We start from the raw sequence: 60,948 nt of genomic DNA, 5'->3' as shown, positions 1-60,948 counted from the left end.
AAAGTGAGTTTTGCTGGGTATAGTATTCTGGGTGAAGCATTCATTTCATTCAGTCTTGTCACAATATCCCACCACTGCTTTCTGGCATTGAGCGTTTCTGGTGACAGGTCTGCTGTAAATCTCAGGGAAGCTTGCTTGAACATGATTTCCCCTTTTGATCTTGCTGTTTTCAGAATTCTGTCTCTATCTGTGGGATTTGTCATTGTGACTAGGATGTGTCTTGGGGTGGTTTTTCTGGGGTCTCTTTTGGTTGGTACTCTTCGGGCATGCAGGATTTGATCACATATATTCTTTAGCTCTGGAAGTTTCTCTTTAATGATGTTCTTGACCATTGATTCTTCCTGGAAATTTTCTTCCTGGGTCTCTGGGACTCCAATGATTCTTAAGTTGTTTCTGTTGATCTTATCATAGACTTCTATTTTCGTCTGTTCCCATTCTTTGACTAATTTTTCCATTGTCTGCTCATTTGCTTTAAGTTTTTTGTCCAATCTCTCCTGCTGTATGGAATTGTTATGTATCTCATCTTCCACAGCACCAAGTCTATTCTCAGCTTCTGATACCCTGTCCCAGAGCTTATCCATTTTGTCATTCACTTCGTTTACTGAGTTTTTCAGGCCTGTTAGTTGACATGTTATTTCAGTTTGGAGTTTTGTCATTTCTGCCTTCATATTTTCTTGGTTCTTATTAGTGTTCTGTTCAACTCGATCCATGGTTTCTTGGAGTCTGTTGAGCACCTTCCATATTGCTAGTCTAAAGTCCTTATCTGAGAGGTTGATTAGTTGTTCAGTCATTATCTGGTCCTCAGAATTGTCATCTTCATTCTCTATGTCTGATGCTGGCCTGCGCTGTTTCCCCATTGTCACATTTGTATTGTGGGTTTTTCTACGTGTTGTAGTGGTATTCATTGTCTATATGATGTAGGCAGCACACTCCTCTGGCTCCTCCCTTTCTGGATGGGCTGACTTGCCTCTAAGGGAGGGGAGTCCTCCGTGGATGAAGCCTCACACTGGGTCAAATCTTAGGCCCGAGCATGTAACAGAGAAGACAGTCCAGAGAGAAATGTTTGCTTCTGTGATATAGCGCCGTTCTTAGTGTGATTTTTCCTTCTTGTTGCAATGGAGTTCTTTCCTTAGAAAGAGTGCGCGGCCGCGTAGCGAAGCGGAGCGGCCGTGTTCCTCTGAGCCTCTTTTTGCCCCACTCGCAAGAGTTTCACGCAAGAGGACAGTAGACAGACATAGACAGGTCACACTCACAGTCTTTCACAGCTGAGCCCCACTGGGCCGGTGTACTTTCGCGGATTTTCCCCGCCTGGTGTCACACACAGGGAGCCAGCTTTTGCAAAGGATAGCCGGTTTTTATGCTCTGAAGTCCCTCCCTGAAAATGGCGTCTGGGCGAGCGAGGTTTCTGGAGGCTCTTTTTGCCCCACTCGCAAGAGTTTCACGCAAGAGGACAGTAGACAGACATAGACAGGTCACACTCACAGTCTTTCACAGCTGAGCCCCACTGGGCCGGTGTACTTTCGCGGATTTTCCCCGCCTGGTGTCACACACAGGGAGCCAGCTTTTGCAAAGGATAGCCGGCTTTTATGCTCTGAAGTCCCTCCCTGAAAATGGCGTCTGGGCAAGCGAGGTTTCTGGAGGCTCTTTTTGCCCCACTCGCAAGAGTTTCACGCAAGAGGACAGTAGACAGACATAGACAGGTCACACTCACAGTCTTTCACAGCTGAGCCCCACTGGGCCGGTGTACTTTCGCGGATTTTCCCCGCCTGGTGTCACACACAGGGAGCCAGCTTTTGCAAAGGATAGCCGGTTTTTATGCTCTGAAGTCCCTCCCTGAAAATGGCGTCTGGGCGAGCGAGGTTTCTGGAGGCTCTTTTTGCCCCACTCGCAAGAGTTTCACGCAAGAGGACAGTAGACAGACATAGACAGGTCACACTCACAGTCTTTCACAGCTGAGCCCCACTGGGCCGGTGTACTTTCGCGGATTTTCCCCGCCTGGTGTCACACACAGGGAGCCAGCTTTTGCAAAGGATAGCCGGCTTTTATGCTCTGAAGTCCCTCCCTTCACACTCTGCCTTTTAACCAGGTCTATTAGTTGTTCAAGATTTCAAGTGACCAATTGTTTCATTAAATTATCTGACACTTCCCAAACACCATGCCTCCTTCCTCTGTCACTGCTACACTCAAACACACACACACACACACACACACACACACACACAGAGTTTTAACAAGTTGTCAGTGGAGATAATTAAGAAGAGTAATTCTGTTGATGTGCCTTTAAATCATTATGGTAAATTGCTAGGGAGGCTGTAAAGCTATAAAGAGCTGTATTGTTGAGGAATTCTTGTATTTTAACTGAATCTCTAATAAGTATTTCAATTTTGTCATGCTAATGAGACACAAATAATTTATTCTTCTGTAGATCATTTCTAACCCCTCAGATGTCTTCTGTGCTAGAGAATTGTCTCGTCTCTTAACTAGGAATTTGCTACCACTCCCAGGCCGGTCTAATGAGAAACCTGGTGACAGACTCAAAAAGAACAACAAGAAGGCACATGGAAGGTGGTGAACTCGTTTCCTCAAAGACGTCTTGCCTGTATAGGCATAAAAAGCATATTTTAGAGGGAGTTTATAGATTGGGGGAAGTAGTTGCAGACTACTGTGTATCAGAATGATGGATAAATATCCCAAGTGGACTGTTCCATACAAATTCACCTAACCAGTGGTGGGCAACCTGCGGCTTGTGAGCCACATGTGGCTCTTTACACTTCTAATTTGGCTCTTCTGTGTGCTGGTCAGCCGCTTCAGGAGTCAGGACTCTGCTCCTAGTCTCTGTCAGTGCGCACCCTGTGTGGCTCTCAAAATAAATTTCAATCATGGTTTTGGTGAGATTTGGCTCAGTTGAAAGAAAAGATTGCCAACCACTGACCTAACCTAATGAAAGGTTTGGAATTTGTAGAAAGGACAAACTGAGACTTCTCTTAGACTCTGATGAAGGTCTTGCAAGGCAAGTTCTTGTCATTTTTTTTTCTTAATTTCTTGATGAGGTTCAGTATTCAACAGCAAATCACTCTGTTAAAAAGGACGCTGAGTATGAGACTATTCAGTACTTTATAAATGCTGAAAGTTTTTCAAAAAATTGATTTTATTGGTAGACGAATATCACTTGTATTAGCTCTTGCTCTTATCAAGTCAAAACCAGATCCTTTTCCTTGCTATGTCATCTTAGACAATTTTTAGATGTTTATTTGTGTGTTAAAGTCCACTTGAGCATGGATATTCTTTGTTGTACGTGAAAAACAAGTTTGACCTTTATTATCATTGATGTGATTTTTATGGAGGATATTTGTGTGATGAATTGATCTAAGTAAACACTGTTATGCCTAAAGTGCTGCTAATTCTGAACTCATTCATGTACCCATTTGGTACATGCCACAAGGGAATTTTGTCACCTGTTTTCTTCCTGTTGGCACAGCACTGTCTTCTGTTACAATGTCCCAGCATGCTCCCTGCTCTTGCTTTATAGACAGACCCTTGACAGACAACCCTGCTTATCCTGAGTTAGGCTGAAACTTCCTTTGAACTGATTGCCTAGAAGTTCATTCTGATCAAGGCTAAAATCATTTGAAAAATAAGTTTCACAACTGTGTTTTCTTCCCAATGGTTTTCTTTTTTTCTGAGAGTCTCTTTCAGGGGAGGATTAGTTTAATATTTATATGAAGCCCAGAATTGGTCATTGAGAATCCTGATGCACATAAAGTTGAACAATTTTGGTGTGCAGAAATATGGACCCTTTCAACTAAACTATAGGGGTTTTTATCAAGTTTTAGCATCCAGTTCTCTATGGGGGACTGGTCCACAACAACTCCACAGTCAATTCATTGCTTATGCTCTGTGACACTGCAGCCTGGAGACAACCCCATATAAGCCCCAATCTGTGTTTTTAGAGGAGACTCAGCTTCTGGCTCCCTAACGTCTTTATCCCAACTTCTTCCTGAGTTCACTTCTTCCTCTCAGGCTCCTTGTACCCCCATCTTCTGTCCTCAGAGGTCCCAAAAACCCACTGTTTTAGCAGTGCTCTAATATCTTCTCACTGTTAATCACCATTAAGAGGGTCTCAAAGTCCCCCACCCTGTTTTGGGGACTCAAGTTAACTGTTATCTTCTTTCAGGTGAGTTCTGGTACTGTATACTTGATTTACAGGACTTCCTCTAATTTTCTAATCTTCAGGTGTTTCTCCTGCTCACTGCTCTTGACAGAGGCCCTGCCCACTCTGCTGTGATACATTTATTCCTTATTCTGTGTTAACCTCTTACCCAGCCCCCAAATGCCACACTTAGAGGTCTGTTACCTAAATATTGCTTAACATAAACACTCAAACCCTCAGGATCACATATTGATAGAGGAATGATCCTACAACTAGGCACATCTGTAAACAGTCTACAATCTTGACTTGGATCTGATTAACTCATATCATCCCCTATCAAATGAACTTGAGCATATTTTCATGAGAATATGTCAGGCCTTTTAAGGCTAGTGCTCTCAACACTTCCACATCACCATTCTTACTTTTTTCTATTGGCCCAAACATCCCACAAGGCCACTCATGTGCCAGGTAAGGATTTCAACTCTGGAGCAATGGCAACTCATCATGGAGCTTATCTCATATGTGTAGTTGACCTGAGTTTGATCTCTAGAATCCCAGGAGGGATCTAAGGTCCCAGGAGGATCACCAGGAGTGAACCCTGAGCACAGTTGTGTGTATGTGCAAAAACAAGACAAAACTATGAAAGGATATAAACTTTGTCTCTTCATTAGTAAGAAAACTCTGTCTCTTCATTTAGAAGTGCTATAATGTCACATGTGGATAAGGAGATGTGCTGGGGCATAGATGCACCCAGCTGTAAAACATTTTAGCTAAGTGTTAGTAGAGCCTGCATGCATATCCTGTGCTGCTTCTAAGCCTGCACACAAGGTTCCACACTACCTGAAGTCATTCACAGAGAATGTATTTGTTCTCACATTAGTAATAAACATGAAATTTCCCTGGGGAGAGAGGAAGAGAAAAGTTCATCATCAGACATACCATTATTTTTAGCACAATTTGCCCAAATGTCCACTTGGCAGGTTTCCTTCCTACATAACTAGTTATTTCTATCAAGAGCAATTTCTCAGCCTCTCTCTCCCAGGCCTTTTCAACATCTTTAACAGCAATACCTCTAGGAAATTTTAGGTGGTCTAAGAGCTTTTTCTAGTTATAGGGAGAATGGCACAGTAATTCTAGCGTCTATTCAGGAAGGAATAAAGGGATTGTACATAATTCTAAAAGATCAGCCAACTCTAGGGTAGTTGGGGGTGGGAATCAGGAAAATGAAAAAAAAAAAAAGATTGCTTGGAGAAAGGAGAAAGGATGAAAGCTCAAGTATGCAATAAATCTCATTGCTTCTACCTGGACTTCTTGTCTATTTTCTCTTCAGAACTGAGCTGAGATTGAGCCACAGTTAGACCTGCAAAAAAACAGTTTGCTGGGAAAAACTAAAGGCAAGACTAACTATTGCTAACGTGCAAATTATGCCTGTATTCATCTTCTTACAGCCAATATAGTAAGAATTGGCTTAATTCTACTAGACATTTCTGTGATCCTAAATTCAAGACATCAGCCATACTTGATTGCTTGTATTCAGGCTGTACCTGGTAGGACTCCAAACTTAATTCTTCTGTGGTACTAAAGAGGATCAGCCTAGCCATTGGGGTTGGGGCATGTAAGACTAGAAATTGATTCCTGGGGTCCTGAATGTAAAGCAAGTGCTCTAGACATTTAAGCTACTTCCTTTTAGCTACAGTGCAGGAAAGGTTTGTTTCTTTGTTTGTTTGGCAATCTTTTCAATGGTCTATGGTCAGTCACCTGTGCATCTGTAAGTTCATTCTTTATTTGTGGACCCTGGGGAAGAACTATATATAAGCTATAAGCCTTAGCTGCCTTTTCCATTGCTCTCCCAAAGAGCAGAGGATTTGTACTGCAGGAATGCTGGATCATCTACTCTGTACTGAGGAATTATAATAGGTAAACATTAGTAACCACACACAAACTCAATTGCTGCAAGAGTGGTTCAATCAATTTACTTTTTCCCCCAATTTCAATTTGGCCACAGGGAGTTATCAGAAATCTAGAGGGAAGCAACTCATGTCATTTGTTGGTTTAAGATTATAACATTAATTTTCCATAAATCAAAGAATTCCAAATAGAACAATTGTGATAATACTGTGTTTTGGTGTCCACTACTTTGATGGTACCTTATAAAAATGCCATAACTACTGTCAGAGAAATAGCTCAGTGGGCTGGAACATATTTTTCATAGTCAGTAGGGTCTCTAATACAGCATAAGAACTCTAAGTAAGAGCAGGAATAAACTACAAGCACTGATCTTGTTGGAAGCAGTTCCAGAGCTTTAATGAAAGTCATTCCAACACAAACTAAAATAAATTTTAAAAAGCAAATGGGAAGATAAACTATATGTTTTTATTGCAACATGACATGGTGGTTTCCTAAATATTGGCTCACCTACTCATAAAACAGTGGTTGAATTTGAGTACTGTCTGCATCCAACCTATTTCAAATTACGGAATGCTGAAATGTTATTTTTCTCCTCCCTCATCTCTCTAAAGTCAGGTGAAACCTCTACCATAAATATAGCACCTCAAGGAAACATAATAAATCAAACTGATTGCATCCATTACTGGCAAATTCCAGAGTACAAAGTGACAATAGGTACAAGGAAACTCTGGCTTGGGAAAATAATTGTAGGAGATGTTATTATCATTCTTTACTGTTGAATCAGTTAGATTTTATTTTGGAGGTGGCTTCTCAAGTAGTTCCCAATTAGCCTCCTCCTACCAGATCCTTGTAGTGCTGGGAGTTGCTCAAACCTCTCTAATAGTGCTCAGGGAATTCCAGGGATGCACCTGGCAATGCTTATGGTGCCTAGATTAAACCTGAATCAGCTGCATGCAAGGGGGAAACTCTCAACCTTAACCCGCATACTATCTCTTGGCCCTCAAAAAATTTTTATAAGTCCAATAGAAACTTATTGAAACTAATATTTCCCTGTAACTGCAAATAATTATTTGCCTTTTTAGATACACTGTTAACAGCAAATTATTTTGTAGCTGCCTCTTATCTTGACTCCCACTCAAAAACAATCTTCAAAAAAAGTGTATGAATGTTACTAGAAATAGCTAAGAAGATAGGCAGTTAGGCAGAATCTTATCAATAATGCATTTGGGAAAATAAAAAACCAAGATATATTAAAAAAAATAAGTTATTTTGTCTATAACCCTGTAGTCAATCCCTAAACATGATGGTTTCACACTATGCAGATACAGAAAGAGGCCTGAAAATATTAAATAACTCTAACACCATTCAAAAGTGGGTCAGGCCTTGAGTGAAGAGAATAATTTGCAAGAACATGAAAGAAAACTAAGAAAGTTTCAAGACCTTCTCCTTTGATCACACCCTAACAAGCACTCTTGTCTGCTCAACTTCAGGCCAGAGAAATCTGGAGAAAACCTACCCATCACCCCTTCCCTTTTAAATGGATTTCCCTTGCTCTCTCCTATATAATAAATGTCTATGCATCACTATTTGTGTCCTCTAGATTTCTTTTTATTTTTAACATTTTTTATACTTTTTTAATGCAAAAGTGAACACTGAATCTAGAAATTGGAGTAGAGATTTGGTTCACTTTTCGTTTAAGAATGAGAGACTGGGGGCCGAAGAGATAGCATGTAGGTAAAGCATTTGCTTTTCATGCAGAAGGTCATTGGTTCGAATCCCGGCATCCTATAAGGTCCCCCGAGCCTGCTAGGAACTATTTCTGAGTGTGGAGCCAGAAGTAACCCCTGAGCGCTGCCGGGTGTGACCCAAAAAAAACAAAACAAAACAAGAATGAGAGACTGGGTTGGAGCCATGGCTCAGCAGTAGGGTGTTTGCCTTGCAAGCTGCTGACCTACGAAGAACAGTGATTTTATCCCCTGGCATTCCATATGATCCTCCAAGCCAGAAGCCATTTCTGAGCACAGAGCCAGGAGTAACCCCTGAGCATTACAGGATGTGGCCCCAAAACAAGCAAACAAACAAACAAATAAAAGAATAAACCTTACTCCTGCCTGAGATTGCAACTCCTTAAAAACACAGGTGATTCTGCTGTAGGGAGGAAAGATACCATCAATAGAATATCAGTTATCTCGGTAACTTATGAATGGTGCAGGTCATCTGTCTTCTGATTAACTCACCAAGTGATGCAGAGAGCTTAGGTGATGTAGCATTGAGAAATTAATACTCCCTCCTCTGTATTCAGCATATCTTGGTTATCCAGAAAAGTTTCTGGGTTGGGTTAGGACCAGAAAAGTCTGCTATGAGCATCAGTGTAGCAAGGGCACTAGTATCTCAACAATCTCACAAGGCAACTCTCAGACTGTGCCTGAGGTCCACCTGATTGAAAAAGAATGGGTACTGAACCCTAACACTTGTGTGGTTTTTTTCATGATTTTCCTTATTTTATTTTTGGTTAAGTCATAACAAGATCACTTTATTCAAGAAATAATTAAGTAAATCAGGGCCAACACTGATGATGTGCTACAATTCTTCCAAGTTGCTGCCACTATTAAAACTGAAGAAAAATCGGGCCGGAGAGATAGCACAGCGGTGTTTGCTTTGCAAGCAGCCGATCCAGGACCAAAGGTGGTTGGTTTGAATCCCGCTGTCCCATATGATCCCCCGTGCCTGCCAGGAGCTATTTCTGAGCAGACAGCCAGGAGTAACCCGTGGGCACCGCTGGGTGTGGCCCAAAAACTAATAAAAAAAAAAAAAACTGAAGAAAAATCAAGAAGGAACCTAAATGACTTCATTATTTCAAAGAAATCTCACCACATATCTTCCAGTGAAGGTGACCTCTCTGGATGTTCTATTATTAAGAAATGAAAGCAGTGGAATGAAGAAACCTTATCTCTGGTTCCACAGAGCTCATTGGTAAGCCTTGTGGGATTCCCAGAGGGCCCAGCACTTGTTGTTAGAACTCTGCTTAAGTGGCTTGCCCTCTTTAATCAGCCTTTCAAACTCCTGTCCCAAGGACCTCACAGGTGGTCAAAACCTGTTGTGATTTCTCCATGCTCTGCTTTTGTAGCTGAATGGTCCCCTTCCATTGGTCCCTAAGTATGAACTTATACTTTTTCAGCAGCAAATCAGAAAAAAATATTCTTTAGATTTTCCATCCTCAGCTTGATCTCCTGGATGTTGATGCTGTTTAGCTTAGACTGCCTCTTGAGTTGGTGCTCCTGATGAGACTCTGCACTGAAGCGAGACAGAAGAGAAAGACTTGGTAGCAGATGGCATTCTCTTCTCACAGCACCATCTGCTCCTTCTGCTGTCACTCAACATTCTCAACTGCTGCTTTTCACCTACCAGGACCTCTGCCATTTTCCACATCTTGGCTGCCTGGTTCAGATTTTTCCTGTCTGAATCTGAACTGGAATTATGGTAGCAGAGCAGAGCAGTACATTTTTTTCTTGAACTATTTCTCTACTTTTAGAAGAAACCAAGCTCACATGCATGCAAAGTCCTCTGAGAGTGGCATGAATTCCAGGGGGTCTTTCTTCAGTCTGAGCCTCTTCCCTTAGGTGGGAACAATGAGTTATTCTTTACAGAAAAAGAAAAATCTATCCGAACTTCTACTCACATTTTCTAAGAACAGCACTACTTTTTAGTAAAAAATAATTTTAGGAGGAGATAGTGAAGTAAAACAGGGTTTAGTTAGATAAACATATTTAGAGATATCTTAGGGGAAAATCTATGTGGTACCTCAATTTCAAGAAAGAGCTGAAGCTGCTCCAGAGAGGAACGTGTCACAAGAGAGGTTGAAGATTAGTGTGACTCTCAAAAGTGGAGAATGTACTAAACTGTCTCCATTTGGGTAAGAGAATGTTGTTAAAGCTTTGTCAAAAAGAATCTTGAGTTTTATTGTTTGACTCTTTGGGCTTCTGTCGTCTTGTTAGCTAATAAGGAATCTTAAATTCTTGCGGAACATTTTTCTTGGTCTTGATATTCTCATTTAGAATCTCTTGAAGCATTTGCTTTACTGAGAGAGTTGGGGGTTCTACTCTTCTCTGAAATGTGCTTCATTTTCTTCATCACCTTTGAAAACTAAGTGATTTTCCCTTATTATTTTTATTAGGTTTTGAAAACTTTACTCGCACTCCCCCTAGTCTGTCTATTACAGTTCCAACAAATGTAGATCAAGTAAATCACAGGAATAGCTTGGCTGCTTCCTTTGAAGGGCTGGGGATAATTTCTTATCCACTTTAAGCATGTTTTCGTGGCAGATTTTTATTAAACTTCCCTACTACCTGCCTCCTTTCCAGTGAGAATGAGGTTGGTGAAGAGTCAAGAGGAATTTTTATAATCTTATTTATTTTATTATTAATAATATTATTAATTATATTTTAAATATTATTCTATTTTTCCTCATTATACTATAATAAGAATACTACTTTCATGGATTCCCATAATTTACACTCACAAAATACTACAGGGAAGCAATGAAAGTGGGGAGAGAGATAGAAAGATAGATAGAGAGACAGAGAGAATCATCACATCACATCTTTAAGATTCTATTTTGGGAATCCACAGATAAAAGTGGGCATAGTGCTTTCCTTGCATGCAATTACTCCCTAAACCATATACAGTTTCCCAGATGCCACCAGGAATAATCCATGATCAAAGAATCAGGAGTAAATTCTGAGCATAGATGGGTGTGCCTCTTCTGTCCCAACCTCTACCACTCAAAAAATATCTTGGGAAAAAAATGAAAGCAAGGAGTTGGCTTATTTTGGAAGGACTGATGTCAAGCAGTGATGCAAAACTTTAAGTAAAGATATCAAAGTTTACCAAGCCTTTGGCTACAGTCCTATGAAGAACCTTCTTAGGCTTATTTCTGAAAACATTTGTTTCTGCACCTGCAAATTAAGCCCCACGTTCAGACCAGAACCATTGGCTATTCTCACTAAAGGGGGAGTTATAAGCAAAGTTAAGCACACTCCTTTACATAATATATATGCATATTACTCTAACCTAAGCTGGGTAACAACTCTAAATACAGATGTTCATCTTTCCCCAGAAAGCATCAGTGATCTAACTGACAGTGATACTAGACATATTGGAGTTATCTCAGTATTACTCACTAACCTCCAGCTCCTGAACTTATGCAATTTTTTCCCATTTCCTGTCCCATCCCATCTCATAAGTCAGCATTCAAAGATGTTCTTCTAGCAAGCTTGTCTCTTACCTATCTGCACTCATGATTCACAATGAAACTACACTCAGTAACTAACAGGGGAATTAGGGAAGGATAAAATAAGCGGTAATATCATGGCATCATCATTGTAAAGATAAGTAAGATTAGAGAGATCGTGAATGTAACCAGATACCTGGTTACATTACCCAGGAAAAGAAGAGTCAGGTGACTTCTCAGAGCCAAAACTAATTTTTCTTAAATAAAAGAGACAGTTGCTGATCTTTGCCACGTAAAATCCATTTACATAGTGGTTTGCTTTCTTCTGAAACTTCCACTAAGGTACTCTAGTTATAAAAACACATTCCACTGGGGAGAGTGGTGGGAGGAAAGAGGGAATTAGAGAGTGTGAGAGGGAAAATGGGGACACTGGTAGTCGGAAATGCATACTGTTGAAGGTTGTTGTACATTGTATGACTGTAACTCGATCATGAATAACTTTATCTGTGAAAAAAAAACCAAACACACTGTAACCACAGTATTTGAATAAAAATTAAAAAAAAAAACAAAACTTTCTCATGTGTGGCCAGAATACTGCCTTTTCACAAGTCACTATTAAAAGAGCTCTCTTGTCAACCCAATGCCTGATGGGAGCAGATCTCAAATCAGTGCATTTCTCTGGAAGCTTTTTAACTGCTTCCTGCTGTTTGTCATTTTGTGCTAACTCCAAAAGCCAGTGTTAAATTGATGTCATCTTTCCAATTTCTTCCCAGAAGCATTTTCTTTCCTGTTTTACAATGGAAACAAGTGTACAATAATAGGGAGAAGGAAGGGAAGGAGTGTAGTAAAGAGCTTGCTTTGAAAACCACTATCTGGAATAAAGCTTTAATGGACCTTCAGGCTCTTACTCTTAGGGCTAACACAAAGAATAAGAATGAATCTCATTTAGGTTGCAAGATAAGTAAATATAAATAGATAAATGAATTAAAAGCAAGCCTGAACCAAGAAGAAAGCCATTGCCTTCAGTTAAGAAAGGGTTTGATTTGAGACCTTTAGAGAGAACTCTGAAAAGAATAGATAGACTTTTTTTTTTTACCATGGGACACATGGATTTATTGCACAAGAATTTGTTTGCATAGGTTGGAGAAATAATAAAAATTATTATTAAATATGGACATAAAATTATACTGATCTTTATAATTTAGTGATGGTGAAAATGATTAATAAACTAAAACAAAATTTGAAAGCAAACAGGGCTTATTTTAGCTATTACCTAGACAAAGGAGTTCTCTAGAACCAGTTTACCCCTAGATCCATATAAAACATGAACTCAGGTTTGTTGTTTTTTTTTTTTTTTACAAATGCTATATTTATTAGTTTTAAAACATAAATTATACATCATCCCCAAAGCAGGCATTGGAATTTATATTTAGCAGCTTAAATGAAGACTCCTATTTCATAAAATTCTTAATTAAATGGGAAAGCATTATAAATTCTTTATCTTTGTTAATCATATCTGAGAGAAACCTGGATGGAAGTTTACATCGTGATTTCATTAGGGCATTCACACAGTGCCCCTGATGGCGATGTAATCTAATTTTAGCAAATTTTAATCATAAGTAAAGGCTTATGTAAATTGGAGTTGAGTCTTAGCTATTCTGGCTTCTAGAAGCAGTGCCACCATCTCCTCCCCTACAGAGCTTCTGTCTAGCTTTGCTCAGCCCCACCAGTTACAAGGCCCAAGACAATGGTACAAATAACTACCTCTGTGGTCTATGTCTGAATAAACATAAATCAGTCCAACAAATGGCTAAATAAAACATATATTCTGGGATTCTATAGACAAATAGAACTTTCTAGAAACTACAAGGTCAAGTTAATATTTCAAATCAATGGCCCCAAAGTTTAGTCTGGGAAATGTGTAAGTATAGAAGAAGTTGCCCTAAATCCTGAAATTCTTTCCTAGCACAGACCCTTTCTCTTACAATGCCTGATTTTTTTCTTGTAAAGGGTTTCCAAGTTCATGTGTGATTGAGTCTGTCTTTTCCACTTGACCACTCCAGAACACCCAAGGAATGTACACACTGGTAGCATGGCTTTCTCATGATGAAGTTGGTTGAGGTCATGAGCAAAGAGAATTGTACGATCACAGATACTATAGAATGTAGAACTTGAAGCAAACTCTAAATACTGGCATGAGCCACTAAGGATTGAACCCAGTATTTTTCCTCTAATACTTTCTTCCTAAGTCATCTCTTCTGTATATTTGTGGTCTTCATTAATTCACTCAGTGAGCAAATATTCATATCACTAGGTATAAGAAATAATTAGTAGTATTATAAAGTATCAAACAACTTATTTCTGAGTGAGAAAAAAGATGTGACAGGGTTTTATTGTTTTTGTTTTTGTTTCTCAGGGCTTATTTCTGGCTCCGTGTCAGCAATTACTCCTAGCAAAGTTTAGAAGAACCTATTGGGTTCCAGAGATTGAATGTGCCAGGTAAATGTCTATCCCTGTACGCTTGACCTGGTCCCAAGATATGGCAGTTTTAAACATGATTCTAACTTTTGTTTATCACCCAGTGTAAGGTGAGGTCATTATCTACTCCCTTGAACTTGGGTGGTTCATAGAACCAAAGGGAGGGAAAAAGAAAGAAAAAAAGAAAGAAAGAAAGAAAGAAAAAGAAAGAAAGAAAGAAAGAAAGAAAGAAAGAAAGAAAGAAAGAAAGAAAGAAAGAAAGAAAGAAAGAAAGAAAGAAAGAAAGAAAGAAAGAAAGAAAGAAAGAAAAGAAAGAAGAAAGAAAAAGAAAGAAAAGAAAGAAGAAAGAAAAAGAAAGAAAGAAAGAAAGAAAGAAGAAAGAAAAAGAAAGAAAGAAAGAGAAAGAAAGAAAGGAAGGAAGAGAAAACGGAAAAAAGAACGAAAGAGAAGAAAGAAAAAGAAAGAAAGAAGAAAGGAAGGAAGAAAAAAGAGAAAGAAAGAAAGAGAAAGAAAGAAAGAAAAGAAAGAAGAAAGAAGAAAGAAAGAAAACGAAAGAGAAAGAAAGAAATGAAGGAAGAGAAAAAGGAAAAGAGAACGAAAAGAAGAAAGAAAGAGAAAGAAAAAAGAAAGAAAGAAAGAAAGAGAAAGAAAGAAAAGAAATTAATGAATGAATGAAGAAAGAGAAAGAAAGAAAGAGAAAGAAAGAAAGAAAGAAAGAAAGAAATAAAGAAAAAGAAAGAAAGAAAAAAAGAAAGAGAGAGAGAGAGAAAGAGAGAGAGAAAGAGAGAGAGAGAAAGAAAGAAAGAAAGAGAGAGAGAGAGAAAGAGAGAGAGAGAGAAAGAAAGAAAGAAAAAGAGAAAAGAAAGAAAGAAAGGAAGAGAAAGAAAGAAAAAGAAAGAAAGAAGAGAAAGAAAGAAAGAAAGAAAGAAAGAAAGAAAGAAAGAAAGAAAGAAAGAAAGAAAGAAACCAAGTGCTGTGTGTGTCTTCCTTGCTAGGTAATTAATGTTCATTTCCTTGGTCATTGAAACATAGGCTACTTGGGTTGTAGAAATATTAAAGTGTGGAGCACTTGCATTGCAGATGGCAGACCCAATATGGTTCTTGTAAACCTGCCAGAAGTGATCACTGAGCATAGAGGCAGAAATAATTCCCAAATAGTCAGGAGTGGCAGCAAAACAAAAATACACAAAATAAAATAGACTACTCCTAGGCCGGAGATACAGTACAGTATGTATAGTCACTGACCAAGGTTCACTTCACTATCTCCAAATATTGTACCCTGAGCATCAGCAAAAATGATCTCTGAACATAGAGCCAGGAATAATCCCTGAGCACAGCCAGCATAGCCACATCCCACAAACAAATAAGGAAAAGAAATAGAGAACACTGAAACCATCATAGTGGAGATATATGCTTCTAAATATTCCCAACTAAATATTCCAACTAAACAAGTACTTGCATTTAGAAATGAAGCATGGGAACAGATCCAGCTTGGAAGTGAATATTCTAGCCCCAGTCATTGTGGTCACTTGATGTGGTCCTTGATATATCTTTACTGTGACCTTTTCCAAATGTGATCTACAAAATATGTGAGCAGAGTAGAACAGTCTAGCTGATTAAGTGCTTAGGCAGGATGAATAATGACGTCTGAATTTATGTCTCCAACGTAAACCTGAGTTTTCTTTACGTGTTCAACCGTCTTTTTTATTTTTTTAATTTTTATTGTGATCATAATGGCTTACATATCATTCACTGTAGTATTTTAGGTACATATTAACATTGAATCAGGGGATACTCATCACCAAATTTGTCCTCCCCCCATCCCAGTTCCCTTTCTGCAACCCATATACCCCATCATCACCCCCAGGCTGCTAGAGTAGGTGGACCCTTTGTCTAGACCTCTTTGTCTAGCTTACTACTAGTGGTCATATATCTGTTTGGTCCTGGTACCCTCTTTTGTTTCCCCCTCTATTTAAGAGGTGGAGCTAGATAAATCGAGTTATGTGGTTTTATTTGAAGGAAAGAAAAGCAATAGAATGGGGTACAAAATAAGAAAAAAATAAAAAAATAAAAAAGAAGTCAAATACTTTGAAAATGGGCAGAGACCTTCTAGAGGATTTCAACCTCAGTTTGAGAGAGGACATGAAAAAGGTAATTACTTGAAACACCACAACAATACAGAAAGAAATATCAAATTAAATATCCAGTGAGCACTACAGCAATAAAGACAAGCACCTCACAATAGTCTCGGTTCTGAAATCAAATCATGCCGGAGTGCAAAAAGAAAGGGAAAGATAAGATAAGATAAAATAAAATAAAATAAAATAAAATTGGAGATATCACTTCAGTATAAAGTCCATTTGGATATCTAAACAAATATCTCAAAATGTCTACTTCCAAAATAACTGTCTAGGTTTTTCTTTCTTTCTTTCTTTCTTTCTTTCTTTCTTTCTTTCTTTCTTTCTTTCTTTCTTTCTTTCTTTCTTTCTTTCTTTCTTTCTTTCTTTCTTTCTTTCTTTCTTTCTTTCTTTCTTTCTTTCTTTCTTTCTCTTTCTCTTTCTCTTTCTTTCTTTCTCTTTCTTTCCTTTCTTTCTCTTTCTTTCTCTTTCTTTCTTCTCTTTCTTTCTTTCTTTCTTTCTTTCTTTCTTTCTTCTTTCTTTCTTTCTTTCTTTCTTTCTTCTTCTCTCTCTCTTTCTCTTTCTTTCTCTCTTTCTCTTTCTTTTTCTTTCTTTCTCTCTTTCTTTCTTTCTTTCTCTCTTTCTTTCTTTCTTTCTTTCTTTCTTTCTTTCTCTCTCTCTTTCTTTCTTTCTTTCTCTCTTTCTCTTTCTTTTTCTTTCTTTCTCTCTTTCTTTCTTTCTTTCTTTCTTTCTTTCTTTCTTTCTTTCTTTCTTTCTTTCTTTCTTTCTTTCTTTCTTTCTTTCTTTCTTTCTCTCTCTCTTTCTTTCTTTCTTTCTCTCTCTCTCTCTTTCTTTCTTTCTTTCTTTCTTTCTTTCTTTCTTTCTTTCTTTCTTTCTTTCTTTCTTTCTTTCTTTCTCTCTCTCTTTCTTTCTTTCTTTCTTTCTTTCTTTCTTTCTTTCTTTCTTTCTTTCTTTCTTTCTTTCTTTCTTTCTTTCTTTCTTTCTTTCTTCTTTCTTTCTTTCTCTCTTTCTTTCTTTTTCTTTCTTCTTTCTTTCTTTCTTTCTCTCTCTTTCTTTCTCTGTCTTTCTTTCTTTCTTTCTTTCTGTCTTTTTCTTTCTTTCTTTCTTTCTTTTTCTTTCTTTCTTTCTTTTTCTCTCTCTCTTTCTTTCTTACTTTTTCTTTCTTTCTTCTTTCTTTCTTTCTTTCATTCTCTTTCTTTCTTTTCTTCTTTCTTTTCTTTCTTTTTCTTTCTTTCTATTTTCTCTTTTTCTTCTTTCTTTCTTCTTTCTTTCTCTTTCTTTTCTCTCTCTTTCTTTCTTTTCTTTATTTCTTTCCTTCTTTTTTCTTTTCTTTTTCTTTCTTTCTTTCTTTCTTTCTTTCTATTTTCTCTTTTTTTCTTTCTTCTTTTTTCTTTCTTTCTTTCTTTCTTTCTTTCTTTCTTTCTTTCTTTCTTTCTTTCTTTCTTTCTTTCTTTCTTTCTTTCTTTCTTTCTTTCTTTCTTTCTTTCTTTCTTTCTTTCTTTCTTTCTTTCTTTCTTTCTTTCTTTCTCTTTCCTCTCTCTATTTCTTCCATTTATTTTTTAATATAATTTCTTTACTTAAGCACCATGGTTACAAACATGCTCATAATTTTGTCTCAGCCATAAAATGCATACTTCTCTTCACCAGTGCAACTTCCTCACCAAGGGTGGCAGGAAAGTCTTGGTTTTCGTTTTTATTTAATTTCATTCACAATTATCTTACAAAAAATGTGTCCATCTTCTCAATTCTATTATGTAAGTCACAACTTCTGTTCCAAGTGCTTAAGAAAGTCTCCTTCTGATTCCTTTCCTATAATTTCCCATATCTTGTTAATGAGTAAATTCTGGTGTTTTGACATTGAAAATACAATTCTAACCTGTCTATGCTTCCTCAGCCTTACTACTAATATGCTAGCCTTTGCCACTTATTATACCAATAATAACTTCCTGATAGACAGTTTTTCATCTCCAATCCTTGCCCTCTTGTCTTTGAGAGCTTGTTTGAAGGTTCTAGCAGAGGAGCACAGCTACTCATATACCCTCAACTGAGAAAGGTCCCTCTGTATTTGGGCAAGGACATCCTCTTCCACTGAGCATGAAGCTTAAGAGGGACACACATGGAGCAGTGAGGGAGGAAAGGGACACCCATCTATTCTGCCAGATCAGCCAAATCAACCCTGGCGATCAATGGGGTGACAGATGTCGCAGCCAGATTGCCCTCACATTCACTTTCTTGTCTTTGAACCATAAATTAGAAAGCATATTTTTAAAAAATGTCTAAACCAAAAAGTTCAGCTTAAAATGAGGGTGTGAGAAACATATCAGTGTTTTTTAACTGCACATTTAAATCTTTTTTTCTTTAAACAGTAAGTGATAAAGATTACATTTATATTAAAAGTGAAGTTTACAGATGAACCCAGAATTTTATATAGAATTAACATGTACAAAGAAATGAAAGAGGTTAAATGCAAACATAAACACATACATACATGCACACACAATAGGCATGAAAGAACAGCTCTGACCTTGCCTTAGGTTAAGATAATTCCAGGAAATATCTTCTAGGAAAGATCTGTGTTTCAACAGTAGACATGTTCTCTGAATATCCATTTCCTTCAAGTCATATATTAGATGTGGATTCACAGACTTCTCTAAAATGATGTGGAAAAAACTGCCTTAATGCTACTTCTGTCTTTAGCCCTTGATCAGTGCAGGCTTATCTGTAACAAATTTAGAAAGGTAACAAATTTAGAAAGAGCCTTGATATAAAGAACTGAATCAAGACTTGACACCAACAGTTGGAGATGAGACCATCTTCAGTGTGCTTTGTGACAACATCACAGCCCTATTTCAGAATTGTGGAGATTGAAAATACAGTGGAAACAGGCACATGGACAAACAATATGCATGTCTAAAGGTGGACCTTCCGTTGAAGATAAGCCTACAAACCAAATATTTCATTTTTATTGTATAACATGAAATAATGTAATACTAACATTCTAAATTACAAAACTCTAGAAAGTAAAATCACTCTTAGAAGACCTTTATATCACTTAACTATTGCTGTGTAATGAATTACCGCAAAACTCAGTTACTTTAAAAAAATATCTAACAAAATGCTTGAGAAAGTTCTGATATAGTACAGAAGATAGTAGTTACCTTGTACAGGATTGTCTAGGTTTTTATCTTTGGCATCCCAATGGTTCCAAGCCCTGCCTCAAGAGACCACTGAGTGCCAAATCAGGGGTAAGCCTTGAGAACTGCCAGTTGTGTCCCACAAAATAATAAAAATATTTTAGTGTTGTTAACATCATCTATCTACTAACCCTAGAAAAAAATAAAAATATAATAATAATTCTCATGGTTCAAACAAATATATATATATATATTTGTTTGAACCATGAGAATCTATCATATATATATCTATATATATCTTCAAATCTATCATATATATATGATAGATTTGAAGAGTGGTACAGTTGAAACCAAATTGTAGGAAGGGACTTGGGGTGCCTACAGGGTAAAAACAAAATTTCCCTTAAAAGTAAGGAGGCTTATATATAACTCTCAAAAACTCAGTTGGGAAAGAGGAACAAAAGTGTTAGTTTTATTTTGATGGCTACAACTGGAAAGGTTTTCTCCACATTATCTTAAGGAAAGAGATAAACTCATTTGGGGAAACTGTTCAAGGAAACCTAAGGGACTATTAGTTTGTTTGTTTTTCTACACACATGCATTCATGTATACAAGTGGAGAGGATTATTTTCATTCACAAAGACATGAACTAGGGAAACTCTGTTGTGCTACAAAAAATAACTATTACGGAATTTTGGCACCAGAACTGATTTTCATGGGATCTTTTAAAAATGTTTAAAGACTTGTCTTTTTCACAAATTCTAAGGATCCAGTATTCTCATCAGACAGAAATGACTCAGCTTTATGAGACTCTAGTCAACTAGTCTAGGCTTATAATTATAAGGGTGTATGAAACCAAAGGGAGAAAGAGAAAACACACAAACACTTTTCACACCTGTATATGTCAAAATTCTACTGGTCTATTGGGCAAAGGAAAGCACAAGTTCCAGCACAAAATCATCTGTGAGGCATAAACATAGTAGTCATGTAAATAGGCAAATTTGACGTGATAAGATCTCCATAGAAATATAACTTCTCTAACTAACTTCTCTCTACACATGCCAAGTTATACTCTACTTTGTTCTCTTTACATTTGTCAAATCCATTGGGTTTTTATGCTTTAATTCTATTTATCTTCTTTTTATTTTAAAGTTTAAGGATGATTTATACACCTTACCTTCATCTCTGAAAGACAAAAAACCCTTAGAACATAACATTTTACAGCCTAAATATATATTTAAAAATTAACTCAAATTACATGTGTGTTTCATTTTATTGATATGTATTACAGAAGGAATTACTTATTACAGAAAGCATCTGGAGAAATAAAAGATGTCGAATTATGGACTACAATGAAAACTCATAGAAGAACATGTTCTGGTTAGTGCAGTTTCTTTTCTTTGAAGTATTTCTGAGTTAAAAAGCTAAGAATTTGGTCCACTGATATTTTTTGAATTGAGCATTAAAAAACTATAGTCTTACATTATTTACTATGGTTTTTGACATTAGTTTCAATAATTTTCAAGCAACCTGAAACATCAGGGCAGTAAGTAATTTTTCAAAGTGTTGAAGGATATTTTTATCACAATGTGAAACTGGCTTTAGATTAAAGTTGTTCAATTCAGCGACCAGAGAAATAGTACAATGAGAGAGATGATTATTTTGTATCCTGACAATTACAGTTTGATCCCCAACAAACCATATTGTCTCCAGAGCACTGCCATGAATCATTCCTGAGTTCAGAGCAAGGAGTAATCTATGGGCATTTCCAGGTGTGTCATCTTTGTCAGAAAAACAAGAAAACAAGCAAAACCAAATAAACTTATTCAATCCAATGTGGGCATCTCATTATCCTTATTTTATTCTATCATCTAGAAAATTTTTGGGGGTAATAATGGTGGATAGATTGTTTATCCACAATGATGAGAAATTCTCATTAAACACATTTTTTTGTTCCTGATAATTATTTTTATTTGTTTGTTTTTATTTTTGAGTCACACCCAGCAGTGCTCAGGGGTTAGTCTTGACTCTACACTCAGAAATCACACCTGGCAAGAATTGGGGAATCATATAGGATGCCAGAGATTGAACGTGTGTTGGTTGTGTGCAGGGAAAATGTCAGACTCAGTGTGCAATTGCTCAGGCCTCAATTCCTGATAATCCTTGATATTCTCTCAGTTTTCAACTTTTTCACATTTCTTTTCATGGTGGATCTTGATCAAATAAGATCCAATCATAGATTTTTAAGTGTGACCAAAAGACAAAACAATGCAATAAAGGCAAACAGGTAAGATCAGTGTTTTGCTACTGCTGTGTAATGAACCATCTCCAAATCATTTGATTTAAACCACTTGTAGAATTAAATTTAAACAATTTGTTTAAATTCTACAACTCAGCTATATTAGTCCTTTGATCTCATCTGTGTTTAATAATGTTTTTTGGCCCACTGCATTTCAGGAGTCAGTTCTGCTATTCTAATCTGAGCACCCTTGAATTTAGGAAAATGGTTAATTGTAGCATGACGTTGATTAGATTCAAATGAAATGTCTTGTTTCGACTTCATGTGGTTTCTAAGTTCCCATCAGGATTATCAAACCTTATACTGATAGTTGATGCAGGATTCCATGGGGCAGAAAACGTGAAAATTTCTTGAGTAAGGTCTGAAGTTTTCATTTCCATTATAGCATATTAGCTCAAGTAAGTCATGAGGTTGCTCAACTCAGCAGTGTCCAAAAGCCATATAAAATGGATTCACATCATTAATCATCAGGGAATTGCAAATCAAAACAACAATGAGGTATCATCGCACACAACACCACAGTGACTGGCACACATCACAAAGAATAAGAACAATCAGTGCTGTGGGGAGAAAGGAACTCTCATTCGCTGCTGGTAGGAATGCTGTCTTGTTCAGCCTTTGTGAAATCCATATGATCCTCAAAAAACTGGAAATTGAGTTCCCATATGATGCAGCTATACTACTCCTAGGGATATACCCTAGAAACACAAAAACAACACAAAAAGGCTTTTTGCAGACCTATATTCATTGCAGCATGATTTACAATAGCCAGAATCTGGAAACAACCCAGATGCCCCAAAACAGATAAATGACTAAAGAAATTGTGGTACATATACACAACAGAATACTCTGCAGCCATCAGAAAAAATGAAGTCATGTAATTTTCCTATACATGGATGAACATGAAAACTATTATACTGAGTGAAATAAGTCAGAGAGAGAGAGAGAGAGATAGACAGAATAGTCTCACTCATCTATGGATTTTAAGAAAATAAAAGACAATATTGTAATAATACACAGAAACAATAGAGATGAGAGCTGGAAGATTCAGCCCACAATATGAAATTTACCACAGAGTGGTGAGTTAAGTTGGAGAAATAACTACATTGGCAACTACCTTTAAAAGGGTAGTGAATGAGAAAAATAGAATGCCTGTCTTGACAGGCAAGGAGTTGGGGAAGAGGGAGATGGAGGGCACTGGTGAAGGGAGGTGTTCTGTTTTTTTTGAGTGTGTATATAACTAAAACCCAACTACAAACATGCTTTTAATCATGGTACTTAAATAAAGATACTTATAAAAAATAAATTGAAAAATATATTCTTCACAATGAAATAAAGTTCAGATTGCAAAAGAAATGGTTTTAGGAGTAGATGGGAATTATGTCCTTTAGTAAAATAGCAAATTCAAGGTAGACTCAGACTTACAATAAGGAAGTAGATGAAACTCTCAGAGTTGCTCACAATATCTTGCTATCATGGGAGAAATCAAACTAAACAAAAAGCACAGGGGTCTCAAACTCAATTTACCTGCGGGCTGCAGGAGGCAAAGTCGGGGTGATCCTTGAGTGTAAAGTCAGTAGTAAACCTTGAACATTAGGGGGTGTGACCCAAACAACTAAAACAAAACAAAACAAAACAAAAAAAGATTCCTCTAGGGCAGGGCCACAAAATGTTGTATGAAGGCTCGTTTGCAGCCCGTGGGCCACGAGTTTGAGACCCCTGAGAGTTTTAGAAGAAATGTTCCTCAATTGTTATTGTATAAGAGCTTGTTCAAGCCAACTCTCCCCCAAGATTTACAGATAGTTAAGCCAGTAAATTCTGGTACCATTATGTCTTTGAGATTAGTGTTTTCTCTTTAGAAAAAACATAGCTATTTATATCATACAGCACTTCAATACATCAATAGTTTTATTTCTCCTGTAAAATTGCATCTCCACCATCAATCAAAAAATTCAGTTGTTCATTTCCATAGAAGTGAAGATAATACATATTAGAAGTAATGATAATAGTATTACATAGGTCTTAGTCATAATGTTTAGATTCCATATAAGTTTAGGAGTGGCATTTTGAATTTAATGAAAGTTCTCATAGTTGCTTTAATTCTATACTTTTTGGAATATTAGAGAGGCTGAACTGGTCACTTACATATTTTGGTTATAAATTACCATCTCTCATAGAAAGCATTACATTTTCAACAGACAGTTGTTCAAACATTTTTTAAAAAATGTGTTACTTTGAAATGCTCATATTATTTTCTCTATATTCTTACTGGAACAAATTTTTGTAGGTGTTTTATGGCTTACTTTAAAATATGTTTTGGATATTAAATCTAGTTTTACAAACTGCACAGTCCTTATGTTTTAATAATTTTTCTAGAGAAGATTGAATTCTCACCTTACGTATACAATCTTAGAATGACATTATATAGATACTTGTATGTATTTGAATACTTATATGTATACTAATGCTTATAGATCAATAAAGGATATGTTACTATTCTATTTGCTATCCAATTAAACAATAAGTGAGATATATAAATCTAGTATAGTCATCACTAGTTAAAAACTGCAGTAGTCTTGATTTTCAGTAGTAAGAACTCCTGGGAGAAGCTCAAACATACTTTGAACCTCGTTGTGCTAATTTAGGTCCAAAGTTTTAAAAATGACTCCCTAGAGCATTTATTCTTGTTCATTAGATCAAAATTAATTTTCATCTTTATCTGGTCACAGACTTCACCAAATTGAAATGGAGAACAGAGGAAGTATTTATGACTTGAACTCAAGTTCAGTAAATTGGAAGTTTATACTATCTATTATAAAGATGAAATCATGCCACATTGGAAAAAATAAGTGGCACTTGAGGTTATTTTAAGTGAAATAAGTTATTAATTGGCAAAGAATAGATCAGTCATATGAACATTGAGTAGAAATAAGAAATGATCAGACTTAAACACCAATCCAAAAGTCAATGACAACAGAATCGATACCCAATTTTCAACTAGTTATACACAGAGGGGATCAGATATTCTAACAGTCCGGGGTCAAAGGAGGAGGATGCTGCAAACAGAGTTGGAGGGAGGACAACACTGGTGGTGTGAATACCCCTTATTTATTGTCACTATGTACTTTAAATATTACTGTGAAAGACTTGTAATTCACGTTGATCACAATAAAATATCAAAAATAAAAGAATTACTATATATTTTCAGTAGTATGTAGAATATAAATAAATAGGATAAATGATACTAGACTTTGTCCTATGACCTGTGCAAATACAAAGATCTCTAGCTACAGAGACCTAGTTTTATCATTCACAACTGAGTAGAAAGTTTCCTGGCACCATAAAAAGACCTGGGAGTGTGGTAATGAGCATATATGGAGCCAGTAGTTGTTCCCACGACAGTATGCTTCAAGGGCAGAGAAACCCTGAATCTCTTAGGCCAAGGGAATTCCCTTTCTTACTTCCCCAATACTGTGTCTATGCAAAAAAAAAGGGGGGGGGGGCAAAAAACCTTGCAACCACACTCCTTTTTTTGTTTGTTTTTACCTTTTTCTCTTTTTTTTCTTCTTCTTTTTCTTTCTTTTTCACTCTTGTGGTTATTATTTGGTGATGTTTTTGCTGCTGAGTGCTTAATTTTTTGATAGTTACTGTCCTTTTTTTTTGTCGTTGTTGTTAAACACCAAACCCAATGTCAACAACAACAGAATTGATACCCTATATACAACAAGCTATTCACAGAGGGGAACAGTTACACTAGCACTCTGGTGGGGGGGGCAAGGGAGGGAGATATGGGACACATGCTGGGAAAAGTGTGGGGGAGAGAGGACAACCCTGGTGGTGGGAATGGCCTTGATTCATTGTTACTATGTACCTTCAAGATAGCTGTGAAAGATTTATTTTTTCACTTTTTGGTCACAATAAAAATTATTATTTAAAACAATAGAATAAATGAAATGACAAAGCTAACTATTATAACTCCTAAATTGGTGAAAACCATAGTGATTATTGGGATAGTGATGAGAGCAGTGGATTGAGGTGTATTTTTGGGTGATGATATGGTATTGGTGGGTAAGGTAAATCTTATAAACTGATAAAGATAGTAAAATATATGTATAAAATTCTCTAATGTAAATTAATAAATATGATAAATTAATAAAAAAAAAAGGGAAAAGAGAAATGAAGTTGAATGTACAAGTGTTCACATCAATTGTAGCAATAAAGCCAGGTGAAAATGGGTTGTTTTTATTCTTCTCTAACGGGAATGTAAACACAATAAAAAAAACCATGATAAATTATATGAAACTTCATATCTGTTCTAATTCCTAGAAAGAAAAATTGGATTCATAAAAATCCAATCCAAATTTTGCATCGAATTTGTATCAGGCACAGTCTAGATAAAGTTATCAGTTTTTCAAAAACAAAAGAAATTGTAACATGTGAGAATTTTCACATCTGCTTAATAATTTACAAATTTGCAATTAAGCAGAGCTCCCATGTACAGCTGTGCACTTTGCAATACACAGTATCTGAAAGTACAGCTTACAGTTTATGATGAGAAAGGTTATGTCTAGCTGTATGCAGACAAAATATACACTCCTTTTTGTGGTATTCCTGCATCCAAGTTCCTTAATGATGTTTAATTAGGTTGACACATTCCATTTAGTCTCAGAAGCCAAGCATCTACTTTCTCTAACATTAGATTTTCTAGGGTAAACTTCCCTCTGATAAAAATAGAGGACCTGGAACATCACTACTCTCTAGTTGACTCAAGTCTCAGGAGTCATATTCTGGTGCTTTTTCTCCCTATCAAGGGATCTTGATAATAGAGGGGTAGAAAATGGAAGTAAGGGTCAGCCTGCATTTCAAATTAGCCAATTGATCCCTTCTTTCATGGACTGACATCAGTCACTGTAGTTAATTCCACTCCTTCCTGAAAACGGCATTTCTTTATCCTAGTGAGGACTGTTTATTTAAATATTCATCAAGCCCTTTCCATTATCAATAAATCAGCCCCATTAGTACCTGTCACTGCTAATGGAGTCACTTTACCCCATTCTCCTTTCAGTCTGTCCTCTTAAAAGAAAGCTTAGCTTATCCTCCCAGATCAAATAATAATGTGAATGCTGTAATTAACTGAACACTTACTCAGTGCCCTGCACTGTTAATTTTCTGCCCCCTTTTTAAATGAGGGGATGAAACTTGAATACTCTTGGTTGGTTCACTCAGTAGCAATCCAGGATCCAAGATTGGCCATTTCTAAAGTCTCTGCTCTTGGTCACATCACTAGAATTTTATGACTATATCTTGGCTTGGGGTAAGAGGAGCATTACTTCTTCATCAAATACAGTACCAGAACACATAATATTTACAATATCCTTCCTTCAACATGTATTCTTTAAATATGGGGTTCTATTAAGCAAAAATCTAGTATCAGGAAATAGGAGAGATTGGAAGTCACAGTTCTGTCTCCTTTTAGTTGTCTCCAATTATTCACTGTGGTTAACAAGAGCTCCTGCTTTAGAGGACAGATCATAGCAGGACTGAAGTGATTACATTATAGATCCACATACCTTCCTTTGTTGTTGTGTTTGTGAGCCAATGGAACAGTAGCAAATGATATGTTACTTAAAGCTTATGTTTATATTCTCTCTTTGTTTTAATCCCTACTACTGCTGAGAGAGCCTAGGTTATCTTGCTGGCTTGTCTGAGGGATTTGTGAATTGGAGTGTTTTTTTCCCAGCTGACAAGTGAGCAGCAGTGACAGAGGGGCCCCTGACAAAAAAGATTTGCTGATCCCAACCCAAATTGGCAGATTAGTCTCTAAACTCATAGGTATTTTAATCCATAGCCTTATAGAAAGTAGTCAATAGCTGATAAAAATGCCTGTGGATATTACTGAATTGTGGGTATCAAAGTATTTTCTCTGAGTGGCTCTAGGATACATAGATAATTTATGGGAACAAGCCAGCATAGACTTTTGAACATTTGCCTAAAGCCAGCCAAGAAGCTTATGTCTTTGCCCAGACGCTTCTTTACTGAAGCCAGGGTAATATTTTGTTCTCTAGTAGTGCAAATGCAATGGTCAAACACTGAACTATTTGCTAATACTCTGACTTTCATCTGAACTGTGGTGCATTTTTACTAAGAAGTTCACTTTTAATCATAGTTTTGTTCCTATGAACTGATTGAATCATCTACAGACAATGTCTAAATCAAGATGAAAGTCTGGTGCACTTAAGTTTTTGTGTTTAAGTAAGCCTCACAAATAACATTAGTGTCTGTGATTACTATTTTCACAGTCCATTCCTGTGTACACCCATCCCATATTTTATATCTGTTATTGAGAATCACAATTTGCACTTCCTTAAGTCCAGGTCCTAAAACAACTCTCTAGCTGCCATAGATTTTCAGAAGATGTAAATCCTGTGCATTATGCCCTTCTCATCCAAGTTCAGGTCTAAGAATGAAGATATAATAAAAAAATACAAAACTGAAACAAACTCTGAATACAAGATTAGAATATAGGTTTCCATAAAGTTCAGGGAAATTGAAAGGGTAATTCTGATAAAAGGAGGTCGATTGCATAAATAGCAATGGGTGGAAATTAAACTTTCGGTTATAATCATAATAGAATATACACAGGTGTTGATATGTAAATCTGAACATCTAAAACCTAAATAATGTTAATAGCTTTTTGTTTCAATTAAATAATAGAAAAAAAGAACATGTGTAAATTGATTTATTAAACCTGATATTGTATAAACTTATTCATATCTGTGCGATAGTAGTTTTCTGAAGACTGGTTCTGAAATGAAGGCAGTCTTATTTTTTAGAGGCAGTTATATTCTTAAGTAAGCCTTTCTTTTTAAGAAACAATAAAACAATGAATTGTTATAAACAATATTTTATGACAAGAGAATGTTTCTATTTTATGATAAGAGGACAATGCATATCATATTGTATTGTGTGGAGCACTTTTACATTACTTATATATTAAATTAAAATAACCTGACAGTTATCTTTTCTAATTTTCTTGACATTCTAACATTACCCTGTGAGGCAGTTTAACAAAATATCTATGCATTGGCATGACTCTATTTTTGAAATTAGGCCCAAGTTCGTTCTCCCACTGAATCAAAGGCAACAGACTGCTGGAAAAATCACAATGGATTAACTCATGTCAGAATTTCTAAAAATCAAGGTATTAAAGTCAGTGAGATTGTTCTATATCTAGTGCTCTACTTATGTGAGTTAGTCTCACCTTACTCAACATGATAACCTCCAGTTCCATCAGTGTATTTGCAAATGTTATGAATTTGTCTTTTATTATGATCGTTTAGCATTCAATTGTGTATATATTTCTTTGTTTTGTTTTGTTTTGGTTTGGTTTTTGGGCCACACCCAGTGACGCTCAGGGGTTACTCCTGGCTATGAGCTTAGAAGTCGCTCCTGGCTTGGAGGACCATATGGGACACCGGGGGATCGAACCGGGGGGGATCAAACCGAGGTCCGTCCTAGGCTAGCGCAGGCAAGACAGGCACCTTACCTCTAGCGCCACACGCCTGCCCCTATTGTATATATATTTCATAGCTTCTTTATTCATTCATCTATCATTCGGTATTTGTGTTTCAAATTTTAACTATTGTAATAAGCACTACAATGAACATAGGTATGCATATAATCCTTTAGAATTAGTGGCATTGTATTTTGGGGTTAGTTACCAATAAATGGTATTTCTGTTCATGTAGGAGTTCTATTTTTATATTTTCTTTTCTTTTTTTTTCTGTTTTTTTTTTGGGGGGGAGGGGCACACCTGGTGACTTACTCCTGGCTATGCGCTGAGAAATCGCTCCTGGCTTGGGAAACTATATGGGATGCCAGGGAATAAAACTGAGGTCTGCCCTGGGTTCATCCTGGATCAGCTGAGTACAAGGCAAATGCCCTACCACTGCGCTATTGCTCTGGCCCCCACTTTTCTTTTTCTTTTTAGAAATCTTAATATTGCTTTCTCAAGGATTCTCTGGTGGTGGAATTTGTGTTGAAATGATGTAATTGGGAAACCATAATTAACAGTATTGTAAATTACAGTATCTCAATAAGAGTCAAAAAAATTAAAACGTCAGTGAGTTATCACATTTCCTGCAAGGACACTTGCAGTTTGAGTCTTGAACTAGCATGTGTGATGCTGGCTTTCCTGAAGCTGCAGTGTTGAAGAGACCTGAGATACATGGAAAAAGCCAAGGAAGCTGTTTGGTTGTCCGTTGCTTCTTCTCTTTTGAGTGATAATCATCAGACAGGAACCTGAGCTGCCTTTAGATGATTCCAGCCTGCAGAAACATATTACAATATTTAAAAGGCCATGAGACTCTACAATGTCATTTTTATAATAATGTCATATTATTACATATTCATATACAAACAGGAAATAGAATTATTGTACACACAGAGGGACACAGTAGTTGAGTAAAAGACTAAAACATTTGTTAACAAAGGGAGCACAAGGAACCTGTAAAATATTTGCAATGTATGAAACAGCAATTACTTCATTTCCACCTAAAAACAATTTTTTAAAAACCTCAAGAGTTTTCATCTTTATTGCAGTTTGAGATATTTTGAGTATAGGAGATTGCATAATGATTTTCACATAAATAAGGAAAATTTGCTTACATGCATGGCTTCTATTGGGACCTGCAGTATGTTTCTTTGTTAGCATCGCAGTAAATGCTAGAGTTTAGAAAGGGCAGTCTCTGTGCTCTGAGGTCCTGTGGGTAAGCAGTGGAAGGTATAGGGAGGAAACCCAACAGATGCTTGGACTCTGTGTGGGATGGACACAAATCGTTGCTTTCATGCATGCCAACTCAGGTTGTTACGGGGCCACAGTGGCAGTGACCGGGCTCAAGTGCTGCTCCTTTTTTCTTATGGCCACCAGGCCAGAGGGTGTCTCTCATCCCCTTCCCACCACCACTGCTGCGGGTCACACCATCTTTGGCCAGCCATACCTGGCGCGGTTCAAGAAGACCTTGTGCCAGTCTTCTGAACGCCTTGCCGGTGTTCTGCGGTTGGGATAAAGATGCGGGTTCACATCGCCTCTATTGAAGCAGAATTTCCTTCTTATTTTCACATGTGGCCCCTTGGCATTACAATAAAGACACACCTTATACCTTCTCTTCTGCTGTGTCAAATTCACCAATTGAAACCTTGAACATGATTAAATGGTTGTTTAAAGCTAATCACTTCTTTGTATGACGTAGTACTAATTGGGGCACCTGTTCAATATTTTTGTCATAAACAACTTATCGCTGTCAGAAATTACATTATTGATAGATTTAATTTTAGCCTATTGTCCCTACTCAAATGTAGGTTAACTCTACAACTTTAAAAATGTGTTTGTTTTAGGTCTGCTGCAGGACTGGCACACAACTGCTGTCAATAAATACTTGCTGAGTGAGTAAACAAATGCCATTTGCCCTTGTGGAACAGAAAGTAAGAGTTTCTGGGAGAGGAATTCAATCCTTTTACTCTTCATTTCCAGACCCTGGGCAAGAACACTGATGCTAGTTCCTGAACTACAAACTAGACTACTCTTTTTATACTATTAAAGTGAACTACACTGTCAAGAATTCAATTATTCATTCATTGCTATACACTGAAAAATCTGTTCTCACTCTGCAAGCCTGGCACTATAATTCTTCCTAGGATCATGCAGATAGATAAGATTTGGTCATCAAGTAATCCTTGTCTACAAAGGTGGGTAGACAAACAAAAGAAAAGAGAGGTACCTAGAGAGATCACAACTGCAAAGACAAGCTCTCTAAAACATAGAGGTAGTGATTGTTGCTCACATACCCCCAACCTTCAGATTTCCCTTCAAAGCTTGGCACAAAACAGATCTTAGTAATTATTTATTGACTGTAGAGTGGAAGTAACACATTATTCTGAACGAAGCCAAAAAAGTAAAGCATACATAAAAAGAGAACAGAAACTATGCTAAAGGGAACTCTTGTTAAAATGTCTAAGTAACAATTGATTCTCAGGAAACTTATTTTTCAGTCATAAAGTGCCATTATAGGAGCCAATTCAAAATACCAAGGACCCAGGCACAAGACACCCTTCTTTTGTAAAAGCAAAGCCATGAAAATGACATAAAATTGTATTGATATCTGTCTCAGATTTCTGCCAAGACATGAATTTATCAAACCTCAGCATTTCATTCTGGGCAGCTCCCCTGAGCAGATGCACTAGGGAAGCTATTTTGTTCTCTCCTTTGTAATTTTCCTTTTAAGACAATACAATTATATCTAGCTTCTGTTTAAAATGTTATGAAATCACCATCAATCACAGTGTTACTCATAGTAGACATACAAGATTTTAGCACCAATTTCACCACCAGTACTAGTTTACCTTCACTCATATTCCCAGATTTCCTCCCACTGAACAAGTCCAGCACCTTGACAGAAAAATTGTTTCATAAAGTACTTTATTGAAAGACTATGTATAACACAGTTACTCAAAATACATTTGTTCCACAATCAATCCCGCAGCCAGTGTAAAATTCCCTCCACCATTGCCTTCAGATTTCCATCCATTCCCATTCTACCCTCTTGACAGGGATGAAATCATGTATTTTATATTGCTTGTTGACAGGTAAGTTATAATATTTTAAATTCGTAGTTATAATATTTTTAATTAGTGCAATATGAAAATTTGTGAAAATTAATGTATCTGGTAGTGAGGTAATTAAGTCATTGTCAGAGGTTTGCTTAGCAGTTGCTAGTTGATTTTGTTATTTGTTTTGTTTGTAACATTAGCTGACTTTGAATCCTACTGATGTCTAAATTGGTGTTTATATACTTGATGATAATACTGAAAAAAATTGTTATTGTGTGACTGCATATGGGGCCATGCAGTCCAGGAATTCCAAAATCTGTGGCTAATATTGTAGCTTTTCTGAGGCATGGTTTAGGATGCCAGGACTTTCAGAAGTATGAGAAGTTGGGAAGAAGCTGCCTGGACTAACTCTTAAAACATCTTTGACAAATGCAGTTACCTCATCTGCACCAGCCCAGCTCCCTAGTCTCAGTCTATTCTCAAAAGAGATGTAAACAAGTTATAAAAAAGAGATGTAAAACAAGTTGTAAAAAATCATGGGCACACACAGCTGAAAGGGGCTTTCTCTTTCTTAGGCTAAGCCCTCATTCTGCTAAAGCCATGGTTACTGCATGCTTACTCATGTTCACTTCTTCACCAATGCCCCTCCTTTAATGGCCCTCCTTTAACTCTTCTATGGCTCTCTGCAGACACCAATCTGATGAAAACTCCAGGTAAATTGATATTTGGGCTGATAGCCTCAGGACTAGAAGGTGAGGGGAGGGTGCCCACACTCACTCCATAAAAGGTCCTGGTAATATCAGTCCAAATCAACTCCCCACAAAAGATGCAGTATCAGTATTCTTGCCCGAAATTCCTTGACAACTCCATTGTCGTTTAATATGCTTCTTTTATTTCCTTCAGTTTTTGGGCCACACGCGGTGATCTTCAGGGGTTACTTCTGGCTATGCACCACAAAATTGCTCCTGACTTGGGGAATCGTATGGGATGCCAGGGAATCAAACCATTGTCCGTCCTAGGTTAGGGCGTACAAGGCAAATGCCCAACTACTGGTGCCACCACTCCAGCCCCATGTTTAATATTCTCATCCTTGTAGGAACACATCAATTTAGATGCCAATATGTTAGAAGTCACCTAATTCTGAAAAAAAAAGAAGAAACAGAGTAACTAGCAACAAAAGCTTATTAAACTTTCTAGCAATGACTAAATAATCTTATTGGATATATTATAGTTTTCCAAATTTGCTTTTTGCTACACTTTATTTCCCCTCTTCTGTACTTCTTTAACTTTTCTTTCTTTCTTTTTTCTCTTTCTTTCTTTCTTTCTTTCTTTCTTTCTTTCTTTCTTTCTTTCTTTCTTTCTTTCTTTCTTTCTTTCTTTCTTTCTTTCTTTCTTTCTTTCTTTCTTTCTTTCCTTTTTCTTTTTCTCTTCTTTTTTCTTTCTTTCTTCTTTCTTTCTTTTTCTTTCTTTCTTTCTTTCTTTCTTTCTTTCTTTCTTTCTTTCTTTCTTTCTTTCTTTCCTTTTTCTTTTTCTCTTCTTTTTTTCTTTCTTTCTTCTTTCTTTCTTTTTCTTTCTTTCTTTCTTTCTTTCTTTCTTTCTTTCTTTCTTTCTTTCTTTCTTTCTTTCTTTCTTTCTTTCTTTCCTTTTTCTTTTTCTCTTCTTTTTTCTTTCTTTCTTCTTTCTTTTTCTTTCTTTCTTTCTTTCTTTCTTTCTTTCTTTCTTTCTTTCTTTCTTTCTTTCTTTCTTTCTTTCTTTCTTTCTTTCTTTCTTTCTTTCTTTCTTTCTTTCTTTCTTTCTTTCTTTCTTTCTTTCTTCCTTCCTCTCTTTCTTTCTTTCTTTCTTTCTTTCTTTCTTTCTTTCTTTCTTTCTTTCTTTCTTTCTTTCTTTCTTTCTTTCTTTCTTTCTTTCTTTCTTTCTTCTTCTTCTTCTTTCTTTCTTTCTTTCTTTCTTTCTTTCTTTCTTTCTTTCTTTCTTTCTTTCTTTCTTTCTTTCTTTCTTTCTTTCTTTCTTTCTTTCTTTCTTTCTTTTTTTCTTTTTTCTTTCTTCTTCCTTCCTTTCATCATTTCTTTCTTTCTTCTTTCTTCCTCCTTTCTTTCTTTCTTCTTCCTTCCTTTCTTCCTTCCTCCCTGCCTCCTTCTTTCCTTCTTTCCTTTCTTTCTTTCTTTCTTTCTTTCTTTCTTTCTTTCTTTCTTTCTTTCTTTCTTTCTTTCTTTCTTTCTTTCTTTCTTTCTTTCTTTCTTTCTTTCTTTCTTTCTTTCTTTCTTTCTTTCTTTCTTTCTTTCTTTCTTTCTTCTTTCCTTTCTTTTTAAAATTAATTTCACTCCCACTTATCTGGAAACAGCTGTATCATAATCAACTATGTCAATGATGTGATATATACTTTTTAAATAAAGTAAATTAAATTTTAAAAAAGTCCTGGCAGTGTCACCCCCTAATACCAGCATACCTGGAATTTTGGCTGATTTGTTGTTTCTGCAGAGCTCACTGGTTGAAAATTGAAGCTGGGCCCTTAGCAAAGTGATGGTTGTGGGTGAAGCTGTCATGGCTTCAGCCAGTGGGTTCCTTGTCTTGCCCTATCATCCTGAGATTATGACAGGAACCTTTTTTGCTTTGGCTTTTGTGAGTTTAATTATCCAGGAAACTCTTAAGTCTGTGGATTGACTAAGTCCTTAAAAGTCCTATCCATAAATCAGAGAGATAATAGAGTGAGTAAGGCTTGCCTTAAAGGAGCCTTGCATTAAAGGACCAGCCTGAATTTGATCCCAAACACTAAATATACTCACTATTTGCCCACACCCTAGAACTTACCCATCTCTTCTCTTTGCCTTCCTGGTGATATGGTTTTCTCACCAGGAATAGAGACTGAATTATTTGCTGAATGAATGAATTGATGAGGATGATTTACCATTTTTATGATATGGATATCTCACAAAAAATAAAGTAGGCACTAATTTATTTTCTAAATGAATGAGAGTGATTTTTATAATTAATTTATGCTTTTGTATTTTAATATAGTTAAGATATAGTCTCACTCAGTCAAGCTTTATCAAAATGCTTTTTTTGTGGGGACTTAGGTACTTTTTTGACAAGGTAACAATAGGAGTTTAAACTATGTTATCTAAGTTAGTAATTTACTGAGTTATTTCATTTTATATATCATGTGTTTTTTCTCACAATACACTTTTATCAGTGACATGCACATTCTAGATATTTTTTTGCCTCAAAATACCAGTTAAAAAGTCCAAATTTGATCCAACAAGAAAACAAATAGTAGTAGATAAATTAGTGAACACCAGTGCTTAAAGTTTGAATATCAAAATTTAATAATTAACAATTTAATTAACCATTAATAATGTCAGCATTCAAATATTGCTCTCTCGTGTCATTTATACCTCAACAACTTTCCTAAAATTTGATATGTAGTTTCTGAGAAGTAGTAGATTATTGCAGGGCAACTTTGGAATTTAATTCAGATAGTTCTGCTTCCTAAACTTTGTGCTTAGATGTTCTTACATATAAGGTGTGTGCTATCATACTTAATACAGGTGTACAGTGTGAAGGTCATATATTATAGTATCTATAAAGTAACTGCTACATGACAGTCACACAGGCAAGCCAATATAAGTAGTCTATTGTTATCTTCAAAGTGTTATCTTCCAGTGTATGAGACCCCTGAATGCAGAAAGCAGGCAAAGTGCCTAGCATCTTGATTTTATGAATATTTATTGAATGAGAGAGTGCATTAATAACCATAAGGAGAAACCATGTATTAATCATGGTAACAAACAAAAATATTTCAGTTGCATATCAGGATAGTGTTATTGCTTACTCCAATAATAGTCTGAGGCATAGATTCTAATGTACTAATACATTTCCATCACATCTTGATTCATCGTCTCTCCAATGTGAGTGTATCAGGAAGGTAAGGTCCAGTCGCCACTTCCTAAATGTGCTCTTGGAAATACCTAAGTGTATGACTATAGAGAAGAGAAAGGAGGCCAACAAAGTACATTAATTATCTTTTGACTTGAAAGACAAGGTCATATTTTGAAAGAAGAGATCAATTGTTTCTACCAAATGAGTTTTTTTTTTAAAGAAGTCAAGCATTTAGAGATTTGTAAATATATGCCAATTATTTGAGTAGATATACTTCTATAATATATTTTAACCTGATATAATCTTTAATATTTGGCAAACTTTGATGCCTCCAAAATTTGGGCAACTAACAGACTGAGATGTGTAGAATGGTGGGATGAAAGGAAAATTGAAGTTAAGTGAAGGGTGTTTACTTTTTTTTTCATCTCAAGGGACTGCAATTTCCCTTCACTTATGTCATACGTCTACAGTGAACAAGAGCTCTTCCCTGATCTGATATAATTTTATTTTAAATTTAATTAAATTGCAAATAGCTATAGAAAAGAGTAGTCTAAGGTGAACAGTTTGATTCATTTTTGCAGACTAAACAGCCTCATAAACCAGCACACAGATCAAGAAACAGAATGTTCTCAGTATTCCATAAGGCTCTTCCAGTCAATTTTACTATTTCAAAATAATCTAGACATCTGAAATTGAAGATCATTACCCTTCTTGATTTGTACTCTTTTGCATTATGAACATATAAGAGATGCTTAAAGGCTCAACCTTGCTTAAGGTAACCAGATTGTTCAATATTCTTCCACTGAGGGCATCTATATGCTCCTGACAAATCACTCCCAAATGTCGATGCTTAATAAAATAAACATCTGTTATTTAGCAATGGTTTACCTGAATTCATGCAAGCACTTGAAGATATTTGTAGACTAAGTGGTTTAACAATGGACTCAGATGGGATGCCTGATCTCTAACCCAGAGGGTTTCTCATGCCCCAGAAACTTCGCCCATGATTGCTCATCTCTCTGCATCTGAGAAATCATATAGAGAAAATAGAATATTATTTTTAAGGCAAACAGGAAGGCGCAAGTCAGAGAATATGTGCTGATGGAAGCAGAAGTCGATTGATGCAGTCAGCAATTTAGAATTAGAGGGAATTTCTGGAAAAGGCAAAAATGAATGGTTCTCCCCTGCTGCTTCCAGAGAGAACATTGATGTTAATTTCAAAGCCTTCAGACTTATTTCACACTTGGGGCCTCCACAAACGTATCACAATGCTTTGCTTTAAGTTACAAAGTTAGTGATGAGTTGTTACAGCAGCAAAAAATAAACTGGTCTACCTTGCTTTTTGCTATCTTGCAAATTTGGCCTTTTAGAAGTGATCTGGAATATTCTAGCACAGCATGGCTGAGACCAGTGCCACCTCAAGATGAAAACTAGGTTTTACTTTGCATTCATCATCCCAGCAGCCAGAACCAACCTCTGGAAACCTTCAAACTGTGCCCAGACATGGAATCTAGGGTCTTTCAAGCCCCTGCAATTTCAGTTGGATCTTCCAATAGAAGACACAGATCACCTAAGTACTGATAGTTTTGTTATTTCCCTTTTGTCCAGGCCTAGTAAATTAGAAACTCTAGAGATGGAGGTGGAGAATGTATTTTAGAGATGAGAACCATTATAAAGAACTGCTGCCTCGCTCCATGCCTGCTTTCCTGCATGAGGCAGCCAAGAAAATATCATTGAACATAATCTCTCCAGGGCCCAAACCCGGTAAGCTGCCCACCCCCCCCCCCCCAGCCTATAAACATAGGGGCAGATTCCTGCCATAGCTTGGGCACACGAGAGCCATTATAAAAGACTGCTGCCTCGCTTCTGGCCTGCTTTTCTGCATGAAGCAGCCAAGAAGACACCATTGAACACCAAGAAGACACCATCTCCAGAGCCCAAACCTGTAAACAGTAAAAGCCACACTAGCATGTGTGGCAATGGGTAAACAATGCAGGGCAATTACACATCCAGAGAATAAAGATCACAGATATTATGACCTGAAAAATACCAACCAGTTAGGTATCCTCTCAGATAAGGTGTTTAGAGTAGAAATATGGAGGATGCTCAGAGAACTCAAAGAAAGCATAGATCGAGCTGAACAGATCACAATGATAAACTCAGAAAACTCCAAACTGAAATAAGAGGACTGAAAAACTTCGTAGATGAAATGAAAATCTCAATGGAAAGCCTCTCCAACAGAGTAACAATAACTGAGGACTGGGTTAGTGAGCCAGAGGATGAGATGCAGAACAACTCCACACAGCAGAAGAGATTGGAAAAGAATCTTAAAGCAAATGATCAGACGATGGATAAACTACTCAAAGAAAGTGAAGAGATGTAAAATAGAAGTCTTTGATAAACTCAACAGAAACAAGATAGGAATCATTGGAGTCCCAGACACCCAGGAAGAGAATAATAATAAGAGGAGTTGAAAGAAGAGTGACAAGAGGAAGAGGAAAAAGAAGAAGGAAGAAGAAGAGGAGAAAGATGAAGAAGAGTAAAGAGAGGAAGAAGAAGAAAAAGAAGATGAGAAAATATTCTCACAACTTGTATCAATCTGTGTATCTGTATGTATAAAAATATGTGATATACTTATGCATGCTCACAGCTAATAAAGCAACTGTAAAATAAAAAAAAACTTTTTAAAAAAGTTATCTACTTAAGTCCTTCCTATAACAGAGGCCAGGATGATTGATACTCTGGTCTCTTGATAGCAATGTCAATTCATTCAGACTTCATAGCTCATAATCCTTAAATGTCTCCTCATTCTATTACCTATTACCAGTGAAAATCATGCAAGAGAATGGTCAAAGGTCCCTTATTAGAAAAGAGCAGGTTAGCCTGGTTATAGCTCTGGGACTGAAAATTGACACAGACCAAAAAACAAAAGCAAAAACAAAAAAATAACAGGGTGAGGGAATATGGTACTGGAATAAGGATAAGCTGTCAGACCAATATATTAGATTTTAAATTCTAGTGATAAATTCTCAGATATATGGACAAATCATTGATGACAGTGGAGTATTGTTCATGAACTTGAGCAATCAAAATTTATTTAATACATTGTGTTGTGAAAATGGCATCACTGTTAATAAAAATACATTTGATACATATCTAATATCATTAAAAATAATAAAAAGAGAATGTATTTTAATAACTTGGGCCAGCCAGAGAGATAGCACAGCAGTAGGGCACTTGCCTTGCATTCACCTGACCTACAACAGACCTGTGTTCAATCCCTGGTATCCCATATGGTCCTCAGAGCCAGGATCGATTTCTGAGTGCAGAGCCAGGATCGATTTCTGAGCGCATAGCCAGGAGTAACTCTTGAGTGTCAGAGGTTGCGGCCCAAAAACCAAAAAAATAACTTATCTAGGATGGTAAAGTGGATTTGAGATCAAGAAGAACAGTAAGTTAAGGTAAATAAAGGTCTTTGCTTAGGTTTGTCCTCTTAAAGGTAAACTATAGTTACACTATATAAAGCCCATTTCTCAGGAAATGATTATTTAAAAAGAGTTGGGTGGAGAAAAAGTTATTGTTATTGTTTTTCAACTTTGCTTTTTGATTTTGGGGCCACACTTCAATAACTGTGATCAGGAGTACTAACAGTTCTGTGTTCTAGAATTTCTCCATATGTGGTTAAAAAAATTGGACTTGGGGCAATACTGTGCAAGGCAAGTACACCTATGCAATCTCTTTAGCCCCAGGATTAATTTTAATCCTATGGTTTATATGCCTCTGTCTTTTCCAGGAGGTCCTATAAAACTCACCATGCTGAAAGGATCCAGGAAGGATGAAGAAAAAGGATGGACTAATTTAATCCTTCATCAAGACTATCTGGCTATAACAATAAACTCAGCTAGGAAAAAAATTAAAGATTTTTAAAAGTACTGGATTTGTACACTAGATGAAGTTATTGTACACCTCTTTTAAGAATCAAAACCATTTCTTTTTGGATGGCTTCATTACATGTCATAAATTAAAATAATTTGAGTTATACCTCAGATTTACTTCCCCCAAAGCAGGGGCTGAGACAAGGAATGATGTGTTGAGGGAGAACTCTCAGCAAGACAGAAGAGCAGAAATAGGCAAGACAACACTCACTAGCCTCATCCTGGTCAGGAGAGAGGCTCTTAAATATAAATTGCACTCTTGTGTATGCCCATCAGAGGCAAGAGAGCTACAATTCTTGACTAGTCTCTGTCACTAACTGCTTGGGATAGGACCCGCATTCCAGTTATCTCTCTGCAGGTAAGGTGGCTCCACCAACTCAGGGGCAGGTCTCTGAAAGTCATATGTGCAAACTTACAGAAAGGCAGAGGCTGACAGATGGGCACCCAAACTCTGTTCCCAGGGAATCTGAATGTGGCATTTACTTTTCCCTGAGCTCTTGTTTATTGGCCTCCATTGGTTTCAGGGCATATCTTATATCCAATTTCTTTTCCTTTGAGATTTACACCCAAAAGTGCTCAGAACGTACTTCTCACCCTCTCAATGCTCAGAGATATTTCATGGCTGAACAAGGGGCACCATAAGAGATTCTGGAGATCTAAACCTGGTTTCCACGAGCAAAAGAAGCACCGTATTTTTCTGGCCACCATGGATTCTGACAGTAATCCCTCTGTAGTTCAGAACAACTACATTCCAGGTTTTGTTTCTTATTTGTTTGGGTCCCCTTTCTTGCAGTGTTTAGGGGTGTGGGGTCCCTATTTGCTTGTTGAGAATTCCAGGTTTTCTATATGCAAACTATGCCCTCATCCCATTGACCTATCTTTACAGCATTACCACCCTAGGGGTAAAATTATGATACCAGAGGCTCTTGAAGATTAAGTAATTAGATCAAAAGGTAGAAGGTAGTTAAACTGGGATTCAAATCCTAGTATTGCATATCTCTGAACACAGCATCTTTTGAGATCCTCTGGATTCTGGAGTTTTATGGTCACATATGTCCCCATTCTGCCAGCTTCCTAAGGTTGCTAAAGGGATTTTATATTAGAGCAGCAGGCTGGTGGTTTTCCAAACTTCCTGCATTCAGAGAATTACAATCAGGCATATGAAATAAAGGGAATTTTTTATCAACCAAGAGAGAATCTCAATCTTTATGCTTAATTAGGTCAGATACTCACTTTCCTCTGAGTCTTTTCTGGTTCTTTGAAGTCAGAGGAAGCCCCAGGCACTGGAGACAAGGGAGGGGGGAGTAAAAAGAGAATTGGGAACAAATCTCTTCTGTATACACTCAAAAAGAAAAAATAAAAATCAATCGTTGGTCCTCTTTAAGAATTGAATGCAGATAAAGTCAGCTATCAACCTTATTGACAGAGACCAAGAGATTCTTAAAATAAAAACTAGGGCAATTCCCAGAAGGAGAAGGATCTTAGCATCTCTGTGAGGATTTTCCAACCTTATAGAGAGCTTTACTGCCTCCTGTCTTGTTACAATTCTGAACGTGGTTGCAATCGAGGCAAGACATCTCGATTGTTTAGGTAAAGCTTTACAATTTGGGTAAAGCAAAAAGTCTATGACATAGATTGGAAAATTTTAAAGAGATTTAGGGGTTGTTGCTTTGGAATAGCATGTGCTGTGAGAGCCAGTGTAGATGTGTTAGATCAGGGGGTCTGGCTTTTCCCATGGATAGAGTAAGAATCCACTTTCCCATGCCATTAATGGGACACCATTATGTGACTGTAACTGTGGAAAGTCCTGTATTTGGGCTATCATGATTACTATCCAGAGTGACTATTAAGCTCTTGGAAATCTGACTAGGGCCACATCAGTAACTAATTCTTTACTTTTAGTTTATTTTGATTATTATATCTACATTTATTTCTTCTGATTGCTTTGGGATCTCTTTGTCTCTTTCTAGCCATTGAAGCTTTGAGACTTACATATGTATTTATTTGGGTTTTCTCTTGCTTCCTAGCAAATGCTTGGCTATGAGCTCCATCTTTATACCACTTAGCTCTGAACATTTAAATTTCAATAATTATCTGTGGTTGTTATCCAATTGGCCTTCGATGTTCTAAGTTCTAGCTATTTTTTGATTTGTCATTTCAAAAAGCTACGACAAGTGATATCTTTCTTTATATCTTGTGCATTTATGTAGATAAAGTGACTGTCAGTCAATTTTGCTGCATAAGCACCCCGAGATAGCGTTTTATAATTGTACTATTTATTGAGTGCATGATGTCCTGACTACAAATTTGGGATAAGTTAATACTGGCAGTTTTAAATTGTTTCCTGGGTTAATTATGTGTGCTTGTGGACAGCTCAGGCTCAGCTAAAGAACCAGTTGTTCTAGAATGACCATGGCTGGGCTGGTTGATTAACACTCCTAGTGTTCTTGCATCCTCATGAAAGTTAGCCAAACACATGCACTTCGCAATGGGACATGTTCTAAGAAATAAGCTTCAAGGAGCCAGGCTAAGGAAGAGGCTGACTCCAAACTGGCACCCCACATTCTCATGTCTGCTGCAATCTAACAGTCCACATGAACGACAAAGGCATTGTATATGAAGGGATCTGAGATCTATTCCCCTTGATGAAATATGGGAGCCACATTAAAGGAAAATACGAGGAAACATGCAGAATGATGGTCATATTGTTATCAAACCATATTGAAACCTAACTGGTACAATGACTGGCCTGAGGTAACAAAGGAATGTTTATTTGAGCTGAACTTGGCCCCACGACTCAAGATCTTCAAACAATAACTGCCTTGTCATCTATGCTTTTATTTCTTTAACTGTAGAAAGTTGGGGATATGTAATCATCTTTCCTCAGCCCTTAGTATAGAAGTTGAGCTTCTTGGTTGTACAAGGTGGGAGAGGAAAATGGAGATAAGGACTCTAAAAAATCTGTTGTAGAACTTCTAAAAGCATCCTCTCTCGCAAAGGTCTGTTTGTGAACTAGAGATGAGTTTGTGCAAACATCAGATATTTACAGTCAAACTCAGCTTTTTGGAAAGAAGTTCATAAAAGATTGAGTTTGGAAAGGATAGAGCTTTTTGCTTCCAGGTTTGTTTAATTTACAATCTTCCCAACTTCCTCTTCCTTTCATAAATATGATATATGTGAGTGGAACAATCTAAATATCTTGTTTGTTCCAAAGCTTGACAGTATTTTCACATCGATCTCTTATCTGATAAATCAAGTCCTGCAGATCTGTGAACTGCAATGCCAATAAAATTTCTCAGGAGAAAAAAGGATGCTTCTTTTGTGTTTCTCTTGGGCAGGACAGTGAATCTTTGCAACGCCATGCCTGAAAACAGATAAAGAGACCCTGCAGCAGCTATCTCAAACCTCTTGTCCAAATTTGCTTTGTGTCTTGCACCAAATCACTGGCTCACACATCTTCTAAAATTAAACAAATGGGTTTTGTCTGCTGCCCCCATTTCAGGTGCATCTTTTGAGAGGGGCTTTTTGGTCCCTCAGATCAACTGGGACCCTTACAGCAGGCAGTGCCACCAACAAAATCTTCCCCCAAGCTGGTTCCTCACTTCCTGGCCTGACATTCGTTTTGTTTGCTGCCCCTATCTCAATTGGGTCTTTCAAGAGGGGGACTTTTTGGTCTCTCATATCAACTCCCTTCTTCCCAAACCATTCAGATTCTTTAGAGTCTGTGGGAAGAAATTTTAATTTGTATCATATATTTTCAGACAGATTGAACCTCACATTTTTTCTCTTAGAAGATATCAACCTCCAAACACAGAAAAAACAAACCAATTAATTTATTGGCAGAATTTCTTATCATACCTGAATAATCTTTAGGAAAATAACCTCTAAGTAGATATATCTCCACCATGTTTGTTTTATACAATTAATTTAATAAATTATTTTCTTTTTCTTTTTCTTTTCTTTTCTTTTCTTTTTTTTTTTTTTTTTTTTTTGGTTTTTGGGTCACACTTGCAGCACTCAGGGGTTACTCCTGTCTCCACACTCAGGAATCACTCCTGGCAGGCTCGGGGGACCATATGGGATGCAGAGATTTGAACCAATGACCTTCTGTATGAAAGGCTAATGCCTTTCCTCCATGCTATCTTTCTGGCCCCTATAGATTACTTTCTTAAACAACCTAAAACTCTACCATTCCAACCCACTAAATGCAATGAAGTATGAGGAAAAATGAGGAAGACAACTGAAATTGGGGATATGAAGAGAAACCCAGGCAAATTTCTAAGTCCACCAAAATACCCAACCCTAAAATAGGCACTTAATGTTTAACAACAGAAATCAAAGAGGAACTGTCCTGTAAAATTAAGCAATTTATAGATGAACAGTTCAGTCAACTCATAGAAGAAATCTTTCAAAAAATGAGAAAATCCATACAAATAAACCTGATGAAACTATAAAACACACAGGCAGAGAACTCTATAGACAAACTTGAAGAAAAATTACAAGCCAGCATTGATAAAGAAATAAAAAAAGAAAGAATATGCAAAATAATGGAAAAAATGTAAGATATTTAATGAACAAAGAAAAGAGAAATAATTTCTGAATTATAGGAACACCAGAAGGGGAGGAAAACAAGAAAAGAGAAGAACAAGTAGAGAGGGAGAAAGCAGCAGAGAACTTCCCCACTCTCTGGAGAGAGGCTGACATAAAAATACAGGAGACAAAAAGTATACCGAACAAAAGAAACACTAATATAACAACACCCAGATATATAGTAATCCAAATGGAAAAAAAATAGTGAGAGAGAGATGGACTCTTTGCTGCAGTGAGAGAAAAATATTAAGTATAAAGTAAAGAACATAAGAATCAAACCAAATCTCCCATTTGAAACAATTCAAACAAGAAAAAATTAGAATGACATTTTCAAATTACTGAATAAAAATTTTTTTTAACTTAGAAAACTTCTCATTTATATGAAGGGAGGGATAAAAAACATTCTCAAAGAAAAGAGAACTTGCGACATTCATCTACCAAACCAACTCTAAATGAACTACTCAACAATCAATTATATAAACCAAGTACCCAATTGTAACAGCAGCACTCTACACAATGTAATGGCAAAACAACCCTTCCTGTAAATAGTTTCCATAAAATTCAATGGACTAAACTCTCCCATTATAAGGCACAGAGTAGCAGGTTGAATCAGGGGGGTATAAAAAGCAAAACAAACAAGCAAACAAACAGCCATCTTCTGCCTGCAAAGAACACACTTAAAAACCTCAGGATAGAAACAGGCTCAGAATAAAAGGATGGAAAATAATTATACAAGCTACTGAAAAACCATAAAAATCTTGGGCAGTCATATTTATATTAGACCAAATGACATTCAACATTAAGAAAATACTTAGAGACAATGATGATCAGTATTATTTATTGATCAGGGGAACAATAGACCAAGAAGACCTAACTCAACATATATGAATATATATATATATATATGCATATATGAACCAAATGTAGAGTCATCAAATTATGTAAGGCCTTTACTCACAAATTTAGAGATACATATGAAGGGAAATGTGATATTATTGGAATATTTCAACACAAAACTTTCACCACTGAACAGATCCACTGTGCAGAACATTAGCAAAGACAAAGGACCCTACATAAGAAACTAGAAGAGCTGTGACTAATAGAAATATACAGGGTCTTTAATCCTCAAAAAGTTGAATACACTTCTCAAGTACAAATAGTCTCTAGGATAGATCACATATTAGGACACAAATCTAACTTACATAAATTCACAAACATAATAATTTTATCAAACACCTTATCAGACCACTATTGCACAAAGATCAAGATTGATTGTAAAAAGATGTGGATTAAAATCTAATAACTGGAGACTAAACAACATATTGCTCAAAAACAGCTGGATCAAAGAGGAAATAAAGAGATTCCATGAGACTAATAATAATGAAGAATCAAATAAACAAAATTTATGGACAATAGCAAAAGCTGTAACTAGGGGGAAACCTTAGCAATACAGGCCAACATAAGGAAAGAAGAAAAATACAAAAGTAACAGCCTAAATGAATAAAATGAAAGGAGAGACATTACAACAGAACCCATGAAATCCAAAACATCATAAGAGCTTATTATGATCAACTGTACTCTGTTAAGCTAGAGAACCTAGACAGACAGATTTCTAGAAACATGTAATCTCCCAAAACTGAATGATGAGGCAATAAAAACCTAAACAGGCCAATCTCAAGTAAAGAAATGAAAATAATAATTAAGAATCTCCCCAAGAACAAAAATCCAACACCAAACAGGTTTTCAGGTAAGTTTTATCAAACAGTCAGTAAAGAATTACTACAACTGGTCCTTAGACTCTTCCAAAATATCAGAGAAAGGCAGCTTCCCTAAAATCTTCTATAAAGCTAACATTATACACATTTCCAAAGCTAACAGACATAATGTCAAGAAAGAAAACTACAGAACAATCTCAAAAGCTTAGGAAACCAAATCCAACAACACATAAAAAAAGATTAAACATTACAACTAAGTGGGTGTCATCCCAAGGATGCAAGGATAGTTCAATATATACAAATAAATTATCATACTCCACATGAGTAAAATAAAGGATAAAAATTATATATTCATATCAATCGATGCAGAGAAAGCATTTGACAAGATCCAACACACATTCTTGATTAAAACCCTCAGCAAAATAGGAAAGGAACCTCCCTTAATAAAGTAAAAGCTAACTATAAAAGTCCATAGCTAATATTATTATTTTTAGTTTATTCATTTTATTTTATTGAAACCATTGTGATCTACAGTCCTACAGAGTTGAATTTTAGATATTCAGTGAATCAGGGTCATTCCCACCACCCCCTTCCACCAATGTTGACCTCCTTACACCAATGGTCCCAGAGAGCATTCTATACCACTACTCTTTGCCACCTGGCTTGCCTGTATAACAAGCCAAGACTGAAGTTAATGTTTTTATTTCCAATTCAGTTACATATGATACTTTATTCTTTTCAGAGTTTAAGCTTTTGCTAGATCACCTGCAACCTAGAAAGTAGCTAAAGCAACTTCATTAACCTTAGTCAAAAAAGTATAGTCAGTGATTTAGTCTATTTTCCATAAGTAAATCTTGTGATTAAGAAAACAAACCAGACTGCTTTCATACTAACTCAGTTATTCTTAATGGCAAAATCTGAAAACATTTCTGTTAATGTCAGGGACTAGTCTCCACTCTTATTCAACATAGTATTAGATGTCTTAGCAATAACAATCAGAGAAGAGAAGAAAATCAAATGAATCTAAGTTAAAAAGAGGAAGTCACACTATTTGCAGATGACGTGATATACATTTGACACCCTAAAGAGTCCATTAAAAAAACTCTTAGAAATACAATAAATAAAAACAATACAACAAAGTGGCTGGCTACAAAGTAAATACAAAAAACTAGACAAGAGCAGTTCCATCCACAGACAGTAAATCTGGTTTCTGCTGTGTGACCTGAAACACTGCAGATGGCTTAGCCCTCCTCTCTGCTATCCTGGGATTTTGATCATTTCCACGATTGTTCCTGAGGGCTCTTCTTCATTAGAGGTCCCACCCACAGACAGTAAAGCTGGTATCTGCTGTGTGACCTGAAACACAGCAGACATCCTGGTCCTCCTCTCTGCTGTCCTGTGGCCTAAATTTTGATCCACTCATCCATTGTTCCATGAAGGCTCTTCTTCATCAGAGGTGAGCATTGGTCACCCACAAAGGGTGGAGCCAGTGGAGCCCAGCTGCTCTACTTCACTTTTCAGCCAAATGATTCTTCTAGCCAATGAACATCACCACAATACATAGACAAATCCATTATACAAATCTGACAATGAAGAAACAACACAGGCTGACACCAGGCATAAAGAATGAGGATGGCAAGTCTGATGACCCAAAAACTGCTAACCACCTAATTAATCTCTCAGATATAGAGTTTAGAGAAGAAATATGGAGAATGTTCATAGAAGTCAGAGAAATCATATATCAAGTTGAACAAACACAAATAAGAATCGAGAGAATGTGAAGATAATATGAAGAAATCAGAAAACTCTAAACTGAAATAACAAGTCTGAAAAACTCAGTAGACAAATTGAAAATCTCAATGGAAAGCCTATCCAACAGGGTAGCAGCAGTTGTGGATGGAATAAGTGAACTGGAAGATGAGATGCATAATAACTCTATACAGCAAAAGAGATTGGGAAAAAGCCTTAAAGCAAATAAACAGACAATGGAAAATTATGCTGAGTGTGAACAGATGAAAATAGAACTCTTTGATAAGCTCATCAGAAACAAAATAAGAATCATTGGAGTCCCAGAGACCCAGAAAAAAAATCCTCAATAAGAATCAGCAGTCATGGATATCATTGCAGACAAAATCCCAGATATAAAGACTGCATGCAACCAAATCCTGCATGCCCAAAGAGTAACAGCTAAATGAGACCTGAAGAATAGCACCCTAAGACACAACCTAGTCACAATGACAAATCCCACAGATAGGGATAGAATACTGAAAGAAGCAAGATAAAAAGGGGAAATTACATTCAAAGGAATATCCTTAAGATTTACAACAGACCTGTCACATGAAACTCTCAAGGCCAGAAGGCAGTGGTGGGACAGAGTGACAAAACTAAATGAAATGAATGATTTGCCAAGAATACTGCACCCAGTCTGACTCACTTTCATGTTGGAAGGAAATATACATAGCTTCATGGATAAACAACAGTTCAGAAACTTTGCAGACTCAAAACCAGCCTTAAAAGAAAAACTGAAATGTTTATTATATGATAAGACCAAACAACAGACACATCAAGCTTTTACACAAAGATGGCACTAAATCCCATGACAATTCTCTCTCTAAATGTCAATGGACTAAATGTACCAGTTAAGAGACACAGAGTGGCTAAATGGATCAAAAAACTGAATCCAACCTTCTGCTGCTAACAAGAAACATACCTGGATAGTCAGAACAAATAAACTCAAAATCAAAGACTGGAGAAAAATTGTTCAAACAAACAACAACCTAAAAATAGCTAGAGTGTTCATATTAATACTAGATGATACAAACCTTAGACTCATAAAAGTTGTAAGGGACAAAGATAGACATTTTGTACTAATCAAGGGATATGTACAACTGGAAAAAAAATCACACCCTTAAACATATACTCACCCAATGAAGGACCAGCAAAATATTTAATACAATTGTGATACATCTGAAAGAAGATATTAATAGCAACACAATAATAATGGGAGACCTCAAAATTGCTCTGCCACCCTTTGATAGGTCAACCAGACTGAAATCCAACAAAAATATACTAGCTCTGGAAAGAGAAATGGAAGAAAGTGGACTAGAAGATATAAATATAGGGCACTCGATCCCCAAAACCCTGGAAACAAATTCTATTCCAATGCACATGGGTCATTCTCCAGGATAGATCACATGTTGGCACATAAAACATACCTCCATAAAATCAAGAAGATTTTATCACAAGGCACTGAAATTAGACATGAACTACAAAGGGACACAAAACAATAACTTTAACACCTTGCAATTAAACAGCTTACTGCTGAACAACCAATAGATAAGAGATTAAATCAAAGAGTAAATCAAAAAATTCATGAAACAAATGGAAAAGGAGATACAAATTATCTGAATTTATGGGACACAGAAATGTGGTACAGAGAGGAAATTTCATAGCTTTGCAATCACATATCAGAAAGAAAGAAGTGGCCTACATGAATAGATTAGTGATACAGGGGCCGGGCGGTGGCGCTAAAGGTAAGGTGCCTGCCTTGCCTGCGCTAGCCTTGGACGGACCGCGGTTCGATCCCCCAGTGTCCCATATGGTCCCCCGAGCCAGGAGCAACTTCTGAGCACATAGCCAGGAGTAACCCCTGAGTGTTACTGGGTGTGGCCCAAAAACCAAAAAAAAAAAAAAAAAAGATTAGTGATACAGCTTATAAAACTAGAAAATGATCAACAAAAGGAACAAAAAATAGGTAGGCAAAAGGAAGTAACAAAGCTTAAAGCAGAGATCAATGAAGTGGAAATCCATAAAACAATCCCAAAGGTCAACAAAAGCAAAATTTGGTTCTTTGAAAAAATAAGCATATTGATAAACCACTGGCAAAACTCACAAAAAAAGGGAAAAAGAAACACTTGCTAAACCAGATTAGAAATGAAAAGAAGGAGATTATTACAGATATAGAAGAGATTCAAAGGGTAATCAGAGACTACTTTGAGAAACTCTATGCCACAAACACGAGGACCTGGAAGAAATGGATAAAATCTTGGACTCTTATAATCTTCTATGGCTAAATAAGGATGTTGTAGCATATATTAACAGCACCATCACTATTGAGGAAATTAAAATAGTAATTAAAAGTTTTCCCAAAAACAAAAACCCAGGCCCAGATGGGTTCACTAATGAATTTTTTCAAATCTTTCAAGAGGAACTACAGCCAATGTTTTCAAGCTCTTTCATAAAATTGAAGAATTAGGAACACTTCCAAAGTTTTTATGACTATAACATCACCTTGATACCAAACCAGACAGAGATGTTGCCAGAAAAGAAAATAACATATCAATATCCCTCGTGAACACATATGCAAAGATCCTCAACATTCTGACATTCAAAATTCTGGCAAAGAGAATCCAATGCCTCATCAAGTATGTCATTCACTACTGCCAAGTAGATTTCATCCCAGGTATGCAAGGATGGGTTAACATCTATAAATCAATCAACATAATACACCATATCAACAAAGAGAAAAATAAAAATTATATGATCATATCAATAGATACAGAGAAAGCATTTGATAAGTTCCAGTACTCGTTCTTGATAAAAAAAAAACTCTTATGATTGGGAATGATAGCAACATTTCTCAATACAGTTGAGGCCATCTACCACAAGCCAATGGCAAATATTATTCTCAATGGAGATAACCTAAAAGCCTTTCCTCTAAAATCTGGTACAAGACAAGGCTGCCCTCTCTTATCACTCATATTCAATAAAGTAATGGAAATATTTGCCTAGCAATTAGGCAAGGAAAAAATATAGCAAGGGCATCCAGATAGGAAAGGAAGAAGTCAAGCTCTCCATGTTTGAAGATGACATGATACTATATTTAGAAAACCCTAAAGACTCTGCAAAAAAGCTTCTATAAACAATAGATTCATATAGAAAAGTGGCAGGCTACAAAATTAACACACACGAATCAATGGCCTTCTTATAAACCAATGATAGAGAATAAATGTACATTAATAAAGAATATCATTCACATTAGTGCCACACAAACTAAAATATTTTGGAGTCAACTTAATCAAAGTGGTGAAGGACCTATACCAAAAAAATACAGAAGTCAGCTTTAAGAAATAAGAGAGGACACAAGGAAATGGAGACAAATACCCTGCTCAAGGATTGGCAGGATTAATATCATTAAAATGGCAATACTCCCCAAGATATTGTACATATTTAATGGAATACTTCTAAAGATACTCATGACATTCTTCAAATAAGTTGACCAAGCAATCCTGAAATTCATTTGTAACAATAAACACACACAAATAGCTAAAGCAATCCTTTTTTTTTTTTTTTTTGGTTTCTGGGTCATATCCAGCAGCCCTCAGGGGTTACTCCTGGCTCTATGCTCATAAATGACCCCTGGCAGGAACAGGGGACCATATGGTATGCCGGGATTCGAACCACTGTCCTTCTGCATGAAAGGCAAACACCTTATCTCCATGCTATCTTTCCGGCCCCAACTAAAGCAATCCTTAAAAAAAGGAATATGGGATGCATTAATTTCCCCAATTTTAAATTGTACTACAAAGTAATAGTTATTAAAACAGCATGGTATTGAAATAAAGACAGATCCTCAGATCAGTAGGATAGACTTGAGTATTCAAAGAATGTTCCCCAAACTAATCTTTGATCAAGGGGAAAGAAATCCAAAATAGATCAAGGAAAGACTCTTCAACAAGTGTTGCTGGCACAACTGGTTAACCACTTGCAAAAATGTGAACTCAGACCTCTGTCTAACACCATGCACAAAGGTTGAATCTAAATGGATTAAACCTCAATATCAGGCCTGATACCATAAGGTATATAGAACAACATGTAGGTTAAAAAAAAAACTCCAGGACAATGAAACTAAAGGCATCTTCAAGGAAAAAACAGCCCAACTTGAAGCAGAGATACACATATGGAACTATATTAAGTTGAGAAGCTTCTGAACCTCAAAGGAAATAGTGTCTAGTACACAAAAGCCACCCACAGAATGGGAGAAGCTGTTAACCCAATACCAATCAGACAAGGACCTAATATTGAAAATATGCAAGGTACTGACAGAACTTAACAAGAAAAAAAATCAAACCCCATTAAAAAATGGAAAGAGGAAATGAACATACACTTATACACTTCCTTAAAGAAGAAATACAAATGGTCAAAAGACACATAAAAAAATGCTCCACATCACTAATCATCAGGTAGATGTAAATCAAAACAACCATGAGGTACCATCTCACTCACAGAGAGTGACACACATCACAAAGAATAAAAACAATCAGTGTGGTGGGGATGTGGAGAGAAAGGAAATCTTATTCACTGCTGGTGGGAATGCTGTCTATTCCAGCCTTTATGAAAAACAATATGGAGATTTCTCAAAAAACTGGAAAGTGAGTTCCCATTTGACCCAGATATACCACTCCTAGGCATCTATCCTAGGTACACAAAAAATACAATACAAAAATCCCTTCCTTACACCTATATTCATTGCAGCACTATTTATCATAGCAAGACTCTGGAAACAGCCAAGATACCCTTCAACAGATGAATGGCTAAAGAAACTATGGTACATATACACAATGGAATAGTATGCAGCTGTCAGGAGAGATGAAATCATGAAATTTTCCTATACGTGGATATACATGGAACCTATTATGCTGAGTGAAATAAGTCAGAGGGAGATAGATACAGAATAGTCTCACACATCTATGGTTTTTAAGAAAAATTAAGGACATTATTGTAATAATGCCCAGAGACAATAGAGATGAAGACCGGAAGTACTTGCTCACAATATTAAGCTCACCACAAAGAATAGTCATGCAGTAGGGTAATAACTACACTAACAACTATTATGACAATCTTATTGAGGGAGAGAAGTAAAATGCCTGTCTCAAATACAAGCAGGAGTTGGGATGGAGGGAGGGGGGCATTGGTATTGGGAATGCTGTACTGGTGAAGGCAAGTGTTCTGTTTAAGACTGAAACTCAGCTATAATCATGTTTGTAATCATGATGATTAAATAAAGATTATATGTAAAGAAATCATATAGAGAAACCAAGAACCACTAATTCTTCATGATCTATAAGTAGATAGTACTAAAGTCTTAAGAACCAGTATGCATGGGTAGTGAACAAGTTCGTCACAAAGAGCCAATATTTTAAACTGTGAGAGTCAGAGAGCCACACCGTGCAGTGACCTGCCAAAACAGACAAACACTCACACAAAAGCATCTAAATATAACAATGATATATTAAACACATATTGCATTTTGCCATTTTGAGTGAGGGTAAAAATCCTGCAGTGATAATGAGGGTTGCTGTGTCCTCCATACTAAGAACTCACAGCAAGGTGTGACCCAACATGTGACACATGGTTCTCCCCCTGCCCTCCTCCCCACAATCCCTGGCCCATGCAATTGTTTCCGAGGGGTGGAGATGGAATAACGCAACCTGAGGGCGGTACTCCCTGTTGAAGATCTCTCCTCAGAGGTCCCTCCTCAGAAGCAGCAGAACAAAATCCAAACTTGGCAAAAAGCCACAGTATACAAAATAATGATAATAATGATAAGAGGCAAAAAGCCGCATTTTTTTTGCCCGGGAGTCACATGCTGCTCGAGAACCGTGTGTTCACTACCCCTGCAGTATTGTATCTACATCAATCTTGCTCTATTCTTTAAATTACTACATGAAATAGAGATTTGCTCATGAATAAAGTCTCTGTAAATCTCTGAGTGATAGTCAACCAATCTAATTAATTGAACTCTAAAATCTAAAACAATAAAAAACTGTTGCATTCCTTTATACAAATAACAATTCAAAGGAGAAAGATATCATTGAGTACGTACCATTTAAAATGGTGTCTGAAAATATTAAGTACCAAGAAATCAACCTAACAAGAGAGACAAGTGAGGTATACCATGAGAATTTCAAAACATTTAAGAAAACAATTGAAGAAGTTTTAAGGAAATGAAAAAACATTGAATGGTAAAGGATCATAAAAATCTTTATTATCAAAATGAACAATTTACGTAATTATTATATGGATTTAATCTCTATACAAATTCAGGCACAGTTCTTCAAAGACTTCAATTTTAAAGTGTGCGTGGAACCATAAAAGACCTAGAATAGCCAAATGCATATTGAAAAACAAGAAGCTGTGAGGCTTCTTATTATTATCTTGAAGTTCTGCTACAAAGCTAAAGTGGTTTAAAGAGTATGGTATTGGAACAAAAATAGACTTTCAACCCAATGGTTCAAGATAGAATATCCATTGACAAATTGATCAACTAATATTTGAGAAAGAAGTCAAGAACTTGAAATGGAATAAAGACAAGTCTCTTCAGCAAATGTAGCAATTAGATTACCACTTGTAAGTAATCAATGATCAATATATATCTCATACCTTACACAAAGTCAATTCAAAGTGAATTAACGACCTTGAGATTAGACCCAAATCAATAAAGTTCATTGAGAAATACATAGAACACTCCAAGACTTATATTTCAAAGAAGTCTTTGATGATATGATGCCAGTATCAAAGATTATAGAATCAAATCTGAATAAATGTGACTACATCAAACTAAAATTTTTCAGTATGGGAAAGAAAAATAGGCTAAAATTGGAAAATAGTTTACTCAGTGAGTAAAAATTTTTGCACTCAACATATCTATGATATCTATGAGATACAAAGTACTCACAAAGGTTAAATCCACAAAACCTAAAAACCTCATCAAAATATGGGGAGAAAAAATGAGCAGACACATACACCAGCGAGGATGGCACATCTCAAAAATACTGAGAACAATCTGTGTTAGCAGATGTGATAAACAATTTTCACTCACTGTTGGTGGGAATGCTGCCTGATACAATCCTTATGGAAAATAATTTGGAGAGTTCTCAGTAAACTCAAAATTGAGCTGCAAAATGGCCTACCACTTTCGAGTATCTATCCCGAGAACAGAAAAACATTCATCCCAAAGGATGTATGCACACAAGTATTCATTGCAATACTCAGTACAATAGCTACGACTTAGAATCAACCTAGATGACCAACAACAGATGAGTGGATCATGGATATGTGGTACAAATATACCATGAAATACTATATAATTGAAAGGAATGATGCATTCTTGCAATTTTCTGAGGCATTTATGAAACTGGAAAGTATTTTATTTAATTAAGTCAGAGAATGATATCACTTATATGTGGTATTTAGAAAAACTGCATGATGAAATGCAATGGTTAAAATGGAAGTTTGCTTGAACATCCTTAGCCACAGAGTATACAAGATGATGGAAAGAAATTAATTGGAAGAGCAGAAAAACAAATATGAAAGAAGGGGGCCAGGGGACAAATGGTATCATGAGCACTGGTGTTAAAGAAGGATAGAACTAAATATACAATCCAGTCATCAACAATAAAATCAATAGATCCAAATTTTAGCAATCTAAACTTAAAATGGGCCTGTTATACTGGCAGGCTGAAGGTAGTATGCACTTGGGAAAAATTGATGGAGGGTGGTGAACATTGGTGGTGGAATTGGCCCTGATTCATTGTTATCTAAAACCCAGTTATGAAGTACTTTGTAAATTACAATGGTTTTAATAAAAATTATTAATAAAAGAAAATGAACAAATGGGTAGGAGGGAGATTATCCAGAGAAAGTTGATCATGGAAAGGAGAGTGATAATCATGTGGATGATAAACTGGAGAGAGGGAAAGAAGGATTAAGAGAACGAAGCAGAAGGATGGGGAGAGAAGAACCAGAGGGAGCAAAAAAAAAAAAAAAGGCATGCAAGCAAGAGATTTAAGATGGAAGGGAGAGAGTAAAAGGAGTTCAAGGAGGAAGGAAGATTGAAAGGCAATAGATATTGGGGCTGAAGAGAGGAAGGAAATTTTACCCTAATGCTCTTCCCAACATACAATAATACATTTTTTCTCAGAGATTAGATTCTCACTAATATCCAATGGAAGTCCTCAGTCAGTAACAAAATTTAAACAACTCAAGTTAAGGGAGCTCCGAATTTCTTCTGTCCTGCAGAATAACTGTGACTTGCTTGAGTTGCTTTATCCTTTGTCTATTTGTCTTTTTACTTATAAAAAGACAGGGCTGGGTTTTCTGAGTTTCTGTTGGTTTTATTTTTATCTCTCTTTGGGCCAAGAAACTATCTTAATGTAAATTTTGATGAAGAAAAAAATATACATATATCTCAGATAAATAGAGGTACATTTGAGCATTTGAGCATTTTGGGGATAGTCACTCTTTCTTTAGGCTCACTGAAAAGATACCCCTAAGATAAAGGTGGAGGCATTTAGAAAAAAGAATAAAGCAGGAAAGAAGCCAGGAAAGGTATAATTTCATGCTCATTCTAAGCAACAGCCTGATTCTCTGTGTGCTGTGTGTGCTGCGCTGTGCTATGTGTGTGTATGTGTGTATGTGTTCTGGAGTAGAGTTTGTCTATGTTAAAGGAAGAGAATGGGGTTTTCACACTCTTGAGTCGAGAGCAGCTAGGAGGCAAGAAATCATTTCTTTCTCTCTGCTGATAGTAAACTATAGTAGCCCAAGGGCAATTCAAAAAATTGTCTCCTTAGAAACAGAGAACTCCTGACCAGGGAGGTCAGGAACAAAGCATCAGCAAAAAGGTTGCTAGAGATTTGGGATTGGGCACCAGCAATCTCTTAAACAATATTCTTCCTCCAAAGCTAGAGCTTGCAGAGGTAACTGCGGTGAATAAAATATGTCACCATTCCAGATCTAGATAACCTCCTAGCTAACCCTATGATGAAATCAGATACAGAACCAACAAAACCAATCACGGAGGGAGGCCCACAAAATTGTTATCTAAATAAAGGGTTGGCGTTTTCAAGTCATGACCTATTGGCTTGCTTTGTATACAGCAATAGCTGTCTGATACATAGGGCGGGCAATTATTTGAAACACTGGTCTATCCTCATAAACATCTGTAGGTTGAATCTCAATGTGGGATAGTTATTAGCATCATAATTAACTTCTATCCAAATCTGTTCTTTTACTTCCCTTATAAAAGTATTAAACATACTAAGACACAAGACCTTTCTGCCTGGAAACAGACAATAAGAATAATGTCTTCCCAGTTATTATGAAATTAATACTAGACAACTGACCCTTTCTTTTAAATTATTCTAGCATTTCAAGCTATGATTGCCTAAACATCCTTGAGGTCATTCTACAGTGAAATTTGTTTTTGACAGATAGCTTAGCTCCTTCTACAAAGGCAACAAATAATATTAAGAATGGAAAATTAAAATAAGATTAATAAGTAAGAAAAAAATGAGAAAAAAAGCAGAAAAATGACTCTACTGTACTTTGATTGTTTTAGTGGCCAGTTCTCTCTATAGTTAAGATTCCAGAGGTTAGGTCAATGTCATATGTATATACATATTAGATATGTTTTATAACTTTAACTGAAATTATATTTAAGCTGCAGAGAGACCAAATACAAAAGCTTAACTCCTGACATTTTTGGAAATTTTGACAATTGGGTGTTCAAGGTAGATATTGTTCTGACTCAAATGAAGTACCTATCACTCTGTTTGATATCATTCCTATATTCACCACATTTGCATGAAAAATTAATGTGAAAAATGTGGCAAGTAGTGAGGCAGATGGAAGCCTTTGAGTAATTAGTTGAGGATGGCGACAACTTTGGAGATATGCTTCAAGACAGATTTCATGCTAAAAAGCTCTGCAAATGAGGGAACACAGTGTCATTCTCCTGAGAATTTCAAGGGAACGAGGTCCCAGGTTCAGAGTCTGGTATCTTGGCTTTGCAGGAGAACTAACTATGAGGATGTACTGTGTCCCAGGAAGTCCCACAGTAGACTGTTCTGGTTACAGAACTATGTAATGTTTTCTCAAGTCTTGTCAGTACCCTTCCTTCTCCTTAATATGACACTGGGAACTGACACTCTTCTGCCTGATTAGTTCTACACTCTCTCCCAAACTTATTGAACATATTTTGTTTGTTGTCTTAGTATAGAATAATAATAACCCAAACAAGTTGGAAATATTCATTGTGAACAAGAACTGGGTACTGAAAGGAGATAAGTAAGATAAGTAATATGCATGATACCCTTCAATAATTATGTTGCAAACCACAGTATCTAAGAGGAAAACAGAACCACCCGAAGGACCTATTTAATTCAGATACATAGATTATACATATCTAGATCAAGAAAAACAGGTTTTCAGAGTCAGAGCAATAACACAGTAGGGAGGGCATTTGCCTTGCAAGTGGCCTACCCAGGTTTGCACCAGACATCCCATATGGTCCCTTGAGCCTCTTATATGATCCCTTGAATCTTCCAGGAATGATTTCTGAGCACAGAGCAAGGAGTAACCCCTGAGTGGTTGTTGCACAAAACAAACAAAAACCAAACCAAAAAAACCCACAGAAAACTAAGATTCTTACAATATTTTTTTGCTTGATTTGGGTTCGAGGCCACCTATGGCAGTGCTCAGTTCTTACCCTGGATCTTCACTCTGAGATTACTCCTAGTGGGGTACAGGGGCCCACATTGGGTGCTGAGTATTGAACCCAGGTGGGCTACATGCAAGGCTTTAACCACTATACTGTTGTTCCATCACATATATCTTGCAAATTTTACTCAGTTTTCAGAGGATAATGATGTTTCTGGACCAGGAAATAGTCCTTGAATCACACTGGTGACTAAATCTTGAAATATTTCTGTTGGAGAGAAATGAAATGTTAGTCCAAGTACAAGGTTGTAAACTGGTTTCCTTCAGATCGATTCTACTTCACCTATCATTTGTTTTTGTTTGCTTCTAATACTTCAGTGACTTCATCATATTTTTACAATGTTGTTAATGATAAGATTCCATGCATGCAACACATTTCTTTTTTCTTTGTTTTAGTTTGCTTCTTTTTACTTGGTTTTAATTTGGGGGCCACACATGGCAGTGCTCAAGACATACACTTAGCTCTTCACTCAGGAATCACTCATGATGGACTTGGGGGACAAGATGAAGTGATGGGGATCAAAATTAGGTTGGTCACATGTAAGACAAATGCTCTACCTTCCGTATTATTTATCCTGCCCTCACCTATATACAACTTTCTAACTCCACATGCAGTTCACTCAACCATTGTCTCTGGGACTCTCCCCAAATCTCCCCCTACATTTAAAAAATGTTCATGTGTCTCACATTTAGTTATTTGATGGGGCATGGCCCATAACTTAGATTAAAATAGTATGTAGAAGAATGTTTAAAATGCCATAGTCATCACTTCCCTTCTTATACTACCCAAAGTACCAACTCCAACATTTTCTTTATGTATACAATCTGTTTGTTCATAAGTTGATGTTCCTTAATTTAAGTTGATATAAAAATTCATTTACATTGACCTTCATAGGTAACACATATTCATAACTTTCTGTGAAATAATGCCCTAATTCAGAGGTCTGATTTTGATGGTAGCTGTCTAAGACCACAAGAAGTAGCTTCACTAAAGGTTTCACAGAATAGCTATTTGCCATGTCTATATTAGGAGGTTAACATATTTTCCCTGCCATTGACAAATATTAATGTGGATAAAGATGAAGATAGGCCATGAATGCTTTTCTGTAAAAAATAAGACTTTCTTTTTTTTTTGATTTCTGGGTCACACCCAGCAGTGCTCAGGGGTTACTCCTGGATCTATGCTCAGAAATCACCCCTGGAGGGCACAGGGGACCATATGGGATGCCGGGATTCAAACCATGGTCCTTCTGCATGAAAGGCAAACATCTTACCTCCATGCTATCTCTCTAGCAAGGATAAGATTTTAGAAAGCCAGAGGGCTTGTACAGGTAACTGATATTTAAGTACAGAGATCAAAAGTTTTTCTGGGTTTCTTACTAGGAATTTTATTTTCTCCTTTTACACATATCTGAACGATGTCATGTATAAAGGCAACTGTTCTTGGAGTATTGCCTAGGCTCAAATCCTAACATGGTAATTGATTTTCTGAGTTATCTTCAATATATTACTGATACTAAAGTGCTTTTCTTTTGTATACATGATACCATTTCCTCAGTGTTACATGGAGTGATTAAATAAAATAAAACATGTAAAATTCTTAGAATACCATGGTGCTTAGTCATTGCTTAATAAGTGTCATTACCACTGGCTATTATTGTAGAACTCACATTGGCAGAGGTTTCAGGCCAACTGAAACTAATTGTTCACACTACCAGTTCTAGATTACTTTGACCATGACTATCTTTTCTTTTATTCGCTTCTTCAAGAGTTATTTATTGAGCCTCTATAATCTCATTGACTAAATGATAGTATAATTAAAATAATTATAAATATTAATTCATGTATACTGTCTAACACAGTTTATGAGACTAATGATATCATTGTTAGATTGGTTCTCATAATAATATGTAATGTTATATGTAATAGTATATTTTACATACTATTTATATATATAATTTTATATTTATATTGCTATATAACACTTTAATATTTGTTTAAAATTACACTTCTAATAAAGTAAAAATGATGAAAAATTATTTCCTACAATTCAAGCTATAAAATAGCACCATATTTTCTTTGTGTGGTATTATTATTGTATTATTCTTTCTTATCTGACACAGGTTATATTAGTCAGCTGTTGCTGGGGAAGGAAACACCTGTAAATTCAGAAGAGTAACACATTGAACCTATCATTTATCATGAGTTTATGGATTAGATATTCTAGAGCAGACTTGCCTTGATTAGAATCACTCATAAGTCTGTAATTGTCTGGTAGAACAAATAAGGGCTGGTTGGTCCTGGGTGGTCTCACTCCCTTGTCTGAGGC

The 60,948-nt window shown here is 36.4% G+C and overlaps 1 pseudogene; it reads right to left on the bottom strand.

Moving 5' to 3' along the window:
• Positions 1 to 9,025: 9,025 nt before the first annotated feature.
• Positions 9,026 to 34,488, bottom strand: LOC126011807 (HAUS augmin-like complex subunit 4; annotated as a pseudogene).
• Positions 34,489 to 60,948: the final 26,460 nt, after the last annotated feature.

This window comes from Suncus etruscus, chromosome 6 (genome assembly GCF_024139225.1).
Source record: "Suncus etruscus isolate mSunEtr1 chromosome 6, mSunEtr1.pri.cur, whole genome shotgun sequence".
Lineage (NCBI taxonomy): Eukaryota > Metazoa > Chordata > Mammalia > Eulipotyphla > Soricidae > Suncus > Suncus etruscus.
Note: the sequence above shows the minus strand (reverse complement) of the source record. Positions and strands in the feature narration are given on the sequence as shown.